Below are 72,089 nucleotides of genomic sequence, written 5' to 3'. Positions count from 1 at the left end.
AAAACCATTCTTACTTCCTCATCGAAATATCAATTGAAACAAAAATCACTTATTTTGGAACAATTACTTCAAATCTCATTAAAAACACCCCAAAACACAATTCTTTCCTTAGTTAATCAAAATCAATTAAAATAATTCTTAAATCCTAATTAAAAATCCCAAAAGCACTCATCCTTAAACCCATTACTTTAATTACTCTAAAATCTTTAAAAGTACTCAAGACATATCTCTTTTGATGAAATAATCAAATGAAACTCATTTTTCTTTAAATTCATTAAAATCCTTAAATCATAACACTTTTCTTTAGTTAAATCAAAATCAAATCAAACAATTCTTCAATCAAATTAACCAAAATAAAACTTCCAAAATTCTCATAAAAATTTCGGCTTCCCCTAAAGTTTGGACTTTATCACCTATCTCGGGCCCCAACCAAACCATTTCTCAAACTTTTCTCAAATCATTTTCAATAAAACAAACCAATTCTAATATCAAAATCATTTCCAAATCTCAAATCATTTTCAATATCAAATTATTTCCAATATCCAATCAACTCCAAAAACCAAGAAAACCAATTCAACAAAGTCAACCAACAAACCAGAATGCCCAACCTTCTCAAATAGTCAATAAATCAACCAAGCAAACAATTACATTCATCCAGAGCAACTCAGTTGAATCCATAAAACTCCCGTAATCATAAAAATATATTTTTCATGATAATATTGACTTGTAACACTTCTTGATAATTAAATAATTTTAAGAAAAAATTCCTACCTCGAATAGTCGAAACCCGAAAGCTATAAAATCCGTCAAAATCCCTTTTTACTAGCCCGCAACAGCGGCAGTCATAACCACAGCTCTCTACTACTTCTGCAACAACAACAACAACTTCAAATGCAACATGTAAGAACCAAAACTCAACCCTATGGTAATAAAGCCACAAAACCTCAGCAACATATATTAGAAAATAGCAATAAAAGGGATTTTTGAAGCAAAACAACTTACTATATCAAGAGAAAAATAAAAGATAGAGCAGCTACAAATCTGATGGCCCTCACCGGCAAGAGCAGAACCTGACGGAAATTATAAAAAGTGAATGCAAGGAAGAATAGCTATGGTGGTTGCTCTGGTCAGCACCGACGGCGGCCAACTGCTCGGAGATGGTGCAGCATCCCAACGGTGAACTCCAACCTACGAAAATGGCGGCAGCGGTAGCCCTTGACGGCGACGAAGGCAACTCCCTCCTCGCGATTCTCTCCTTTCTTTGGCCATCGCACTTCTTTCTCCTCTGCGAGCTCCACACCCACAGCCGCGACGGTGACGACGAAGCTACGGCAATGACAGTGACAGCCGAGGCTCCAACGACGAGCCCAACAACGATTGTGGTGGCAGCTTCCTCTCCTCGTCATAGTGCTTCCTCCCTCTCTGAACAACATCGACAGTGACCCTCCAGCGGTGGCGATGAGACACAAATGGTGAGCTCCAGGCTGGCGACAGTGATAGCGGGACAACCCCCTTCCTCTCTTCCCTTCTTCTTCCTCGCTGGTCTCTCCTTTTTTTTCAGCATTTGTGTGTGTAAGAAAATAGGGGGTGGCAGCATTTGTGAGGAAGTGGGTGAGTGTGTGGGTGTGTTAGGGTTAGGGTTAAGGTTTTTATTTGAGAAAAGGGATAAGGATAGGTTAATCATTTTAAATAAAAATAGGGATAATATAATAATTGAAAACCAATTTTAATCCAACAATAATTATATATAAAAATACTATTTATTCATAAATTTATAAATGATTTTCAAATAAATACTCTAATCCAAGAATTAGAGCTAATCAAATTAATTTTCTTTTATTCATAAAACAAGGTTCAAAATCTAAATATTCATATTAATGCATATAAAATTCTCATTATTTTTCAATTACTAAAACTTTACGTTATAATAAAGAAATTACCCAATTTAATATAAAAATCTTTGAAAATATACTTTTTAATAAACATAATAAATCATAAATAACTTATTATTTAATTTTTTTAAAAAAATATGGGGTCTTACATGCGTGATGAATACGGATGAGCTCGGGTTAGAGTAGAGGGAGCAGCTAGAGTGACTTCAGTGGATGGAGCAGCAGATGGCAGTGTACTAGGCTTAGATGCGCACCAGTGGCAGCGACACTACTGGTGGGACACAGAAATCACTGCATTTTTTGCCGACTCAGCAGGACCACGGAATGACGACTACGACGATTACCAGAATCTTTAGTAACTAAGGCTTTGCTTTAAGGTTTCATTATATTTGATTTATTTGACTTTTAATTTATTTGAACATTTGATATTTAATATAACATAATTAGTTTTTATTATTTATAATTTGATCACTAACTGTGTGAAAAATAAACTCAAATGAAAAATTAAAAATAAAAAAATAAAAAAAATTGCGTTACAATATTTAAAATAAAAATTACATTATTTTCGGATTTATTGAGGGCATAATCTGACGGTAATAGTGTTGAAAACAGGATATTGTGGCACCAAGGTTACCGTCGGAAAAATTTGCCAGTAACCAAATGATTTTTCGAGCAGGTAATCTATCATAGAATCCGATGGTAATTACCGTCGAACGAAAAAATCTAACAGTAACTGGTTATTGGCGAAGTTTATACCGTCAGATTCCTTCCGATGATAAATTCGTCGGTAATTAATTTACCATTAGATTTTATTCATTTTTCCGGCAACAATTCCGATAGTACTCAGTATTTTTCTTGTAGTGTATGAAAAGACAGTATCAACAATTCGTAGAGTGCGAGAAACACAATTCATCATAACCATATTCAATTTTCTACTGCGCGGCTCATATGCCTATCTCCAACAATAAACCGATATAATAAATAATTTTTGGTATTAAAGTTGTATTTGAATTTTATCATTTAAATTAAAATAAAGATGGATGAGCATATGTATCCCCTTTTCCAAAACTTTATTTATATATTTATTTATTTTTTGACAATTTAAATAGTTAATAATTCATTCACAAATAGGACTAATGATATCCAAAAGGATTGGGTTATAAATGATAGTTTTTCTTCCATCCACATCTCATTTCGATTGATAAGAGCTATCTAAGCTAATTAGTAAATTAGCTACCCTATTAACACTTCTATTTATATGAGAGAGTAAGCTAAAGATCTCAAACAAGAGACTAATTGTAAACAATCAAAAATAAAATAGCCAAAAAATAGTCATGGTGAATTTTATGAAATTTTAGGTCTTACTCTTATATGACTTTCTAATATAATATTAGAAAAAAATTTTATTGGACTTTCATCAAGCCCAAGAGACATGTGAATGCTTTAGCTTCATGTACTTAGAAAGATGATTTTGTCTTCCATATAGCTATCACAAAAGTTTGACCCAATGGATGGCATGCCACCAATCATATTCCTACTGACCCATCAACATTAATTTTTAGAAGGGAATTAGTAGATTCTACTATATTTCTAAGCTTGATTATCTTGTAAAAAAATTAGGTTTTTGTAGAGTTAACCAATTGTGCTATGAAGAATTCTTCATGTTTTGTGGTTGCTACTTATACAACTTGTATTCGTGGTCTCATTCTTTGTCATCAAGCAAAAGAAAGCATTGTGCATAAGAGACTTAGTATGTGTGAATCTAGCTGGCCAAAAAAAATTTTATATCTTTTTTGATGTCTCTATCTTTGGATTCCTCAAAGAGCATCTTAAAATTTTAAAATTTGTTGTACTTCAACTTCATTGAAAAATTTCTAACTTATCCTCACATTCGATATGTTTCCATTCTCATCCATTAACTTGCTTATATGTTGCATCTTCTCCTAGAAAGGTTGTAGGACTCTAGATCTTATGTTAGCCCTGTGATCACATGACCCAAATATTTCACTTGTTGTTAGGCAAAAGAACATTTGGGTTGTTTAGTAAAAAGCTGGTTCTTACGTAGCATTTATAAAATGAGGGATAAGTGCTCTAAATGTTCTTCTTTACTTTGGCTATATACCAATATGTCATAAAAAAATACTGCCACAAAATACCTTAAGAATTGCTGAAAATACAATTCATGGTTGCCTGAAAGGTAGAAGGTGCATTCGTAAATCTGAACGGCATCATTACAAACTCGTAATATCCAATGTGCGTCTGAAAGGCAGTCTTATCAATATCCTCCTCCTTCATGTGAATCTGGTGGTAGCCACTACGCAAGTCAATCTTAGAGAAATAGATTGCACCGTGCAGTTCATCTAAGATTTCATCAATAGTAGGGATAAGGAACTTGTCTTTTATTGTAATGGAATTGAGAGTTTGGTAGTCAACGCAGAAACGCCACCCTCCATCGTTCTTCCTGACTAGCAGTACTGGACTAGAGAAAATGCTTTGGCTATTGCGAATAACCCTTGTATTCAGCATTTCTTCCATAAGCCTCTCCATTTTCTCTTTCTGGAAATGAGGATAATGATACGGTCATATACTCACTAGTGCAGAGCTAGGAATCAGATGAATATGGTAATCAATTTCGCGTTGCGGCGGCAATTTGATGGGCTCATCAAAGACTTTTGAAAATTCAGCAAGAACCCCTTGAATACTTTCATCTTCTAAGGTAGCTTGTGATATGGAATTAGTGGTGATAACCTCTAAATGAAACATGGAGACAATAGCTTTGCTCTTATTTAGCTTCTTAAGCTCTCTGAAATTAAGACTAGCATCTTTCAACAGTCTCTCACCTTAGAACACTACCTATTTACCCATTATTTTAAATTTCATGAATAATTTTATGTAGTTGATCCTAATTGTCCCTAACCACATCATCCAGTGCACCTCTAAGACAACTTCAACACCCTTTATTAAGTCCAATACATAAGTATCAACCGCAAAATTATACCCTTGAACCGCTAGTGTCAAGTTCTGGCTCATTGCTCCGTAATAGATGGAATCATCGTTACCCATCATTACTTGTAGAGCAGGGGTTGGACTGATCGACAAATTCAACTTCCTAGCTATAGATCCTTTCACAAAGTTATGAGTACTTCCACCATCAATAAGGATCATCAATTTCCAATTAGAGTGGGTACCACGAACTCTGAGCATTTCTGGGTGAAACTCCCCTTCGAGTGGATTCAAACTAATCTTGGGTGGTTGTTCATCCCTTTCCCCAGCGTCGTCGGAATTGGATTCTGGCTCAACAACTGCTGTATGAGTCTCTTGTATCAATTCTTGTAATTCTTCTTTCCCTAATAGGAGTTGCAATGATGATTTGTAGTGGTGACCGAGGGTGTACTTGTCGTCGCAATAATAACAAAGTTCCTTTCCCGGCGTGCACGTATATCGGTGCTGGTGAGTTTGTTGACTGGTGGGGTTTGTGGTGCAATGGGGGAAGAATGGTTTGAGGAGGTGATTGTGTAAGGGATGGGTTTTTGAAGTTGGGAAACCAGATGTAGGATCCGGTTGAGTACAAACCGATTCGGTGGCCTAAACGAGGAGTTTGATTTGCTGCAATTATTTTTGGTGAGGCCCAATGTTACTGCATGTTTTTGCTCATGCTATTTGGCAATAGAAATAGTTTGGATATAGGAATTGGGTCAGGCCAGCAGTAGCTCACACTTCATGTGCTCTTGGAGCCCAGCTGTAAATAGAGCCACAATCCACTCTTCACTCAGCCCTGGCACACGGCTGCTCAGTTATTCGAATTGACACTGATACTTTTCCACCAAACCACCCTGCTTCAATTTCTTGAGAGCTATTCTTGGATCATAGAACACGTTCTTGCCAAAAGGAGTATTTAGAGCATCAAAAAATGAGTCTTAGGTGTACGTAATGTTGTTGTTGACTCCCCAGCAATACCATGCATAGGCTGCACCCACAAGATGGAAGGATAGTACCCGAATCCTTTATTCAATTGGGATGTTGAAGGTCTTCAAGTATTGCCTTGCCTGAAAAACCCAATCCTCTACTCCATCTCCTTCGAACATGGGAAGGTCGGCCACCTTCAATTTCGTGGCCATTGCAGTTCTCCATTCAAATTAACAGAACCCGATCCTTCCACCACATCATCTCTAGCAAAACTGGGATCGCTACTAGTTGCCTTCGGTTTCAGACCCTCACGAAGCAGTTTTTCAATAGCACACAGTGATGAATCCATCGTTGTAAGTTGTTCTTGCATCTCTGCTATCCGTTCGTTTGGCTCCACTAAACCACGGCTCAGCGTCACTAGCTCATGCTTATTGATGGAGAGTGTTAATTCTTCTAGTCAGGTTAATCGAGTTCCTTCAGTCATCTTGGACACCTCTCAATGAAAGCACCAATTGTTAGCCATGTTCAATAATTCAAATTCAAGCAATAGTATAACAACCACAAAATAAAACAAGGAGATCATGCAGTTTAGAATGGAGTAAAAATCAAATATCAGTATGTATGTAATCTAAAAATGGAATAAACATTGATTTTTCCTTTCGAGTGAAGAAAGCACTCCTCAATGATAACAATTCATATTTCTTACCACTCTCCGATTCTCTGCCTTCCCTTTTAATCTTTTCTCTCTCTAATTTGTTACGTAACTAACTTGATGCTTGGTGCACGAAATTGCAATAACACTTTTCCAATTCCGCACAACTAACCAGCAAGTGCACTGGGTCGTCCAAGTAATACCTTACGTGAGTAAGGGTCGATCCCACGGAGATTGTCGGCTTGAAGCAAGCTATGGTTATCTTGTAAATCTTAGTCAGGATATCAATAATTATCAAGGTTGATTGTGAAAAGTAAAAGAACACGAAATAAGTACTTGTTTTGCAGTAATGAGGAACAGGTTGAGGTTTTGGAGATGCTCCATCTTCTGAATCTCTGCTTTCCTACTGTCTTCTTCTTCAAGCACACAAGGCTCCTTCCATGGCAAGCTGTGTGCAAGGGTTTCACCGTTGTCAGTGGCTACCTCCCATTTTCTCAGTGGAAATGTTCAACGCACCCTGTCACGGCATGGCTATCCATCTGTCGGTTCTCAATCAGGTTGGAATAGAATCCAGTGATTCTTTTGCGTCTGTCACTAACGCCCAGCCCTCAGGAGTTTGAAGCTCGTCACAGTCATCCAATCATTGAATCCTACTCAGAATACCACAGACAAGGTTTAGACCTTCCAGATTCTCTTGAATGCCGCCATCAGTTCTAGCTTATACCACGAAGATTCTGATTAAAGAATCCAAGAGATATCTACTTAATCTAAGGTAGAATGGAGGTGGTTGTCAGGCACATGTTCATAGTTGAGAATATGATGAGTGTCACGGATCATCACATTCATCCGGGTTAAGAACAAGTGATATCTTAGAACGGAGGCAAGCATGATTGAATAAGAAACAGTAGTAATTGCGTTAATCCATCAAGACACAGCAGAGCTCCTCACCCCCAACCATGGGGTTTAGAGACTCATGCCGTGGAAGGTACACAAAGAAACGTGTAAAGTGTCATGAGGTACAGATACAATGTCAAAAGATCCTATTAATAGTGAACTAGTAACCTAGGGTATACATAAATGAGTAAATGACGTAAAAATCCACTTCTGGGTCCACTTAGTGTGTGCTTGGGCTGAGCATTGAAGCTTTCATGTGTAGAGACTTTTTCTGGAGTTAAACGCTAGCTTTCATGCCAGTATGGGCGTTTAACTCCAATTTTTATGCCAGTTCCAGCGTTAAACGCTGGGAATTTTGAAGCTGATTTGCAACGCCAGTTTGGGCCATCAAATCTCGGGCAAAGTATAGACTATTATACATTGCTGGAAAGCCCAGGATGTCTACTTTTCAACGCCATTGAGAGCGCGCCAATTGGGTTTCTATAGCTCCAGAAAATCCACTTCGAGTGCAGGGAGGTCAGAATCCAACAGCATCTGCAGTCCTTTTCAGCCTCTGAATCAGATTTTTGCTCAGGACCCTCAATTTCAGCCAGAAAATATCTGAAATCATAGAAAAATACACAAACTCATAGTAAAGTCTAGAAAAGTAAATTTTAACTAAAAACTACTAAAAATATACTAAAAACTAATTAAATTATACTAAAAACATAGTAAAAACAATGCCAAAATGCGTACAAATTATCCGCTCATCACAACACCAAACTTAAATTGTTGCTTGTCCCCAAGAAACTGAAAATCAAAATAAGATAAAAAGAAGAGAATATACTATAGACTCCAAAATATCAAGGAAACTTAGCTCCAATTAGATGAGCGGGACTAGTAGCTTTTTGCTTCCGAACAGTTTTGGCATCTCACTTTATCCTTTGAAGCTCAGAATGATTGGCATCTATAGGAACTCAGAACTCAGATAGTGTTATTGATTCTCCTAGTATAATGATTCTTGAACATAGCTATGTCATGAGTCTTGGCTGTGGCCCAAAGCACTCTGTCATCCAGTATTACCACCGGATACATACATGCCACAGACACATACTTGGGTGAACCTTTTCAGATTATGACCCAGCTTTGCTAGAGTCCCCAATTAGAGGTGTCCAGGGTTCTTAGGCACACTCTTTTTGCCTTGGATCACAACTTTATTTCTTTCTTTTTCTTTTTTTTCTATTTTTTTCGTTTTTTTTTTGAATCACTACTTTTTCTTGCTTCAAGAATCAATCTGATGATTTTTCAGATCCTCAATAACAGTTCTCTTTTTCCTTCATTCTTTCAAGAGCCAACAATTTTAACATTCTCAAAACAACAAATTCAAAAGACATATGCACTGTTCAAGCATTCATTCGGAAAACAAAAAGTATTGTCACCACATCAAACTAATTCAACTAGTTTCAAGGATAAATTCGAAATCCTGTACTTCTTGTTCTTTTGTGATTAAAGCATTTTTCATTTAAGAGAGGTGATGGATTCATAGGACATTCATAGCTTTAAGGCATAAACTTTAAATTTTATTAATTATGAATTAGGAACAAGACTCAAAAATATATATAAGATAAGACTAGTAGGAATACTCTATAAAAATTTAAATAGGTTCCTAATGATAGAGGTTATCACAGAGTTAGGACTCAACAACCTTGATTTTGAGAAGTGGATGCTCCCTCAAATTGAGGGGAGAACGTTTGGCGTTTCAGTTCTTGAAGTTCACGCCCCTGCTTCTCTTGTTCCTTCAGCAATTTGCAGAGCATGCAATTCTGATTCTGCTGTTCTTCCCTAAGTTGCTCCATAGTTTCTTGCAACTTGGTGATAGATGCTTCTAGGCTGGCCCAGTAGCCAATTTCAGGAAATTCAGGGAGGAACTCCTGCGCCCTCCTTTTGATAGAGTTGTCTTGCATTTGTCCTTCCATTGACTTCTTGGTGATTGGATGTTCAATGGGTATGAATTCATCTACTCCCATCTTCACCCCAGCCTCTTTACAGAGCAAGGAGATTAAGCTTGGGTAAGCCAGTTTAGCTTCAGTGGAATTCTTATTTGCAATTGTGTAGATCTCACAAGCAATCAGATGATGAACCTCCACTTCTTTTCCAAGCATAATGCAATGAATCATCACTGCTCTCTTGATAGTGACCTCAGAACAGTTGCTAGTGGGCAATATGGAACGCCCAATAAAGTCTAGCCAACCTCTTGCAATTGGTTTGAGGTCTCCCCTCTTGAGTTGGTTTGGGATACCCTTTGAATTGGTTATCCAATTAGTTCCAGGGAGGCATATGTCCTCTAGAACTTGATCCAACCCTTTATCTGCTCTCACCATTCCCCTAATAAAGGATTCAGGATCATCTTGCAGTTGAGGCAATTTGAAGATTTCTCTTATTTTGTCCAGATGGAAGTAGATAACTTTCCCTCTGACCATGGTTCTGTAAGTATGGTAAGCAGTTCTAGTCATTCTCTGCTTATCTGTTAGCCACAGATTTGAGTAGAATTCCTGAACCATATTTCTTCCAACCTTTATCTCAGGATTGGTTAGAACTTCCCATCCTCTGTTTCGGATTTGCTCTTGGATCCCCAGATATTCATCTTCTTTCAGATCAAATTTAACTTCCGGGATCACTGACCTCAGACCCATTATTTTGTGATAATGGTCTTCATGTTCTTTGGTTGAGAACTTCTCTTGATTCCAAAGATTCTTTGGATTATTCTCTTTCTTTCCTCTTAAATTGGTTTGTTTTCCCTTAGGAGCCATGATCTTGATGAATCTTGACTTAGTGATCACGGAAAAGCACACCAAACTTAGAGGTTTGCTTGTCCTCAAGCAAAAGAAAGGAAAGAAGAGAGAGAAGAGAAGAGCAAATTCGAATGGTGTGGGGGAATAGGGAGGCCGAACGTGTATATATAAGGGGGAGGAGAGATTTCGAAAATTTGGAAAGAAATTTGAGAAGATATGGAAAGAAATTGAGAGAAAGTTGAGTTTTTGAACAAGATTTGGGAATGATTTGAAAGAGATTTTGAAGAATGATTTTGATTTTTGAAGATTTGAAGATGAATGATGAAAGTTTGAAATGTGTTTGTGTAGAAAAGTATGGTTCAAAAAAGGAAAGTTTGAAAAAAATTTAATCAGAAAGCAAAATCTCTGTCCCCCACCTTTCTGGCGTTAAACGCCCAGAATGGTATCCATTCTGGCGTTTAACGCCCATTTGCTAGCCAATGTGGGCGTTTAACGCCCAGCCAGGTGCCCTGGCTGGCGTTAAACGCCAAAATTCCCTTTGTCACTGGGCGTTTTGCTAAACGCCCAGGATGCTGCACACCTGGCGTTAAACGCCCAGAATGGTGCCCATTCTGGCATTTAACGCCCAAAATGGCACCCTTACTGGCGTTAAACGCCCAGAATGGTGCCCATTCTGGCGTTTAACGCCCAAAATGCCCCTTACTGGCGTTTTTTCGCCAGTAAGCTCTTTTTCTCTGCTTTTTGCACTGAATCCTTCTGTAACTCTGTGAATTCCTTCAATTTTGATAATTGCCTCTGTAGAAATAAAACATATAACCTGCTAATGACTGGGTTGCCTCCCAGCAAGCGCTTCTTTATTGTCTTTAGCTGGACCTTTACTGAGGATCATTCCAGCCTCAGTTTTGAGCATTCCTGCTCAAAATTGCTCTCAAGATAATGCTTGATCCTCTGTCCATTAACAATGAACTTTTTGTCAGAATCAATATCCTGAAGCTTAACATATCCATATGGTGACACTCCTGTAATCACATACGGACCCCTCCACCGGGATTTAAGTTTTCTTAGGAACAATTTGAGCCTAGAGTTGAAGAGCAGAACCTTTTGTCCTGGCTCAAAGACTCTGGATGACAACTTCTTGTCATGCCACTTCTTTGCCTTTTCCTTATAAATCTTTGCATTTTCAAAGGCACTGAGTCTAAATTCATCTAGCTCATTTAGCTGGAGTAATCTCTTTTCACCAGCTAACTTAGCATCCAGATTTAGGAATCCGGTTGCCCAGTAGGCTTTATGTTCCAGTTCCACGGGCAAATGACAGGCCTTGCCATACACAAGTTGGTATGGTGAGGTTCCTATTGGGGTCTTAAATGCTGTTCTGTATGCCCACAGAGCATCATCCAAGCTCCTTGCCCAATCCTTTCTTCGGGCCATCACAGTCCGTTCTAGGACTCTTTTTAGTTCTCTGTTAGAGACTTCAGCTTGCCCATTTGTCTGTGGATGATACGGGGTAGCCACTTTGTGGCTAATTCCATATCGGACCATAGTAGAGTACAGCTGTTTATTGCAGAAATGAGTGCCCCCATCACTGATTATGACTCTGGGAACACCAAATCTGCTGAAGATGTTTTTCTGGAGGAATTTCAGCACGGTCTTAGTATCATTAGTGGGTGTGGCAATTGCCTCTACCCACTTAGATACATAGTCCACTGCCACCAGAATGTAAGTGTTTGAGTATGATGGTGGGAATGGACCCATAAAGTCAATTCCCCATACATCAAACAACTCAATCTCTAATATCCCTTGTTGAGGCATGGCATATCTGTGAGGCAAGTTACCAGCTCTTTGGCAACTGTCACAGTTACGCACAAACTCTCGGGCATCTCTATAGAGAGTAGGCCAGTAGAAGCCACATTGGAGGACTTTAGTGGCTGTTCGCTCACTTCCAAAATGTCCTCCATACTGTGATCCATGGCAGTGCCATAGGATCCGTTGTGCTTCTTCTCTGGGTACACATCTGCGGATCATTCCGTCTGCACATCTCGTAAAGAGATATGGTTCATCCCATAGGTAGTACTTGGCATCTGAAATTAATTTCTTTCTTTGCACTCTGCTGTACTCCTGGGGTATGAACCTCACAGCTTTATAATTTGCAATATCTGCAAACCATGGAGCTTCCTGAATGGCAAAGAGTTGCTCATCTGGAAAAGTCTCAAAGATCTCAGTAGAAGGGAGGGACGCCCCAGCTACTGGTTCTATTCGGGACAGATGATCAGCTACTTGGTTCTCTGTCCCTTTTTCTGTCTCTTATTTCTATATCAAACTCTTGCAGAAGCAACACCCATCTTATAAGCCTGGGTTTTGAATCCTGCTTTGTGAGTAAGTATCTAAGAGCAGCATGGTCAGTATACACAATCACTTTGGATCCCACTAGATAGGACCTAAACTTGTCAATGGCATAGACCACTGCAAGTAACTCTTTTTCTGTGGTTGTGTAATTCTTCTGTGCATCATTTAGAACACGGCTGGCATAATAAATGACGTGCAGAAGTTTGTTATGCCTCTGTCCCAACACTGCACCAATGGCATGGTCACTGGCATCACACATTAGTTCAAATGGCAATGTCCAATCTGGTGCAGAGATGACTGGTGCTGTGACCAGCTTAGCTTTCAGGGTCTCAAATGCCTGCAAACACTGTGTGTCAAACACAAATGGTGTGTCAGCAGCTAGCAGGTTGCTCAAAGGTTTTGCAATTTTCGAAAAATCCTTTATGAACCTTCTGTAAAATCCTGCATGCCCCAGAAAGCTTCTGATTGCCTTAACATTGGCAGGTGGTGGTAATTTTTCAATTACCTCTACCTTTGCCTTATCCACCTCTATTCCCCTGCCTGAAATTTTGTGTCCAAGGACAATTCCTTCAGTCACCATAAAGTGACATTTCTCCCAGTTTAAAACCAGGTTAGTCTCTTGGCACCTTTTCAGGACAAGTGCTAGGTGGTTAAGGCAGGAGCTGAATGAGTCTCCATATACTGAGAAGTCATCCATGAAGACTTCCAGGAATTTCTCCACCATGTCAGAGAAGATGGATAGCATGCATCTCTAAAAGGTTGCAGGAGCATTACACAGACCAAAAGGCATCCTCCTGTAGGCAAACACGCCAAAAGGGCAAGTAAATACTGTTTTCTCTTGGTCCTGAGGATCTACTGTAATTTGGTTGTAACCTGAATAGCCATCCAAAAAGCAGTAATAATCATGACCAGCTAGTCTTTCCAGCATTTGGTCTATGAATGGTAAAGGAAAATGATCCTTTCTGGTGACTGTATTGAGCCTTCTGTAGTCAATACACATGCGCCACCCTGTGACTGTTCTTGTAGGAACCAGTTCATTTTTTTCATTATGAACCACTGTCATGCCTCCCTTTTTGGGACAACTTGGACAGGGCTTACCCAGGTGCTATCAGAAATAGGATAAATAATCCCAGCCTCTAGTAATTTAGTGACCTCTTTCTGCACCACCTCCTTCATGGCTGGATTTAGCCTCCTTTGTGGTTGGACCACTGGTTTGGCATTATCCTCCAACAGGATCTTGTGCATGCATCTAGCTGGGCTAATGCCCTTAAGATCACTTATGGACCACCCAAGAGCTGTCTTGTGTGTCCTCAGCACTTGAATCAGTGCTTCCTCTTCCTATGGATTTAAAGCAGAGCTTATAATCACTGGAAAAGTGTCACCCTCTCCCAGAAATGCATACTTCAGGGATGGTGGTAGTGGTTTGAGTTCAGGTTTGGGAGGCTTATCCTCCTCCTGAGGAATTTTCGAAAATTCCTTTGTTTCCTCTGGTTCTTCTTGATTAGATTGAGCATCCTTGAAGATGTCCTCAATCTCTGATTCTAGGCTTTCAGTCATATTGATCTCTTCCACCAAAGAGTCAATAATGTCAGCGCCCATGCAGTCATTTGGTGTGTCTGGATGCTGCATAGCTTTTACAGCATTCAACTTGAACTCATCCTCATTGACTCTCAGGGTTACTTCCCCTTTTTGTACATCAATAAGAGTTCGTCCAGTTGCTAGGAAAGGTCTTCCTAGAATGAGAGTTGCACTCTTGTGCTCCTCCATTTCCAGCACCACAAAGTCAGTTGGGAAGGCGAAAGGCCCAACCTTGACAATCATGTCCTCTATTATGCCTGATGGATGTTTAATGGAGCCATCAGCAAGTTGGAGGCATATCCGGGTTGGTTTGACTTCTTCAGTCAACCCAAGCTTTCTGATAGTAGATGCAGGTATTAGATTGATACTTGCTCCAAGATCACATAGGGCTGTCTTGGTGCAAGCACCTTCCAATGTGCATGGTATCATAAAGCTTCCTGGATCTTGAAGCTTTTCTGGTAAGCTTTTCAAGATGACTGCACTGCATTCTTCAGTGAGAAATATTTTTTCAGTTTCTCTCCAATCCTTCTTATGACTTAAGATCTCTTTCATGAACTTAGCATAAGAAGGTATTTGCTCAAGTGCCTCTGTAAACGGAATCTTTATTTCAAGAGTCCTTAGATAGTCTGCAAAGCGGGCAAATTGCTTATCCTGCTCCGCTTGGCGGAGTTTCTGAGGATAAGGCATCTTGGCTTTATATTCTTCAACCTTAGTTGCTGCAGGCTTATTCCTTACAGAAGTGGTTGAAGAAGCCTTTTTAGAGGGATTAGTGTCAGCACTCTCAGGTGTCTGGTTCCCCTTTTGCGTTTGAACGCCAGGATTGAGTGGAAAATGGGCGTTTAACGCCAACTTTTCCCCCTTTTCTGGCGTTTGAACGCCAGAACTGGGCAAGGAATGGGCGTTTAACGCCAGCTTTCCCTCCTTTTCTGGCGTTTGAACACCAATAGTCTTCCTCTCTGGGCTCTTACTGTCCTCAGAGGGATTTTGGATAGTGGTTTGGCTATCCTCTGTCAATTGTTCCTTATTTGGCTTTTTGCTCTTTTGAGTGGTGTTGTTCAATGTCTTTCCACTCCTTAGTTGAACTGCTTGACATTCTTCTGTTATCTGTTTAGATATCTGCTGTTTTGCTTGATTCAACTGCAGTTCTATGTTCCTGTTAGCAACTTTAGTTTCATGGAGCATCTCTTTAAATTCTGCTAACTGTTCTGTCATCAGGAGCAATTGTTGATTAAGCTCAATCATCTGTTCTTGAGGATTAGGATCAGTGGCTACTGCCATGACTTCCTCTTTTGGGGAGAACTCATTTCCAGAGTACAAATATTGATTTCTAGCAACAGTGTCTATGAGCTCTTGAGCCTCTTCAATTGTCTTCCTCATGTGTATAGATCCACCAGCTGAGTGGTCTAAAGACATCTGAGCTTTTTCTGTAAGCCCATAGTAGAAGATGTCTAATTGTACCCACTCTGAAAACATTTCAGAGGGGCATTTTCTTAGCATACCTCTATACCTCTCCCAGGCATTATAAAGGGATTCATTATCCTCTTGTTTAAAGCCTTGGATGTCCAGCCTTAGCTGTGTCATCCTCTTTGGAGAGTAAAAGTGATTCAGGAATTTGTCTGATAACTGTTTCCATGTCTTTATGCTTGCTGTAGGTTGGTTATTCAACCACCTCTTAGCTTGATCTTTTACAGCAAATGGAAACAGTAATAGTCTGTAGACATCCTGATCCACCTCTTTATCATGTACTGTGTCAGCAATTTGCAAGAATTGTGCCAGAAACGCAGTAGGTTCTTCTTGTGGAAGACCGGAATACTGGAAGTTTTGCTGCACTATGATAATGAGTTGAGGATTTAGCTCAAAGCAGCTTGCTTTAATGGGAGGTGTACAGATGCTACTCCCATATGCAGCTGTAATGGGGTTAGCATATGACCCCAGAGTCCTTCTGGACTGTTCAATTCCACTTAGGTCCATGATGGAGAAAGGGAATATGATATGGATTCACAAGTGAAATAAAAAAAAATTTTTTTAATTAAAAGTGAACAAAAATAACAAAATAAAATAAATGAAAAATAAAATAAAATTTTGAAAACTAAAAGATAATAAGATCAAAGCAAATTGAAAACTAAATCAATCAACTAATTAAAAAGATTTTTGGAATTGGCAATTAAAAAGATATGATTGAAAATTATTTTGAAAAAGATTTGAAAATTTTTTTGAAATGAGGAGAGAGAAAAACAGCAAAATGACACCAAACTTAAAATTTTTAGAAAATCAGACACAAATTTTCGAATACCTAAAGGGAAAATACAAAGAAGACACCAAACTTAGAATTTTTAAGGATCAAAAAGGGACTAAAGACATGCAAATTCGAAAAATTAAGAGAAAAAAAAAACAAAAGCATGCAATTGACACCAAACTTAAAATATGAAACTAGACTCAACTAAAAGACTCTAAACCAACAAAAATAAAACAGTCCTAATCTAAGCAACAAGATAAGCCGTCAGTTGTCCAAACTCGAACAATCCCCGGCAACGGCGCCAAAAACTTGGTGCACGAAATTGCAATCACACTTTTGCAATTCCGCACAACTAACCAGCAAGTGCACTGGGTCGTCCAAGTAATACCTTACGTGAGTAAGGGTCGATCCCCCGGAGATTGTCGGCTTGAAGCAAGCTATGGTTATCTTGTAAATCTTAGTCAGGATATCAATAATTATCAAGGTTGATTGTGAAAAGTAAAAGAACATGAAATAAGTACTTGTTTTGCCGTAATGAGGAACAGGTTGAGGTTTTGGAGATGCTCCATCTTCTGAATCTCTGCTTTCCTACTGCCTTCTTCTTCAAGCACACAAGGCTCCTTCCATGGCAAGCTGTGTGCAAGGGTTTCACCGTTGTCAGTGGCTACCTCCCATCCTCTCAGTGGAAATGTTCAATGCACCCTGTCACGACACGGCTATCCATCTGTCGGTTCTCAATCAGGTTGGAATAGAATCCAGTGATTCTTTTGCGTCTGTCACTAACGCCCAGCCCTCAGAAGTTTGATGCTCATCACAGTCATTCAATCATTGAATCCTACTCAGAATACCACAGACAAGGTTTAGACCTTCCAGATTCTCTTGAATGCCGCCATCAGTTCTAGCTTATACCACGAAGATTCTGATTAAAGAATCCAAGAGATATCTACTTAATCTAAGGTAGAACGGAGGTGGTTGTCAGGCACACGTTCATAGTTGAGAATATGATGAGTGTCACGGATCATCACATTCATCCGGGTTAAGAACAAGTGATATCTTAGAACGGAGGCAAGCATGATTGAATAAGAAACAGTAGTAATTGCATTAATCCATCAAGACACAGCAGAGCTCCTCACCCCCAACCACGGGGTTTAGAGACTCATGCCGTGGAAGGTACACAAAGAAACGTGTAAAGTGTCATGAGGTACAGATACAATGTCAAAAGATCCTATTAATAGTGAACTAGTAACCTAGGGTATACAGAAATGAGTAAATGACGTAAAAATGCACTTCTGGGTCCACTTAGTGTGTGCTTGGGCTGAGCATTGAAGCTTTCATGTGTAGAGACTTTTTCTGGAGTTAAACGCTAGCTTTCATGCCAGTTTGGGCGTTTAACTCCAATTTTTATGCCAGTTCCAGCGTTAAACGCTGGGAATTTTGAAGCTGATTTGCAATGCCAGTTTGGGCCATCAAATCTCGGGAAAAGTATAGACTATTATATATTGCTGGAAAGCCCAGGATGTCTACTTTCCAACGCCATTGAGAGCGCGCCAATTGGGCTTCTGTAGCTTCAGAAAATCCACTTCGAGTGCAGGGAGGTCAGAATCCAACAGCATCTGCAGTCCTTTTCAGCCTCTGAATCAGATTTTTGCTCAGGACCCTCAATTTCAGCCAGAAAATACCTGAAATCACAGAAAAATACACAAACTCATAGTAAAGTCCAGAAAAGTGAATTTTAACTAAAAACTACTAAAAATATACTAAAAACTAATTAAATTATACTAAAAACATACTAAAAACAATGCCAAAAAGCGTACAAATTATCCGCTCATCAATGCTACCTCTAATTTTATTACTCTACAACGCCTCTATTTCATAGCTCGTACCCCTTCATCCATGATGGTTGCTTCTTTACTCAGCTTGTTTCTCTGCTCAACTAACGGTTTATCTGGCCCACTTACTTTCTCATCGCTTTCAGCTTCTTGTATTGGATCGGGAGTAGCAGCTGTTATTAATGAGCTTGTATAATCTTATGACAGTTTTGGTTTGAGTGCCATGGTAACTCCTAAAGTATCACCAATTTGCCATCCCTTATCTTCTATAAGTCTCCCACTTTCATGACTTTTCTCTTCTCTATGTATATCTTGATATGTATCCCACTGATACTTCAAAAAAATTTGTTCTTGAAAAATATCTAGCAGAACTGAGTTGATCTGGCTACTAAAATTTGATTAAATATAATCGTATCACTTGCTGAATCGTTGTAGAGTGCATCAATTTAGGCTTTGTTTAGTAAATATTTTACTTTTTAAAAATAGTTATAAAAGATAACTTTTTAAATGTTGTAGCATCTATATTTGTTAAATCAAACTAAATATAATTTTCAATAAACACAAATAGTAACAATTGTATTTAGTAAAATAATTTTTAAATTTTAAAAATACTAAATATAAGAGTTAAATTTAAAAATTAATTAATGTTAGTATTATTAATTTATCAAAATATAAAATGAAAAGTTTGTATTTTTAAAAATTAAAACACCATCTTAAAAAATTTTATTAAACCAAACCTTAGTGCTTTGTTGTATTCACTTGCTAAATCATTATAGGGTAATATGATTTATATGTAATTAATAAGTTATAACTCAAATGACATAATTTTTGCATCTTTATTTAGAGATCTCAAGTTTAAGTCTAATTCCTAATTTAAAAAAGAGTAAAGTATCGTTTTTATCCCCAACGTTTGGGATAAGTCCTATCTGTGTCCCTAACGTTTAAATCGTCCTATTTGTATCCTTAACGTTTATAAAAGTGATTCAATGTTATCCTACTATCAATTATACTAACAAATCAGATTATATTTTTCAATTATTCTCACTTGGATGTATTCATTCTCAATTAAATCTCACTTGGATGCGTTCGATTTTAATATTATACTCACTATTTGTGTTTAGATTCAATTATGTCCCTAGGAAAGTGAATTATGTAAATGTTGTAGGAATTAGTTTCAACTTTTAATGAACTATTTTTCGAAGTAGATCATCGATTCTATCCCAGACATTTATATTCTAACTTTAAGAAGAGATTTTTAAAACTCAAAAAAACGTTCATGATGTGTAATTGACGGCAGGATAACATTGAATCACTTTTACAAATGTTAGGGATACAAATAGGACGATTTAAACGTTAGGGACACAAATAGAATTTACCCCAAACATTGGGGACAAAAATGATACTTTACTCTTTAAAAAAAATATGATTTATATGTAAATGATAAGTCATTACATCCTGCAATAATTTACATTAAAAATGTCACTAAAAGCAATTTAAAACAATCACCTAACCTTAATTTCCACAAAATTTACTTATATAAAAATCATAGGACGCGTATAGTTTGTGATTTTATTTTTTATTTTTATTTTTAGTATTTTCTATTTTTTAAATTTTGTAAAAAAAAGTAAAAATTAAAAAAACTTTAAAAGACAGAATTTTATTATTTTTGTTATTTTTTTAATAAAATCTAAAAAATAAAAAATACTAAAATAAAAATATAAAAATACAAAAAATAAAAACACAAAACTAACGCATCCTTAACTTCTTTAGATCCGCCCTTACCTTCTACATCGTTTGACATCCTCTTTCTCCTGAGCTATTAAACTCCAACAATTCCTTTGATGTAGAAAAGATGTAGGACCGTAAACCTGAAGAGAATTGCAACAATTATGGCATTGTCAACAAGAAGGGACCCATAATTGAAAGCAGCTCATAAATTGATTCGCCGACTTCCCCTTCAAGTTCCAACGCATTTTGCGCGCCATGACACGTCCCTCTTCCCACCAGCGTAAAAGGAAAAACATGTAAACTAAGAATAATGAAAAAACAAAACAAAAGAAAAACACAAAACACGAACACGCGGCAGCACAAAGAAACCTACCATGAAATTCTCCACCCTAATTCCCAATATGAACCACACGATTTTATAAAATTTTTTAAATTACTTTACATAAAGAAATAATTAACCTTCTTTAAAAGTTTAAACTGTTCTCCTTGCACGAATAAAAAATAAATAAATGTTCCAAAACAAAAGTGTGATGCACACTTAACTTTTCATTTTGATTATAAACTAACATTTAGTTTGATTAAATGAAAAAACAATTACGATTATTAATGGTAGTACGACGTGTTTATTGAAAATATTTCTATAAGTTAAATATGTATAACAATTATAACCGTAAAATAGTTAAGATAATAAATATAAGTAAATGGTAAAATTCGTTTTTAAAGATTATTTATTTTTTAAATTGATTATAAAAAAATATTTTTAATTAAATTTGTTTTTTAAAAATTTTTAGTTAATTATATTAGTTTTTTTTATTTTTATTGTTAATAGTGTCAAATTTATTAATATAACACATTAAATGACATTACAATACATATTTAATAATTTTAATTAGTTATTAATATAATAAATTTATAAAATTAGATCAAATCAATTTTAAATTGAAAGATTTCAATATCTCAAGGTTAATTTGGTATTGATTTGATTTAATTTTATAGATTTATCGTGTTATAAACTAATTATGACTACTACGTATGTGTTGTTGTGATAATGTGGTGTCACTTAGTATGTCGCCTTGGTAAATTTTGACACCGTCATAACAAAAACGACACAAAAAAATAATTCTACTAACTTAAAATCTTTAAAAGATAATTTTGAATAAAAAATCTTTCGAAAACTAATTTAAAAAATAGGTGATCTTTCAAGAATGAATTTGACAAATTATTCTAATAAATATTTACATTCTAACTAAAATATTTTTCATTTGAGTTTGAGAAATAGAAAAATATATTTTTTATAAATTATATATGATAAAAAAATATTAAAATAAAATTATACACTAAATATTTTATATTTGGGTTAAGTATTTTTTTCGTTCCTAAAGTTTGAGGTGAAAATTAAATTTGTCCCTGACATTTTTTTGTTATTAAAATCATCCTCAATGTTACAAAACGTTATAAAAGTGTTCTTGTTTTTACCAAATTACCCTTAACAATTAATAAAAATAATAAAAATAATATTAAAATATAAAAACAAAACCCCACCCACTCCACCCCAGGGTCTCTTCACTGTCTTCCCTCCACATCCCCTTCTTTCTACCATTCTCTTGAAAACCACCTCCTCTTCAATTCCCAATTCTTTTCTCTCTTTTCGTCATCCTACAATGTACGTTCCTGCCTCTTTTTCTACCTTCTTCTTCCTCTCCATCACCAACCTCAACCCTTCCTCCATCAGCGTCGCCCTCGCAACGACAACCATGTCAACATCGACCTCAACGACATCGTTTCAGCTCAGGCAACCAATTTGGATCTTCTACTCCAGTGCGGCCGCCGTCATCAACTCCATCACCGTCGTCGAGCTTTTGGTGGTGAGGGGATCTATTCTTTCCTCTCTCTCGATCTGTTCCTATCTTCAGCCACAGCTATGACAGCGCTAGCAATAACTTCCCGCACCGTTACTTTTTTCGCCTCTTTTCTTCGATTGCGACGGCAACGGACGGCAACACCACCACCACCCCTCTTTTGAATTCACTTTCTATTTTCGAAGAACATAAACATTATTTTTTTAATTTTTTTTAATTTCTGTAGTTATTTTGGATCTGAAGTTGCTGTTGATGATTGTTGAATTGTTTAATATAAAATTTTTGTTAATTTATTTTGTGAATGTTGTTGTTAATTCAGTGGTTGTTGCTGTTGCTGTTGCTGAAAGAAAAGGATTAAGAGTAGTGGGTGGGTGATAGTGATTTAGGATGATGAATGGGTAATAGAGAGAAAGAAGGTGTGATGGTTATGGTGGCAGTGGTGATGATTATGGTGGCAGTGGTGATGGCGATGAGGAAAGAAAAAGGAAGAGAGATGCCTAGCGATTATGACGATGATGTAGAAATTTTTTAATATTATTCTTGGAATCTTGGTTGATTGGATTTGTTGAGTTTCACTACTTGACTTTGATGATAAATTTTATTTGATAACCCTATTACTGATTCACTGCTCACTTGCTTTTATTTATTTATTTATTTTTGTTGTTAAATATTCTTGCTACTAAATTTTATGTTCTGGTTTTTTCTTTTTCTATTGTAAATCATTCTAATTGAGGGTGAGAATGAGGGCGAGGGTGAGGGTATTTTTTTTAATTTTTCTTTAAGGATAAAATTGTCTGAAAAATATTATTTATGAATTAAAGGATGATTTTATAACGTTTTGTAATGTTGATGATGATTTTAATAAAAAAAAAAGTCGGAGACGAATTTAATTTTCACCCCAGACTTTAGGGATGAAAAAAATATTTAATTCTTCATATTTCTATAGTATATTGTATAAATCTGGACATTATAAACTGTATTATAAAATTATTTTTCTAAATTTTTTAATGTTAGTATTCATTAAAATATTTCTATTTACAAAATTATTTTAATAATGAACATAAAAAATCAATAATATTAGCTTATACAATAGTCAGAACAATGTCATATATGGGAATTTTTATAATAAAATTATATAGACGAATTATTCAAATCTTACTGTAATCTAATAATGCTTATGTAATCAGTTAAGAAATAATAATGTCACTCATTCACTATTATTTTGATAATATTAATCTTTTTTAATTTATGCAAATATACAATAAAAGAAATTAAGTGAGAAGTGGCATTAAAAAAAAATTGAGAGTGGAATTATTATTTTTCAATAATATAATGTTAAATATAATTTTATATTTAAAGTGATGTACACAACTTTTTTTTTGGACGGTTATAATCAAGTTAGATTTTGTGAATTTGAAAACTGAATCGTTTAAATTTGATTGATTTAAATTGGATTGAATTAGTGTATTTTTGATGATTAAGTTTGAACTGATCAAATTTGAATTAGATCGATTCAGCTAATTAGATATCTAATAGACTTAAATTTGTATGAAAAATTAGAAAATAAATTGAAAAAAGGGCAAAAATTATGGGACACCGAAAAAAAAAATTATGTTAAGGAAGGGAAAGAAAAAAAGTGGCTAAAGTGATTATAAAATTATATTTTTTTATTTTTTAATCTAATATATTAGGTAAGTAGGTTGATTTGGATTTTACAATTCCAAATTTGATACCTAAATTAATTAAAATCGGATATAATCACACTTATTAAATAGATTAGATTAATTAAAATCGGATATAATCACACTTATTAAATAGATTAGATTAGATTATCTGTCAGATATCCAATATAAATATATCAAATTAAACTTAAACAGATAATCAGATTAATTTTACTCGTTTACACTCTAAATTTTTTTAGTATAAAAGAATAAAATATACATCTTTTCCAAAATAGTTTCTTACAAAATAAAATGTCGTTTTTAATAAAACAAAAAAAACTGTAAAAAAAGTTTATGTTTATATTGCTAATAAGTATTTTTAGAATACCTATTAGAAAAAGGAAATATTATAGTAAAGCTTAAGGAAAATTTCAAAGGAAAGTGGTATGATTTTGGTCAAAGTTGACTACACCATGTAGATCCCTTCTAAACACGAAATGGAAGACTCCCTCTCACCATTTTACACAACAACAAACAACGGCTAATATCATCATATCAACACAACACAACACTACAACACCTCTCTCTCTCTCTCTCTCTCTCTCGTTTTCACACTCTTTTCTCCATTCAGTTTCTCTTAGTTTTATATCTTTCCTTCAATTTTTCTGAACAATTTCTTAGAAGATCGAGAATAAACATCTTTTCTTCCCTACTATGCCTTTTAATTTTCCTCATCCTTCCTTCTCTTCTCTTCTTCCGCTTCGTGGCGCTCAACAATTTTAGTTAACTCATCAGAGCTTCTTCTCTAAGCTGTAACCATATCCATGAAATCGCATCCAATAATCTAACCGGAAAATTCAGGTTCTCTTCTTTAACTAAACCTTCGCTCTACGTATCAATGCGTCCTCCTCCTCCTAGATACGAAAATTACATATTATTTCATAGAAATGTGTTTTATTATGGAAACGGAAGCACAAAACAGAACCTTTTCTCGTAAAGATAGAAAATACCGATCTTCGTTTCTGTCTTTTCTGAAATCTTTCTATTTTTGTATTTTTTGTTTCACAGAAAGAATTCAAATACAATCTCATGTCACTCGTGCTTTTTTATTTGTTGTGGCATGCATTGTGAAATATTACTTTTTACGGTTTATTTAATTTTCACTGAATACCGAATAGTATCTCTTAAATTGTATATATCTTCTGTTTGGTTGAATATGTCAACACTCTACATTTTTTTATGCGAAATTGTTTATATATATATATATATATATATATATATATATATATATATCCGGTGCTGTTTATTACTTTACTACTATGAACTCAGCATACTTAATTGATGGAATTGTATTAAATTATTTGAGATTAACCTGCTTGAAGGCATAATAATTTCCCCTGTGTTTCTGCGTGGCATTATTAAAGTTAAACATGATGTGGTGTACCAAAAATAAATTAAGGAGCAGTTGAACTTGTTACCTTTTTAGCTTGCAGCACTTTTTGTTTGTCGTTTAATACAACAAATTAAAGGACCACGGGGTACGGAACTTCGATAGTGCAAAAAGAAAAGGAATTGAAGTAAATGTTTTAGCATTTTTGTCTGTATATAAAAACTGGAGTTTGTTCTTTTAAAGTAGAATTTCTCACTTAGGGAAACCCATAACAGAGGAATTTCATGTGATTAAGTGGTATCAGGTACTTCTTAATTTTATCATACATTTTTTTTTTCTCAAGGAAAAAAGTTCGTGTCATATTTTATATAAGAGAATAAATTTAAATCTCGTAACATATTAGTGTGTGCTTTTACAAATAAACAAATGTAATATGTGATATCAATCTTCAGGAGTCCAATGCAATTTATCATGTCAGTAATTTAGTACTAATGTTTGGAAGATATACTACGTTATAAATAGGGAAAAGAAAAATAATACATACTAATAAGTTTTGAACAGGTTGGATCACGATGCCATATTCTTTTGCTTTTTCATCACTATGACTTGAATTCAACTACTAAATTCTTGTTTTAGTAGGTAATCTATAAGTACCTTAATAAGCAGTTAATAAGTTGAAATGCATTTTCTAAAATCATCATTAAGGTTGAACTAAGTTTGAGTTGTAGGATTAGCTGATGTAGAGTCACAATCATTATCATCTTTGTCTCAACTTATAAAATATGTTTTAAAATTTGTATTCTAAATCGTTATGTTCATTTCCTATTACATTTCATTTGTTTGAATAACATACTTTATTAGTTCTTCTAAAAGAACAGTAGTTTTGCACTTTTGAAGAAATCCTAGCTGAACTCTTTTATTTTTCTTTTAATGCAGAAACTCAGAGTGGAACTTAGTTTTTGTAATTTGTTGATATTGGTTTTGACAATCACTTCTGTTCAAAATTTGTGGTCAAGAAATTTGGATTCTTTGGAGTAAGATGTCTGGTGAGGTGGTTCGCGTGGTTAAATGTCCGAAATGCCGGAAACTTCTTCAAGAGCCTACAGAATATGATATCTACAAGTGCGGTGGATGTGGCACAACTCTTAAAGGTGAAAGCTCTAATAATTTTTATACCACTGTACTCCTTTAAAGTTTTATTCTGTTTGGAAAACCTTGGATGGAGAATAATTTATATGCACTTCTAAGGTAACTTGTATTGTCGTGTGAGAAAAATTCAGAAAATTGTCAAATCTCTTGACAATTTCCTGAATTTCTTTGAGAGAAATTATTCTACAAAAAATTTTCAGAAGTGAAGTTTATGGCTGCTGCACTTACACAATGTACTTGGTTTGACCATAACTTTCAAAATTGTTATATACTTCTCTGTTCTTGATTGACTTAAATGTTTTGGACTCTGAATCAAATACTACTTGCTTGATTGTCAAGTCTATTTTGATTATATTTTATTTTTACCAAGTTATAAAAATGACTCTGCGGATTCTATATACTTCTTGTTATAAACTATTGAAATCCTTTGCTTCCATCTATACAGCTAAGAAGCGAAGAAGTGTCAATGTGATCGAAGGATCAAGTACACAAAAAACTGATGCAGCTCCTAGAACATCGTATCTTTTTTCTGAAGATAAACAATGTGGCAATAGGAAGCAGGTGGCTCCTCAAGAAAATGGTCCGAAAGCGAAAGCTACTTCATTTTCCTCAGGAGAATATTATATGGATAAAAATGTTGGAAGGGATCAGCTTCAACCATTCAATTTATCCAATGAAGAACTAGAAAGTGAGCTGGATAGCTATAAGTTGACACTCAGAAGGCGTAGAGTGCCCAATAAAACCACTTGCTGTGAGATCGAGGAGACAGAGTGTGGAAACTTAGCATCAGAAGGATCAAAAGAGTTTTTCTATTCTCCGGATAAAAATGACAATAGTAAGAAATCAGCTTCAACAGGAGAAATGTCTGAAATGAAAGTTACAAGTGATTCAGAAGTAGATGAAGAGTTCAACACTGGAAACTCGTCACCGGAGGGGTCAGAAAACGCGTTAACTTCTGGAAGTGATCGAGAACAAGCCAATAACAACAATTCAACTCTGATAGGTTCAAACACTGAAATGGAAGTTAATGGAAGTGATTCAGGGAGATTAGAAGAGTTAAATAATGGGAGTTTGCTACTAGGAGGCGAAGAGGATGATAACAAAAACAAGTCAACTACAAAAGATTTAAAGCCTCAAGTGGAAATTAAAGGAATTGGTTCAGAAGAAGAAAAAGAGTCAAGTACTGAAAACTTGTTAGTGAAGGAAGCAGAAGATATTTCTGGATCAGATGGTGAAGATGGCAATAATGACAAGTCGGCTCCAGCAGCAGCAAGCGCTGAAGTGGCAATGATTAAAAGCAACTTAGAAGAAGCGGAAGAGATAAATAATGGGAACCTGTTAAGAAAAGAGGAGTTTAGTTTATGTGTTCCAAGTGGAGATCCGAACAACGAACGAAAGGCTCTAGTTGGTGCAAAATCTGAAGTGGCCACTGCTGAAAGTATTTCTACCACCAAAAGCTCAAGAACTGAGAACGTTGTATCTGAAAAGGGAACCATTTTTCCTGGTACTCCTGATAAAGTTGATGAAGGTATGTCTGGTAATCATGTATCTTCTAGTGAACTGCAGAAGCAAGCTCAGAAAGGTATTCACCATAGCTTTGATCGCGTGAGGTCTGTGGAAACATTAGATACCAAAATGCTGGTTAATCCAAGTCCAACGCTTCACAGTATGGTGGGAGCCGGATTTTCTAAATCCGCTACCACTAGAAACACTTATGTATATGATGGCATTGAGAACACAAACACTTCTCCTAATAGTGTTTCTGAGGAAACGACCAGAAAGGGAAAAGGTCTTGTTAACCCCATGTCATATGGAGATCTTGGAACACAACACCAATCACATTTGTTCAATGAAAAGCAACATGACATGAAAGGCAGCAGAGCAAATCAAGAAAACAAAGAAATGGGGACTACTACAAGACATGGTCATCAACATTGGATGAGAACAAAGAGAGATGAGCTTCCATCAAGAATGACTTTCCATCGAAGCAGTTCCCAATCTCACTATGAAAGAAACAGAATGTCAAATCAATTGCACGATGACCTCTATCGCAATTCAAGGTTTCTTTCGCCTGACTCGTATGAGGACACTAACCAGGAAAAGATGAAACTGTTAAGAATGATCCACAACTTACAGGATCAGCTCAACAGAACTCACCATGTGAGTAGGGAAACAAAAAATGGAAGACTATCCACAGGAGTCTGTTATAAGGAAAAGCATATTCCTTCACATCATAACCATGACCTTCATTGCAGACGATTTTCTCGTGGTGTGGATTATCTTAGATGCAACGAAAGATGTAATCATCAAGTTGGCTGTCACCAAAGGCATAAACTTTCTCAGATACCTTATTCAGATGAGGTAACAAGCAGTGTGCACCACATTTATCATTCTTGTCCAGAATGCTATCCTACAAAGTGGCATTTCCCAGCAAATTTGCATCCGCGTGCTCTTCACCATCGTGAAGAGTTATTCAGGTCTTATCCAGGCCTAGATAGCTACTCTCCTTGGCACTCTTATTCTTCCAGTCTGCAGTGGTCCACTACCTCTAGACTCCCAGTGTATGGAAGTGAAACAAAATCTGACACTCACAAGCATAGGGCTGACAAGTTAAGGAGATATTTAAGGGAGAAAGAACACATGACCAAGTGGAAATATCGGCCGGTAGCTGGTGGAGCTCCTTTTGTTACTTGTCGTAAATGCTTGAACCTTCTGCGGTTGCCTGAAGATTTTCTCCATTCTAAAAGAGGACATTGCCAACTTAAATGCGGTGAATGTTCAGAGGTATTCAAGTTTTCGCCGCAGAACAGAAAACTAGCTTCTCATTCATCAAATGTTTTAGGCCCTCCATCATGTGACCTCAGTGGAAGACCTACAAAATGTTCACAACTTCATCTATGATAAAACTATCGAACTCAAGAAAGAGACCCATAGTCTCAACAGAATATAGATGTTTAGTGAATCTGAATTGAAAAGCTGGGGAGGACCAAGAATGTAAAGTTTCCTTGTCTAGTGTATGTATCCAACTATCCATAGCTTCATCATTGTATAAATGATTTGTTGTGCATAGAAGTGGTTAATGTGGGTATTTTAAAGTCCTCATATAATTCTGAATTCAATTTCCAGATATGTAGTTAGCGTATTTATACCCTGATAATATGATTAGATATTAAGGGTGGATATCATATCCATGCCATGTAATCACTAAAACAAATGTGATCACATTGATGTAACATTATACTAAAAATAGTCATGTTAAGTAATTTTTTTTCTGTTTCTCTTTTCCTTGTTTTTTTTTTTTTTTTGGTCAGTAAGTGGTTGGATTATAGATAGCATGGATTAAACAAAGTTGGAATCCATTTTATTCTGCTAGGTTTAACTTGAAGAACCAAAGACGAAAAATAGAGGGCAACACCGAGGCTCAATTTTTTGATGTTGTAGCAAAATATGTGATATACTTTGTTAATTTTGTGCGAGTTTTAATGTCAAACATAACTTAATGGCAACAACTCAAAAAACAAAGATTCAGGTATTCCTTCAAGAAGCATTCTACAATGGGTAGACCCCAAGTTATCAGGATGTTTTTTGAGTTCCGCATCATGAAAATTTAAATAAAAGAGAAGGTAAAAAAGAGATTTCCTAATCTATTTTGATTGGTTTTTCCAGGGACCATCACTTGTATCATGGTTGGTTGGACCATGTAAGTTGGAACCACTGTTCAAGCATCTGTATCTGAACTGGATTCCGAGTCTTCTTCAATTTGACCCTCAAAAGGTCTCATCCGGTTCGTATTGGCTTCCAATGGGGTTAGTCCATCATCATCATCGTTGTCGTCATCATCTTCCTCATTGTTGTCGTTGTCATCATTCTTCTCCATCTTGTTTTCTTGTTGGGAGCTGCTCCTTTCATTTGAATCATCAACCATCTCAGATTTAAAAGTTTCAGGCCTACATGGAAACAATGAAGTATAAGATGTGCCTTTGATATGGTTACCAATGAAAACTGCCATATAAAATTCTAGTTGGATAGTAAAACCCTGTTATCAAATGATTATTCAACAGGGAAACTCAATGCAAGTAGAACTCTAGAAATCAAAGCTGGAAATGAGAGCACACCATTCTGGAGATTTCTGAAGTGCTCGAACTTGCTCGTAGAAAAGAACCTGGGAAACAAGACAAGCCACCTTGCTACCAGATTCAAGAGCCTTTTCCTTTCCACTTTCATCAACTACAACAAAGCTCCCTGCACATTGAGAAATCAACTTGTAATGGTTAACAGATGAAGTGGAGGCCAAAGAAATTAATTCAAAAGAAACAGCCCAATTTCTATATATGCTGAACCGAAATTCATTCGCTGAGGGGTCAAAGTTACATAAAACACAGCAAGTTCCCTAAATAGATTATTCACATAGCCATAATCAATGTTTCAACTACAAGTGTAGCAGTATAGATAAAGGAATTAATAATTTCAATTCTGATGGATCGGATTCGTTCAACAAATTGTGATGGTAACAAGAGTTGACCCTGCTTTAAAACAGATCATATAACATATTAGCATTAAAGTTGTCCCAATACCCAAATGGATATAGAGAACCATCGTCCACTGGTTTACTATGATAAAGAAACAATATTACTAGAGAACAAAAGCAAAATGCTAAATTTTTCGTGTTAATGCTCAAATTAATCCTTGAAAGCTCAATTTAGTCCTGCAAAATACCAACATAATGTGAGATCAAATTGAGGCGTTGAATCTTTCCGGAACTAAATTCACTCATATATGATCTTTCAAGGATAATTTTGAGCATTAGTCCTTTTTTTTTTTCAACTTTTAGAAGACAAAAGGAGATGGCATGTTCAATAGCCTCTAAATTAGAACAGTGGGTATTGCTTTGCTGCTTATATAGAACAAACCTCGTCTTATCCACATGCTCTTCTGAAATTTAGCAGGAAATAGCGCTAATGATTTCTCACCGCGTGCATCCATGACCTTCGACACAAGAAAATAATCATAGTAGAACACCAATAAGAACAATATGAACTATGAAGTGAGCTATCAAAAAATTACTATCCATTTAAATGATTTGAATGGATAAGAATGTTACGAGGTTCATGGATCAAAACAAAAGTGATATGAAAAGATGATTTCGAAGATGTAGAAGTTGTGAAGAACTACCTCAATTAGATTGGAGCCACGGAGAGAGACAACCTGCATGATGGATTGACCATCTTGAAGGGTAATGTACCGTTCCTCCGTTGCTCTCTTCAAATTCTTCCTTCCTCCTCTCATGGCGAAAATTCACTTCCCCTAAATCAACGTAAACCTAATTTCACCACAGCAGAGCTAACAATGGTGCATTCGCTCTGGCAATGGTATATTTCACTGTGGAACTCTAAGCTCCTGGAATTGGTTTCCCCACGGAAATAAGAGTCATCATTGTTAGACATAACTAATGCAAAAAAGATAATAAACTACCAAGATTAGCATTTCCTTTTGTTTGATACAATAATAAAATAAAAATAACATTTTATATACTTTTTTTATATACTTAAAGATAAAAATATCTACAACAGTGGACCCAGGATCCAAGTCCCAAGAATAAACTTGGTCAGGACTCAGGAGCAGTACCTATGCAAAATAACCAAAATAACCAAAACAGAACAAAACCCAGCAACACCATAACCTATTTGCCTTTTTTTTATGGTTAGCAGAAGCTCTAAGAGAGCACAGTGGCAGTCCAACGACCATGTCATACAAGTTCAAAGAAAGAGAAAAACGCAGCTCTACAACAAAAATAAATCAAACAACAAAAACCATCAATAGGATAACACTAGGCATATAAAATTAGGTATACAGTATCGATTTTTCGTAAAATTTCATAAGACATCTGAACTAATTCTGTTCACCAATTTCGTCTCTCCCTCCCTCACCTAACAGTGACATAATTCTATTTGCCACTTCCAGTTTTCACACCTTGAACCATAAGACAAATTATCATAACTCTTAACTATTTGCCTATTACATCTGCTCTCACCTTCTAAGCTATTAACACCAAAAACTCAAAACCATATATCTGCACAAACACATTATTAGAAAGCAACTAAATATACTAATTAGAGAAAATAGAAAAAGAACGAACCAGAAACAGGACAGCTGAGGAGAAGCAGACTCAGAAGCACGAGCGGAGCAGCCGAGCAGGACAAAAAGCAGCGGCGGAAACAGAAGGGGACGCAGGAGGCGAACGAAGCAGCCGCCGGCGGAGGAACCAGAGGCAGAGGCGGATTCAAAAGCACGAGCGCGGACGCAGGAGGCAAACCAGTTCTCTTTTCTCTGATCTCTCTTGGAGGCTAGTGTGACTGCGTGAGTGTGAGAACGGAGACGCTGGAGTTGAACGGAGCAGGAGGAGACGTGGAAAACGGAGCTCCAATTGCCGGAGGCGCTGACTCTGGCGGAGTAGGAAAACAGAAAGGGGGAAGGAAGGGGAGAAGAGGAAGGTAGTAGTAGTAGCAGCAGCAAGAGCCAAGGGTAGTTGGGGCGGGTTCAGCTCATATAGGGTTTCTTTTGATTTTTTTAAGGGTAAAGAATTTTTTTTAAGTTACCCAAAAAATATATATATATTTTTTAATTTTTATCAAAAATTTTTAAATTATTTTTAATGTTTAATTTTATTTTTAATGTTTAATTTTATTTTTAATGTTCGAATTAATTTTTAATTTTATTTTTATTCTTAATTTTTTGATTGTGAATAATTAATCAAATTTTTTTATATAGAGTTAATAAAAGATGATCTTTATGATAGTTCTAAAAAAAAGAGAGATGATGCGGTATCCAATTCGGACCAATTTATTCGGGTAGGATTATTTATTCGACTGAATAGGATAGGGTGGAGTGCAAATTTGTTTGTAAATAGGGTAGAATATGGGTTTAGAGTATATCCTATCCTATCTTAACTGCACTCCTAATATATATATAATAAAAAAGTGAATATTGAAGATACAATCTTCTTATAAAAACTTGAAATAACTACTAAATTAGTTGATGATCATATTATTTATAATTTTATATTGGATGTCTTTAAAATTTTATTATTTTTAATTTTAATTTGAACTTATTTTTTATTTTCTATTTTATTAATATGCATAAAATTTAGAATGGTTGAATTTTATATTTGTTTAAAAATTTTTAATTTTTTTGTAGGTAGAATCGAGTAAGATAGAGTTTAAAATTTTAGGATGTTGGTAGAGTTAGGGTTGAAAGATTTTCAACTCGCGAATAGAATAGGATCAAGTTTTAAAAAAAAAATTTAACCCACGAATAAAGTTAGATAGAATTCAAATTCTATTCTACTCTACCCATTACCAGCCCTGAGAATAAGAGATAAAAATAGATTTGATGCCTTCTGAATTCATTAGCGAGCTTCATGGCTTGAAAGAATAACTCTCTAAGACTCTTCTTCTTATTCTCAAACACCTAAGAGTTTCGATCTAATCAAAATTTTTACATCAGGTACACTGTTTGGTCATTTGATTCTTATACTAGTGAATTATCTGGTGTAGAAGCATATATGATTTCTACACATGTAGAAATGCGATGTCATTGTAAAATCTTGACAGGTGTTTGTAGAAAAAATATCTTTGTTGTTGCAGTATTGTGCAGGACGTGTACAATGATTATTATGTGGAGGAGTGTGTTGGTTTTGGTTGGAGATGAAGTAGATTAACACTAATTAACAATTAATAATAACGGGCTGTAATGATGGGCTGAATGTTTTTTTGGTATAGTGAGTGTATTCAAGTAATTACAAAAAGCACTCTAATTAGCTGGTTAGGTGCATGTAAATTGAGCCAATATAATTATCTGTTTTGTCCTTTGAGTAGATGAAAAATGTTTAAAATAAACTAACGATACATTTAAAAGTGAACATCTAGAAAAAAAAATCATAACATGGGATGCAGATGAAAAAAAAAAAGAAACGAAAATGTTTGCTTTATAGAGAAGTAGTGTATAAGGGAGTTTTAAATGAATTTTGTTAGTTAATCCTAGTACAAACATATAATAAGAAGTAATATACTAATATGAATAATTATGCAATTATAGTGCTGTGAACAGATGCATGAAGCAAGAGAAAACGGAAAAAACGAGCGTTTGAATTATTTTTTTATTCGTTACAATATATTTTAGATTTCTGTTATTATTGTCTTTATTCTTTTTTTTTATGAATATTTGAAAAATATGATAAATATAAACTTATTAATATAGGGATTTTTTTATTTTAATAAATAAATTAATTATAATAATTATTGAAATAAATATTTTAAATAATTATTACCGAAATAAATACCCCTTTCTTATCTCGTTTATATTGTAAACGAGATATAGCTAGGAGACGTCTTTAAATAGATGTTGTTCACAGTCTTTGACGGTCCCAGTTTGAACTTTTCAACGATTTTCTCGTCTCTTTTACCCCTTTCTAACCATATTATCAATACATACGACGATGACGCGCGTAGTTGGTAACGATGGAGACATCAACAGGTTGAATGAGACTTCCCATTACGCCTGGGCAGCCGACTTTGGGGTTAGTTTTGCTGTGTTGAATTTTGTGCAATCCTCTATAGACATATTTTTGTATGTGGCCATGGTTAGGGTAGTCGCAAAGAACTAGAGTATAGTTTCTAGAGTTAGGAATAGGTCGCTTGTAAAAATTTAGAACTCTATTTAATTGTGGTAGGTTATTACTACGACATAGTTATTAGTTTAGAACTCTATTTTACCTGTGGTAGGTTGTTACTATTTATTATAATCTTCTAATTAGATTTTTTTAGTATCAAATATATTAAAATTAACAGAATACTATTCTTCGATAAAACAAGTAATTAAAGATGTAAATATGTTCTTAATTAAAAATATCTTTAACTTAGAAAGAAATATTTATTTAACTTTAATATTTTTTATACTAAAAAGATTCTATTACAAAAGCTTTAAAATACTTTAAAACAATGTAAGCAGCATTTATAAGGTATCTCTTGTCCTCAGCTAACTTAAAATTAGTCATAAAGTTCGCCGCCATGTGTTTGATATAGTAAGCGTGAAACGCTCTAGGGGGATGCCAACTACTGTCATCGGCACTAAGGCTGGCCTTGATGGCCTGCAATCTATCAGAGATAACCAGTAGGCCGTCTTATGGGGTGACATGGCGTCTCAGATTAGTAAGGAAGAACGACCATGACTTGGTACTCTTGGACTCGACATTGGCAAAAGCAATAGGCATGATGTTGCTGTTGCCGTCTTGTGCCACTGCTATAAGTAATACTCCACCGTATCTGCCATACAGATGCATGCCATCGACGGAAACAAATGGCTTACAATGGCGGTGGTGTGAATGAGTTACGTTGAGGATTCCCTATTGTTGCACAAAAATGTCTCTCTGATTGTGAAGTGTGGCGGGCACTATATCCCAAAAGTGTGACGGTACTATATCCCAAATAGCGCTGCCTCCAGTGAGATGGTGGAAGGTTGAGGATTTCCTTCTTTATGTTCCTCCCGAGGAAGCGCGACAGAGAGAGGATATCCAGGTTAGCTACCAAATGTGTCGAGCCTAGCAGTTTAACTGATACGTGAGCTCACGGCTAGTAGAACAGGCATGCATCATACTGCATTTATTTGAAATTGATTCGGTCTACATAATTGTTTTGGTTTACCTATTTGATATTCTGTTAACTGTTAATTTTGCTATATATTGTAATTGTAACACCTTACCATACTTAGTCTTATGCTTAAGTCATAATTCAGAGATGGTAAGGTATTACGACCTCTAAAATAAAAATTTAGTACGTATAGTAGTGTGAAAAATGATTATAACTAGGAGCCTTTGAACAAAAGGGGTAAAACAAAATTGTAACTCGAAAGCGCAATACTCCGATCGAAAACGTAACAAATAAAGGATAAACTAACGTGAGATTATATATATACAAGGAATGTCAAAAATAAGAATATCAAAACTCAAAATCCAGTTGCGAAGATAACCGGTCCGAGCATAGCACTATATATATATATAGAGTCTTGAGAACCAAGGATCTTCGCTAATTCAGAAGTCTCCAGCATGCTTCAGCGAGAAGCCTCACGTCCTGCATCTGAAATCCACAAAATCCACATGGGTGAGAACTAGAGGTTTTCAGTATGGTAACAGTGCCTACATATCTAACATGTAATGTCCTAGGAAAGCCAAAGGCAATCCTAGAACTTCCAATAGATAATTCAAAGCTTATAAACAGGCTAAACCATAAATGACAACTAACTAAGGATTCTTTAGTCTAACTAATACTTCCCTTTCCAATTCCTTCAGACCTTCCAACCACCAGCAGGAGTATAAAATGGCAAACACAGTTATATCAAACAAGAGATATACAAATAGGAACAGATAAGGCATTTAGACAATTAGCAAGTAATATGCAATCAAATAGGCAATCTCAAACAATTAACATAGTATGCATATGATGTATGCCTGTCCTAATGGCTGATGATATCATCTGTCGGTTTGATAAACCATTATTTTATGATTTATATTGTGTTTAATTGAGTGGTTTTTATCAACTCTTTACCCACTGATTCATACTATTTACATGGTTTTACTTTTTCTTTCCGGATTTTGTGTTATGATTAAAAACATGCTTCTTTGGACTTTAATTTTGCTATGTTTAATTCTCTCTTATTACCATTCGATGCCGTGATATGTGTGTTAAGTGATTTTAGAGATTACAGGGCAGGAATGGCTTAGAGGATGGAAAGAAAGCATGCAAATATGGAAGGAATAGGAGAACTTGAAGAAATTGCTAAACTGTCCAGCCAGACCTCTTCGCATTCAAACGGTCATAACTTGAGCTATAGAGGTCCAAATGACGCGGTTCCAGTTGCGTTGGAAAGCTAACATCCGGGGGCTTTGATTTGATATCTAATTTGCCATAGTGGCCATACAGCTAGGCGACGCCAATGCGTACTCCACGCAGACGCGTCGCAGTGACCAAAATCAGCGTGGCAGATTTCGCCCCCAGCAAAATCTGGGCTATTTCCGGCCCGGTTTCAAACCCAGAAAACACAGATTAAAGGCTGCAAAGTGGAGGAATGAAGGGGGATGACTCATAATTCACTTTTCATAATTTAGATATAGTTTTTAGAGAGAGATAAGTTCTTTCCTCTCTCTTAGGATTTAGGATTAGGATTCCTCTTAAAGAATTTAGGACTTTTTCATCACATGTTCAATGTTCCTTTACTTCAATTTTTCTTCTACTTTTATTTATTCTATTATTTTATTTTAATTTGTTAATATTAGTTTATGAACTCGATGTTAGATTTGATTTCTTTTATTAATGCAATTTGAGGTATTTTAGATATATGATTTTTATTTAGTGTTCTATATTCTTGGTTCTGGTTGATTAATTGGTGACTCTTGAGTTGTCAAACTCATCGTGATTGATAATTGTTATCTTTGCTGATTGATTTAGATTCCTATAACTCTAGTCTTTCCTCAGGAGTTGACTAGGACTTTAGGTGTTTAATTGATTTATCCACTTGACTTACCTTCATAGTTAGAGGTTGACTGAATGAGAGCAAAAATATAATTCTCATTACCATTGATAAGGATAACTAGGATAGGACTTCTAATTTTCATATTTTGCCAAGAGTTTTTCCTTGCTATTGATTTAATTCCCTACAATCTATTTTTCTCATTTAACCTTTCAAAAACCCAAAAATACTATTTTTCATAACCAATAATAAATCATACTTCCCTGCAATTCCTTGAGAAGACGACCCGAGGTTTGAATACTTCAGTTTATAAATTTTATTGGGTTTTGTTACTTGTGACAACCAAACGTTTGTACGAAAGGATTTTCTGTTGGTTAGAAACTATACTTACAACGCGATTATATTTGTGAATTTCTTTACCGATAGGAAATCCAATCGTCAAAATGGCGCTGTTGCCGGGAAATTGCAAACGTGTGCCTTATTATTGGTTATTGTAAATATTTTTCAAAAGAAAATTTTCAGATTTTTATTTTAAATTTTTATCTTATCTTATCTTATTTTTCAAAATTCAAATCTTTTTCAATAAAAAAATCATATCTTTTTCAAAATCTTATCTTATCCTTTTTCAAAAATCATATCTTTTTCAAAATCTTATCTCATCTTTTTTCAAAAATCATATCTTTTTCAAAATATTTTCTTTTTGTTAGTTTTTGTTTCTATTTTCTCCTACTACTATGAACTCTCACCCCTTTGGCTATGAGTCTGGTTACACCTATGTTGCAAGAAGAGGAGATTACAATGAGAACATGCATCAAGGTTGGAACAATTAAAGATGGGAGGAGCCACAAGGATTTGATCAACCCTCATGGCAACAACCACCTCTAATGGACTATCAACAACTATTCTGTGATGCATACCAAGATAACGGCTATGGTGAGCACTCTTTTGAATATCAACAACCACCACCATACGCCTATGAACCCCCTCATCAACATAGCCTTGAACCACCATACTCACAAGCCCCCTACAACCATTCACCTCCATATGACCCTAACCCATATCCACCATACCAACCACCCTATGAACCGTATGAACCATATATAGAACCACCCCAATTCCACCCCAATTACTCCTAAGAACCACCACCTCAATATACACCATCTCCATATCCATCAATCCAAGAGCACTATGATCCTACTTATGATAGCCGAGGGTAACAAGAATCAAGGGATCGTCTCAAAGAAACAGTGGAAAAATTTCATGCAACCCTTCGCCAACTAGATCAAGCGATAAATCGATTACCTTCCCGACGTTTGGACATTCAAGGAACCCACATGGCTTCATGTGGAGAATCTACTGAAGAACGTGGCATGAAGGAGAAGTTAGAAACTTCGGTGGACAGTGAGTAGCACAATTTGGTATTGGAACAATTGGAAGAAGCTACGCCTGCCATTAAAGAGGAAAAAGTGGTTGAAGACTTAGGAGATGCAGAACCTCCATGGGAAACTCAAGTCACACAGCCCCCTTCTAAGGAGTTTGAATTTGATGCTAAGGAGGGTGTACAACCTCCAAGGCATATCATGGTTGAAGACTTTGAAGGGGACGATCAAGAGATGGATTCAATCATTAATGAATTCTTATCTACATTTGAATCCTCTCCCATTGGACTTGACATGGAGATTAAAGAAGAAGAAGCACAACCTCCCATGCCCTTGGTGAACAATGAAGAAGATCTTGAATCAGAAGAAAGCTACCAAGAGGAAGAGGTTGAAATTGAGGAAGCTTACAAAGAGATGGAAGAATTCAAGGAAGAGCACAAGGGAGTGGAGCTTACAAGTTCATTAGAAATACCTCTCCCAAGGCCATTACCGTCCAACACAACGTTCAAGTGGGTAAAATTCTTATCCCTAACCTTTACCTTCCCACTTGAATATGGGCTATTGGAGACGGATGGTCAACTTATAACTCTTTGTGGCATTAAGAGTAAGAGGAAGATGGTTAGTGGTGGGCAATACAATCCTGGGTTCATTATGGTTGAAAGCTCAAAGTTTAAACGCAAAGATTGGTGTAGAGCTCAATTGAATAGGACTAGGAAGTTATTTGAATGCTTCAGTGTGAATTCTAAAGCTGAACCACTCGGATAGAATCATGATAATCAACTTGAAGACGGGTGTAGAAATAAGATTTGGAATCCGGGAATATATAAGGATCAAATTTGGGAGCTCAAAGCTTGTGAAGAAATCCATCAAAGCTTGAGAAATTTACTTGGTATTGATAGAGCTTATTGGAAGTCCAAGCATTGGTGGAAGTTTCAGGATGAGTTCAAGCACAAGCCACCATGACAGAGAGCTCACCAAATGTCTAACTTAAGGACTTTAACTAAAAGTGCTAGGAGGGAGATGATGACAAGTCATCATATGCCTATTTTTTAAGCTAATTTCACTTGTTTCATTAGTTTTTATGCACCTTCTTGCATTGTAAGTAGGTGATTTGGAGTGAAATTGCATGGTTTCTTTGAATCAAGCAACTACCTTTTAATTGACACAAAATCATGAAGTTTAAGCTAGAATTAATTGAATTTTGAATGAACTTTGAACCTTGTGAATTTAGTGATACTTTGATTGGTTGTTTTGATTACTTATAGGTGAAGAAAAAAAAATAAGAAAAGCGTTGCCTAAGGAGCGTGTTCAAAGGAAACAAAAAGCGTAGCCAAAGGAGAAGAAAAGCGTGGCATCATTATTTCTTCTTTAAGATTTTTCTTCGTTTTTCGACCACGCACCGTTGGATGAATACCTTTAGTGTAGTGTTTTTGAAAATTTGATGATTGGATTTTTGACGGTTTAGAATTTCACAAATGAATTCTCGTTGCAAGTATAGTTTCTAAACCAATCACTAATCCTTTCATGCAAAAATTTGTTTGTCACAAGTACAAACCCCTAAAATTAATAACCGAAGTATTTAAACCTCGGGTCGTTCTCCCTAGGATTTACAATAAAGTGTCTTGTTATTGGTTGTGAGTTATTTTGGGGTTTTTGAGATTATAGACAAGAATTATAAATGGCAAGGGAAATAACCTAACAACTAATAAAGCTCTTGGCAAGATATGAGAACTAGAAGTCCTATCCTAGTTATCCTCCTCAATTGTGATAACAAATTATCCATTACTCCCACTTAGTTAACCTCTAACCATGGAGGAAAGTCAAGTGGAGGAATCAATTTGATTCCTCAAGTCCTAATCAACTCCTAAAGGAAAGACTAACTTTAGAGGTATTCAAATCAATTAGCAACTTCTAATTATCAATCAACAAAAGGATTAGATAACTCAAGAGTCACTAATTACTCAACCAAAGCCAAGAGGAACAAAAGCTACACTAAAATCCTACCAAGCATTTCATCAAACACTTGGAAGGCACAAAAGAAAAGCAAAGCAAATTGACAACAAGAAGAGAATCTAACAACAATTATTGAAAGAAATTAACAACAACAATCAAAAGAAACACAATTATTATGAATTACCTTGAATTGAATTGAAAGAAAGTAGAAGGAACAATACTAGATCTACAACAAAATATAAGAACAACATAAAAGAGATTACACCAAAAGAATAGGAGAAGAATGAATGTAACTACAAGGAATTGAGAAGATAGAAGTAGAAGAAGATGAATCTAAATCTAGATCTAAGAACTAAACCTAATCCTAATCCTAATTCTAGAGAGACTCTCTCTAGAAACTAGTTCTAACTACTTCTAAAACTAAACTATGACTAATGGTAACTAACATGTGTTTCCCTCTTCACTCCTTGGGTTAAATAGCATCAGAAATAAGTTGGATTGGGCCCACAAGGCTTCTAAAATCGCTGGCCACGTTTTGCTTCAAGTGGACTAGGTGGCAGCAACGGCGCGTGCGCGTACTATGCGCGTGCGCGCCACCATACTTATAGAAACTATGGCAAATCTTATATCGTTTCGAAGCCCCAGATGTTAGCTTTCTAACCCAACTAAAACCGCATCATTTGGACCTCTGTAGCTTAAGTTATGGTCATTTAAGTACGAAGAGGTCGGCTTGATAGCTTTCCGGTTCTTTCATTTCTTCATGAGTTCTCCAACTTTTCATGCTTCTTTCTTCATTCCCTTGATCCAATCTTTGCCTCCTAAACCTTAAATCACTTAACAAACATATCAAGGCATCTAATGGAATCAAGGTGAATTAAATTTATTCATTTTAAGACCTAAAAAAGCATGTTTTCACTCTTAAGCATAATTAAAGGAGAATATACAAAACCATGCTATTTCATTGAATAAATGTGGGTAAAAGGTTATAAAATCCCCTAAAATCAATACAAGATAAACTGTCAAATTGGGGTTTGTCAACCTCCCCACATTTAAACCAAGCATGTCCTCATGCTTAAACCAAGAGAAAGCAAAGGGATCAACACTTATTCAATGAAAACTAACTAAATGCAATCTACCTATATGCAACTATCTACATGAATACAATTGCTTGGTCAAAATAAATTAATTCCCAAGAAGCATATATAAGCACAAGAGCAAAAGGTATTAACAACCATGCCAAACCACAATTGAATTGAGCTATTAAATATTTTTACAAACTTGCATGAAAGGAGATGATCATTAGTGGAAACATGTAATTGAGCATCAAACCCTCACCGGATGTATTTGCACTTTATTCACTCAAGTGTTTAGGTTTGATTCACTCAATTCTCTCCTAATCATGCTTTCTAAGATTTGTTTTTCTTCTAACAATCGACATATATTTCATGCATGCATACAAGTATCATGAGGTCTTTTCTTTAGGTTGTAATGGGGCTAGGGTCAAGGTAGGATGCATATTTGGTTAAGTGAGTTTGAAATTTGAATCTTTGATAAGCTTAACTTCCCACCTAACATATGACATCCTATACAATTAAGTTCTAATCCAACTACCCATTCCTCACTTTTTCACATACTCATGTATTCCTTTTTAATTTCACAACACCTATGCATTGATTTTATTGGACTATACTTTGATTTGGGGCATTTTGTCCCCCTTTTTATTTCTTCCTTTTTCTTCTTTTTCTTTCTTTTTCTATTTTTTTCTTTTTTTCTTTTCCATATTATTTTTCTTTTCTTTTTCTTTTGTTTTTCTCATTTTTTTCTTTCTATATACAAGAACCTCAATGCATAAGGTTTTACATTTGATCAATACATGAGTATGTACCTAATTCCCAATATTTCCAATAATAATACAAAACTACCCTTTTATTCACCCAATGTCCCAAGATTCCCACACTTGAATGATACTCACACACACTAGCCTAAGCTAATCAAAGATCCAAATAAGGACATTTATTGTTTTCCGCTTTAGGCTTGTAATGTGCTAAAATAAGAACAAGTGGGTTAAGCGTAGGCTCAAATTTGGCTAACAAAGGAAGATAAAAGGTAAAGCCATTTGGGTAAGTGAGCTAATGAAATGATGGCCTCAATCATATAAATGCATGTATACACAAAATAATGGACATAAAGAATCAAACAAATCAAAGATTCCATTCATAGAAAGAGAATAATGCACACAAGAAGGAAAATAAGTGGTTATAGGATGTAACCACACCATTAGGCTCAAATCTCACTTGCTTGTGTTCTTAGCTCAAAAATATGATCCACAATATATATATATTTTTCAAGCAAGTTCTATGAAAAGTTTTCACTCAAATCAATTAAGGTGCCCTATAGATAGAAATCTTGAAAATTTTCATTATTTTGACTAAGCTTATTGTGTATACATATGCAAAAATTAAGAGAATGCAAGTAAAAATCCTAAAATTCTAAAATGAAATGCAAAAGTGTTGGAATTAGAAACTTGTCACCCAAAATCACCGAACGGTCGGACGACCTCCCCACACTTAAAAGTTTGCACCGTCCTCGGTGCACTCAAAGAAGAGCAAGGTGGACGGGTTGCTACAATTGATGAGCTCCTTCAAAAGGTTGTGTGGATGACTTGTTTGTTGCCCCATTTAGAAACTTTCCTTTCCTTCCGTATTGGTGGCCAACCCAAAAGGAAAGAAAGAAAGAAAATTAAGCCTATAACAAAGATATCAAGGCAATTAGAACATAGGTGGGGGCTAATGCCAAATAAGAGTATGAGTCTCTGCTACATGTTAGCTAAGCATGTGAGTGAGAAAACAATGTAAGCTAGGGCATATCATTAAGCTCGATGCAAGAGTAAAGTTAAAGCATGAAGAGTGTATTGAGCATCAAGTTCAAATGAGAAGAAGTGGGTCATGAAAGACAATATGAGGTCATATCAATGCACAAAGACACAAGAGTCATACAAGATGAGGCATTGATTTAAAAGTTTCATCACCCAACAACATCAAACAAGTCAAGAGGCACCAAAATAATGCAAGAATTTCTCAACAATTGAGTGTAAGAATCCAACACCATTATTGAAATGACACTTAGAAAAAAACGGAAAACATGCTATAGAAACAAAATGAAAATGGAAAGAGTAGAAGTATGCGAATGCAGTGAACAAAAGAAAATGGAAGATGAGAAAAAAAACTTTTTTTTTACCGACGCGTGTGCGTCATGCGTGCTTACGCGTCGATGGGTATATTGGTCGAAGGACGCGTACGCGCCAGGTGCGCGCACGCGTGCGTCGAGTTAGGCCGAAGGCATAGTGTCGGCCCAAGTCTGGCCCAACTCTCAGGTAAAAGTAACGGGGGTGCAGATTGTGCAATCGACGCGCGCGCGCACAGTGTGCATGCGCGTGCATTGCGAATTTAAGATCATGTGCGCGTACGCGCCAAGTGCGCGCACGCGTGCATAGACTTGTGCCTTAGGCCCAATGTTCGCACAGCGCAGGCCTAACTCTCGGGTTTTTGGCTGGGGTAGAATTTTTGCATCCACGCGTAAGCATACAGTGCGCGTCCGCATGGGTGGTCGAAAAATGCTCAGGTGCACGTACGCGTTAGGTGCGCGCACGCGTGGATGGTGTTCTGTTTTTCAAATTTTTTTTCAAGTTCTTACACCAATCCAAGCCTTTCAATCCTCCAAACAGCTACCAAAACACCCTAAAACCTTATTTATCATATTATACTTCTAACTAAACTCAATAAAACAATAAAAAACAAGAAATTAAACTAATTTTACCAATATTTACAAAAGATAAAAATGAAAATGAGAATCTACCTACAATGGCAACTCAATTCACTTATTAACAAAACTAAAAGAGTATGGAAAGAGTTTACCATGGTGGGGTGTCTCCCACCTAGCACTTTTTAGTTTAAGTCCTTAAGTTGGACTTATGGGGAGCTCTTCTCAAGGTGGCTTGTGCTTGTACTCATCTTGGAACTTCCACCAATTCTTGAATCTCCAATAAGCTCCATTCTTCAATTTCAATATCTTCAAGCTTTGATGGAGTTCTCCACAAACCATGAGCTCCCAAATTTGATTTTCATTGTGCGATCCGAGATCCCACACTTTGTTTTGACACCCGTCCTTAGATTGATCGTCATTATTCCATCCGGGTGGTATGGCCTTGGAATTCTCAAAGAAACCTCCAAACAACTTCCTAGACCCATGCCATTTGGTTCCACACCAACCATTGCTATTGAATTTTGAGCTTACAACCGTCATGAGCTTAGAATGATGTTTCCAACAACTACACAACTCTCTTATACTTTTGACTCCACAAAGAGCTCTAAGTTGACCATCATTTTCAATTAAACCATATTCAAGTGAGAAAGTAAAGCTTAGGGATAAGAATTTTACCCACTTGAATGTTGTTTTGGATGGTGACTTGGGAAGGGAGACCTCCCCACACTTAGACAATGCAAGGTCTACTTCTTTAGACTCTTCTTTAGTTATTTCCACCTCTTCACAAGCTTCTTCAATTTCAACCTCATCCCCTTTGTTACGTGGCTTGGTGTTGTCTTCAAGAGCTTCATCTTGTTTAATGGGAGGTGATTCAACTTTGGATAGGAATTCATTGATGAATGAGTTCATCTCTTGATCAACCTCTTCATATTCTTCAATTTCAATATATACCATGCCATTTTCGTTATCCTTGGGAGGTTGTGCACACTCTTTTATAGTTTCAACTTCATGTCCAATGGGAGAGGATTCCATTGTAGAGAGGAATTCATCCATGATTGAATCCATCTCTTGATAAGCTTCTTCCAACTCTTCAACTATGACATGCCTTGGAGGTTGTGCACCCTCCTCAACATCAATATCAAGCTTCTTGGGAAAGTGCTCCATGATGCTACATTCCCATGGACTTTCAACATCCCCTAGATCTTCAACCACTTCTTCCCTTTCTTCAATAATCATAGGCTCCTCCAATTGTTCCAACACAAAATAGCATCCCTCATCCCCCACCGGAGTTTTCAATCTCTCCTTCATGCTTTGCTCTTCAATTGATTCTCCATATGTGGCTATGGAAGCACCTTGAGTGTTCAAACATTTGTAGGCTAAAGTATGCACTACCTTGGTCAAGTTAGTCACAAACTCTAAGGTGTTCCTTTGCATATCCGCTTGTCCTTGAAGTAGCAAGGTAAGAGAATCATCTATTGGGACTTGGGGTGAGTAGGGAGGTTCATTATTTTGGAGAGAGGATTCATGGTAGGAAGGTGGTTCCTCTTGATAAAATTGTGGAGATGGTGTGTATTGAGGTGGGTCTTGGGAGTAATCTTGATAGGGTTGTGGTGATTCTAAGGGTTCTCGCTCATAATGGTCATAAGAATATGGCATGAATGATTGGTCATATGGTGGATATGGATCATAGGAAGGTGCTTGATGTGGAAAGGCTTGTGAGTATGGTTGAGGTTCATGTTGAGGATGAGATTCATAGGTATATGATGGTGGTTGTTGAGTGTCACAAGAAGAGTCATCATAGCCATTAAATTGACATGCATTAGGATGGAAATTATACCTATAAGTATCCGGAGGTTGTTGCCAATAGGAGTGATCAATTCCTTGAGGCTCCTCCCATCTTTGATGGTTCCATCCATGGTACATGTTGCCATTAAAGTTCACATTTCCTACAACACAATCAGGACCAAACTCATAGCCATAGTGAGAATTCATTATGGAAAGACAAAATAAAACTAACAAAATCTAGTAAACAAGCAAAAGACAAGCTATTTACACTATTCACATATGTACAATAACCAATAACATAACACCATTGCAAATCCCCGGCAACGGCGCCATTTTGATGATTGGATTTTTGACGGTTTAGAATTTCACAAATGAATTCTCGTTGCAAGTATAGTTTCTAAACCAATCACTAATCCTTTCATGCAAAAATTTGTTTGTCACAAGTACAAACCCCTAAAATTAATAACCGAAGTATTTAAACCTCGGGTCGTTCTCCCTAGGATTTACAATAAAGTGTCTTGTTATTGGTTGTGAGTTATTTTGGGGTTTTTGAGATTATAGACAAGAATTATAAATGGCAAGGGAAATAACCTAACAACTAATAAAGCTCTTGGCAAGATATGAGAACTAGAAGTCCTATCCTAGTTATCCTCCTCAATTGTGATAACAAATTATCCATTACTCCCACTTAGTTAACCTCTAACCATGGAGGAAAGTCAAGTGGAGGAATCAATTTGATTCCTCAAGTCCTAATCAACTCCTAAAGGAAAGACTAACTTTAGAGGTATTCAAATCAATTAGCAACTTCTAATTATCAATCAACAAAAGGATTAAATAACTCAAGAGTCACTAATTACTCAACCAAAGCCAAGAGGAACAAAAGCTACACTAAAATCCTACCAAGCATTTCATCAAACACTTGGAAGGCACAAAAGAAAAGCAAAGCAAATTGACAACAAGAAGAGAATCTAACAACAATTATTGAAAGAAATTAACAACAACAATCAAAAGAAACACAATTATTATGAATTACCTTGAATTGAATTGAAAGAAAGTAGAAGGAACAATACTAGATCTACAACAAAATATAAGAACAACATAAAAGAGATTACACCAAAAGAATAGGAGAAGAATGAATGTAACTACAAGGAATTGAGAAGATAGAAGTAGAAGAAGATGAATCTAAATCTAGATCTAAGAACTAAACCTAATCCTAATCCTAATTCTAGAGAGAAGTGAGAGCTTCTCTCTCTAGAAACTAGTTCTAACTACTTTTAAAACTAAACTATGACTAATGGTAACTAATATGTGTTTCCCTCTTCACTCCTTGGGTTAAATAGCATCAGAAATATGTTGGATTGGGCCCACAAGGCTTCTAAAATCGCTGGCCACGTTTTGCTTCAAGTGGACTAGGTGGCAGCAACGGCGCGTGCGCGTACTATGCGCGTGCGCGCCACCATACTTGTAGCAACTATGGCAAATCTTATATCGTTTCGAAGCCCCGGATGTTAGCTTTCTAACCCAACTGGAACCGCATCATTTGAACCTTTGTAGCTCAAGTTATGGTCGTTTAAGTGCGAAGAGGTCGGCTTGACAGCTTTCCGGTTCTTTCATTTCTTCATGAGTTCTCCAACTTTTCATGCTTCTTTCTTCATTCCCTTGATCCAATCTTTGCCTCCTAAACCTTAAATCACTTAACAACCATATCAAGGCATCTAATGGAATCAAGGTGAATTAAATTTATTCATTTTAAGACCTAAAAAAGCATGTTTTCACTCTTAAGCACAATTAAAGGAGAATATACAAAACCATGCTATTTCATTGAATAAATGTGGGTAAAAGGTTATAAAATCCCCTAAAATCAATACAAGATAAACCGTCAAATTGGGGTTTGTCAAAAATCCCCACCTTTTATTATGCTGTCCTGCTTTTGGACATCTTTGTATTTCATTTTTTAATAATTAACAAAATATAACCTATTATCTTTGAAAAAAAATGACAATGACATACTTCTCCGTTACGATAAACTTATAATAACGAATTGATTCAACATTTAATTTCTTAGCAATAATAGTAGTATAGTACACATCCAAAATTTATATCGGAGATCATTTCTTTACTTTGTATTCATTTAACAACAGATTCACCTCATTTTTCAATGATAAAATGCTTTGGATTATAATGTTGTGAATAAAATAGGATTAGTTATTGCTCTTGTAGCACTCACTGTCAGTACTGTCTAATTTATTACTTCATGCTATATATATAATAGAGCTTCAATGCATCATTTAGAAGTGAATATCAAACATGGGAATACTGCAAACAGCAACTAAAATCAGCCACATTGGCACTCTCCAAATGCTCTTTTAATTCTTCTATAAGAAAGGAAAATATACAAGATGAGATAAAAAGGATTAATGGATTAGGTTCATTTTTACTCCAACTTAAACTGGTAAAATAAAGAAACACCTTTAGGTAAGAGGCGTCAAAAAGGACATGCCTCATAGAATACAGATCTTGGCAACAATTAGCTTTTATTTTTTTTCTTTTCAATTCTGTCTAGTTTAGACCCTTTAGAATAAAAAAATATCGACAGAAGAAATGTTTGAATGTTTACAATTATCAATGAGGAAAAATGAGAATAAATCAAATGATACTTTTCAAAGGAACTATGAACAACCTCAACAAGAAAAGATTACTTTATTCTCTTCCTTCATATAACAGTGATTCGACTTACCGGAGTGTCAAAATCCTTCAACCCACAATCAACAGGAAATAAACAAACCATCATACAAAATAAAAGTAAACATTATTATCAAAAGCAACTTTTTTTCTTATTTTCCTTGTTAACCAAAATCAGAAAATCATGTGATTATCTATAATGGAATATCACAAATAATATTGTCAAAAGTAATTACCATAAGAATTGATTGGTAAAATATGAAAAGAACCAAAAAAGGACTTTTACTGTTAACAATTCTGAGAATCGAAATAAAATTGTTCTTTTCTTGAGATTTTAAATGAAAGAATGAAATTGTTTCTAATTTTTTTAAAAGAAAGAACAAAATGGTTCATCAAAATTGTACGAGAAGGCACACTACATATGTAAGAAAGAAACAAACCATAGTACAAAATTAGAGCAAACAAAGGCATAAATCAAAGCAAAGAAACCCAACAAATCACCGCAGAAAATTTTTAGAAATTTTCAAAACCAAATCCTTTTCCTCAAATCAAAATAAATGATATATGAACTTGCCCTAGTTCAAAAATAGCAAAACACAAATTATCAACACATATATAAGATAAAAAAAATTTGAAAAATAAAAAATAATGTTTAAATTTTAAAAAACCAAGAAAAAACAAAGGCCAATGCAACAACTTTTTGGAATAACAAAGAAAAAAGATGAAAATGGGAGAACAAAACTAACTCAAATATAGATTAAAAACTTCATAACTTACGTGACTGATCTGGTTGTGATGAATGGCAGGCACAACCATGGTGCCGACCACAATGCAGTCACAACAACGACAGGATTAAAGACAACAATGAACGTAACAAGAGTCGTCACTTTTTGAAGCTTCAGCTGCTGCCACATCAATAGTAGCCAGACCACCAGTAGGAGTAGCCTTCAGAGGACGACTTGGCTTCCTCTTCGAGCCAGAAGGATGCCCTATCCGACACAGTGTAGCAACAATCAGGTCCAGACTCATATACTTAGAATATATACTTTAATTTTATCGCACTGCATCCGTGTCCACCACCTTCATCATGTAGAAGCACTCGGTGAAATGAGAGAAACAAAAAGAAGGAATGAGAGCAAGAGAAATTCAAATGATACATTCAAAAGCTTTTTGGAAAAATTTTCTGCTAAGCCAATTTCTAATTTCTAATTTTGTTTGTCATAAAAGCAATGAAAAAGCTGCTAACAGTGGCACAATTCGAACTTCCTTTTCTTCATATCTTTATACATCATTGTATACTTGATCAATTAGATACCACACTTGTCAAACAATTAGATGAAATACTTGTAAAAAATATAACTATATACTACTCTCCTACTATATATAGAAAGATCTATTCTATTTTATAAATTTCTTAATCTTCATATCATAAATATAAACCTGACTACAATGGGAGGAAAAATAATAGAAAAGAAGGAGGAGGACAACATACCTGGAGGGAGGGAGCTCCGATGACACAGGGAGCAGCGGTGACAGCGGTGCAGTAGTGGCGGCAGCAAGAATGGTGGGAGTGACAAAAACGGTGGCAATAGAGCGACCAACGCAACGCAAGGATAGTCCATGCAGCCTTTAAACATTGTTGGTGGTGGCCGACGCCGGTGGAGGGGATGCCGGAGGTGGTTTGTAGGTTACAGAGAGAGAGAGAGAAAGAGGAGAAGATGAGAGAGAGTAGTTCGAAGATGAGGAGAAGAGGATTCGCGGTTCGAATTTAGGGCAAGATTACTGGCGAATTTACTGGCGAAAAAATTCGATGGTAATTCTTTAAAAATGACCAAAATGCAGGCTGCACTAATCAAGGATTACCAGGGGATAAATCCTACGGTAAATTCCACAGTAGTCTCGGTGTTAATTTTCTTGTTTTTCCTCCAATTATTATCGATGAATTTGCTGTCAAAAAAACAAATCCAACGGCAAACCTGTCGTTGATGTCCAATGCTAAATTCAACAGTATTCAACATTTTTTTTGTAGTGTGCCGTCACAGTAACAGCTAGACCACCAGCAGGAGTAGCCTTTGGAGGATGACCTGGCTTCCTCTTCGAGCCAAGAGAATGTCCTATCCGACAATGCATAGCAACAATCGGGTCCAGACTCATATAATTAGAATATATACTTTAGTTTCATCGCGTCGTATCCGTGTCCACCACCTTCATCATGTAGAAGTACCCGGTAGAATGAGAGAAACAAAATGAAGGAATGAGAGCAAGAAAAATTCAAATGATAAATTCAAAAGCTTTTTTGGGAAATTTTTCGCTCAGCCAATTTCTAATTTCAAATTTTGTTTGTCATAAAAATAAGGAAAAAACTGCTGATAGTGGCACAATTCGAACTTTCTTTTCTTCATACCTTTAGACATCACTTGTACACTTCTCTTTTAAATTTATTTAAAAAATATCTTTATTATAATTATATTACAATTATATTACAATTATATTATAATTAGCATCTAATGAATAATGTGTGTTTTAATTAAAGTTGTTGCTGCTTTGTTCTTAGTTTCTTCTTGTGCGTAAGTTGTTTTGACTCCGAAAACTCCTCTTTGTCACTATTCTGTTATAGATTATGGAGTTTTATACAAATTTAATGTCTTAGGATTGAGCTAAGGTTGTGTTTAGAGGATGTGGCTGCTGCGGGGACGATCGGTATTGGTGTTACTGCTGCGGGATAAGAATAGAAACATAGTTTGTCACGTAGTTGAATTACGAATGAGGTAGGGTTTTTCTTAAAATTTATTTTATATTACAGAGTTGTTATAAATAGATATTGTTGTGAAAAATATATTTCTTTGATTATGTTTGTCTTGTGGATGTGGTTGTTTGCTGGACTGAATTACTGATTGCTTGAGTGAAGTGCAGTTGTTGATGAGAAATTAATTTCTAAAGTTATTTTGTTGAATTTTATGAAAAGTGGGTTTTCTTGATTTTGGAGTTAATTTGGTAATGTAAATCACTACAAGAATTTGACAAATTAGCGACAATTTTTTGCGAAATATATTTTTTCACTAATCCGTCACTAATTTGCGAGGAATTAGTGACGCACTAACGACAAAATTAATGAGCGGTCACAAAATACCTGAACTTGAGAAAAGTGACTGATTAGCGAGAGATTTACGAGTAAGTTTGTTTCTCGCAGATTGACTTTTGTGGATAAAAAAGATTTGTCACAAATTAATTAGCGAGTGACAATGTTCTAGCAAATCAGTCACTTAAGGGTTCCATCGAATAAAAGTAAAGTAGCGAGGGATATTATTGTCACTATTATATAGGTGAAAGTGATTATTCATTAATTTTAAATCATACATTGAAATATGAATCCATATTAGTAGTCACTTTAATTTGTTTGATGAGACAAAATCCTTATAGGAGCATAAAGCACTTACCATATTTTAAAAATAAAATTTGTCAAACAAAAATGTGATTCAAGTTGGGTTTATTATACACATATAGATAAACAAATATAATATATCTATAGAGTATTTTTGTTTAATTTTATTATATTTTAAAGAGTAAGTCATGGTTCTCATTGCATGATATATCTTGACCACAATAGCTGAAAATTTATTTTGATGTAAAGTACTTATTTATTTCTTTTTACTATTAGCAAAGAGAACCTTGATCAATTTTAAACTTCATGAATTTCTTTTAAGTATTATGTTTCATTTTCTTTATCTAGTTGAATTTCATATATGTGCTTCCTACTGAGTTTATTAGTACAGATATCGTAATTTAATTAGTATAGAACCATCATTTCTCTCCTAATGACGTTATTTAACACTTTATACTCTGAGCTATTTAGATTCGTCTGCCAATATTAAAATACTCAACTTTCTACGTATAAGAAAAATAATTGAAATTTTCATCTCTCCCACACATGTAGATATGATGTGATAACTTTTTTGACATGATGTCATATTAATTTATTCTAAACTTTAATTTATGTTCCATCTAATGTCTCATACTTGGCAAAACCATTTAAACACACATGTTCGTTGTACTTATTATATGAAATTTTTTAAGATCCTGTAATTGTATATTTTTATGCAACATAGATCTAACTTTAGTAAATTCCATTGTTCATGACATATTCTTTGTCCAAATGAATTCTGAGGTTCAATTATTGATGATGATAATATTGATATCATTATATAGTTATGCTAAATTGTTGTAGTTACATTAGATATACATAAACTATTTAACTCTAGATATGTTAATGCAAATTATGATCACATTTCTCTAGTTATGCTAAAAGTCTGTCTTTTGTAAAAGTCCAAGGATTTTACTTTAGTGCAATACAAAACATTGTCATGACATTACAAACTTAAACATTGCATAAAATATAGCCAATAAACTGTGTACTTTGACAATGTAGTAATGAATAGTTAATGTAGCACATGTTCTTAGGTTCTCAAATATTACAAAACAAAAGACATACAAAATATTTTATAACATTGTCCAACATCCCAACTTATGACTCAATGCTCCACTTGAGTCATATTTGCCTTGATCCTCTTTACACCCTTCCTGCCACCTCTATTAGTTGACAATTGTCCTTCATCCTCATTCTCATTCATACCTTCGTTGGCAGTCTTTAAAAGGCTGGTAGTTCTCTTACCAGAAATTTTGCATTTGAGGGTTGATATATACTCCTCCATGCCATCCTACATAGAAAGATATCTCAATACATACCATGATGTTTTCAAAATAGGAATCTCGCAAAATCTTGATAGATATAAGGATAATTAGTTTGCTTTTTAAACCTTAAACATATCTTTACTTACCAATGTAAATTGAGGATCAGTATCAGACTTAATATTAACAATATTTTCTGACATGTCCAAGGAGTTGTTGCACCCAATTTCCTATTTTGAAAAAAAAATATTACTCTATTAGGTATTATAGTTAACAACCCACATTGAACAATTTATTCTGCTTGACACTTTAAATATAAGTTATAAACGTACAATAACAAATGTAGATGTATTCTCAGCAATCTCTTTGGGCATATTCTTCTCAATGATATCCTCATCATCACAAAATTTTATAACAATATATATTTGATCAAAATTCTTAGATATTGACAGACTTCACATTAATCTTAAATAAAACTTTTCTATTCATCATGTTATCAAAGGTGGGTGGACAAGCATCGTCACCTATAACCTGCAAATTATGACATGACTCTATAAAACTATAACATGAAAACTATAGGTTATATAATGATATGAGGATGAAATGCCACTTTTTAAATACTATAAAGCCTTTGAGTGTACTGACATCATCCTCCGTTACTTGTTCAACTTTCTTTCCGCAAAGTTGAGTTGTTTCCTTATCCTAAAGCAAGAGGGTGATGCTACCAGTTCTATTGTGGAGCATGACCTATACCTTGAACCTAATATTACATATTAAAGAATAATATCATTTGAGAATCCAAACACATTTATAGTTTAAGACAATGATATAATTTTATTAATGAAAATAAATTTATCTACACCTCAAAGATGCACAACCATAAGTGTGTCCACACTTGGTACATTCATATCTATTTCCAATAGGAGTATCAACTTTTTTTTTTGGACACTTCCTGCATGATTTGTAAAACCAATCATCATTGCTAACATTTAAAGATACAATGCTTGCACATATCCATATCGGACCTTCCTAGTTTCATTAACAAATAAAGTATTATCCTTTTAGTAAGACCCCAAAAAGTAACTAATATATAAAGGATGAATTGGAAATAATTATATATTATTTACCTCTTTAACATTAAGTGCTTGCTCAATAGTCTTCCCCAACACAGCACCTTAGTTTATCTCATTGGCTTTGGACCATTCCTCCTGAGATGAAACTTGGCTAATCCGTGAAAAACTTACAGGCACTCCGCTAAGCAATCTACAAAATTCCCAAAGTTCTTTTAATATATTTTTCTCCCAATCTTTATATTTTTAATGTATAAAAATACATTTTGATGTATAATAAGATGATGCTAACCTATTTCGAAATCCAACAACTTCTTTTAAACCATCATTGATGTGCAACTTAAAAACATAGAAATGATTATGGACAGATGTTTTACCTAATTTTTGTGTATTAATCCATCATAATACTTATGTTAGTAGTGGTTAAAATATCATGAAAACTATAGTTATTTTTTCTTGTTTGAACAGCATGAAGAAGACAGACCATTCTATCTATTGGGTTTAAAAGACTAGAGCACTACAATGAGAGGTTCAACCCTTCCATCGTGAAGATGAGGTAAAAGCGTGTCTACCATTTTACCAAACAGAGAACAACTAATCATATTGTTGCTGTCAGTTACACGAAAAAAATGTTACATGAGAAACCATGCACTAATTAAAGATTTATACATGTAAAGCCTTTAGTTATAATTAGCACATACTCTAAATCTTGTAGGATTATGGCCAACCGTTTAGTCTCCACCCTTTTGCTGGTTACCAAATTTCCTAGGATCTTCTTTGCCTACAATCTCACCAATTATATCTACATGTCCAAAAACAAAATAAGCTCAGCTTTAGAAAACAAATCCAAGTTAGGGGGTCGGGGGAAATGTTTATATTAGAAAGCTATGTACACTACCAAAGGATTTCTTGCCAATAAATTCAAAGTCGTCCAACTTATCAGCAGTAAGCAATTCCTTAAATGACTTCAAGCGAAAGGCATCAAGTGGAAAGCTTGGATGTTCAATGTGATGAACCCTAGTCCGGTGTGAGAAAACAAATATATATTTATCCGGAGTTACCTTGGGATGTGTAGTGTTATCCGAAACAACGAAATTTTTCATCATGTACATCTGAAGCTCCACTATGACATCCTTCCACTTCTTAACCAATGGTTTCGGTATCGAAGCTTACAACCTATGACACTGCCATTCACAATGTGGTGGACGAAATTGTGATCACTATTCTTTGATGTGCATTCATTGTAAAATTGTGGAATTTAGGTATTTGGCACGAGTGGACACAACTCCGTTCAACTGACCAGCAAGTGTACTGGGTCGTCCAAGTAATAAACCTTACGCGAGTAAGGGTCGATCCCACAGAGATTGTTGGTATGAAGCAAGCTATGGTCACCTTGTAGATCTCAGTTAGTGATTGGAATCATAGAGTCAAATGGAATTAAATTGGATAAATAAAATAAATAAAAGGGATAAGAATACTTATGCAGATTCATTGGTGAGAATTTCAGATAAGCATATGGAGATACTGTATGGCTCAAGGACGCCTACTCTCCTACTGCTTCAACTCAATCTTTCTTACTCCTTTCCATGGCAAGCTGTGTATAGAGGTTCACCATCAGCGGTGGCTACTTTCAATCCTCTCGGGAAAATGATCCTCTGCGGCTGTCACTCGCATGGCTAATCGTCTGGAGGCATCACCCATGGTTGATGGCTACATCCCATCCTCTCAGTGAAAACTACGCTCATGCACTCTGTCACAGCACAGCTAATCACTGGTTGGTTCCCGCTCCTACTGGAATAGAATCCTTTGATTCTTTTGCATCTGTCACTAACGCCCAGCACTTGCGAGTTTGAAGCACGTCACAGTCATTCATTACCGGAATCCTACTCGGAATACCACAGACAAGGTTAGACTTTCCGGATTCCCAGGATCCTACTCGGAATACCACAGACAAGGTGAGACTTTCCGGATCCTCATAAATGCCGCCATCTATCTAGCTTATACCACGAAGATTCTGTTGGGGAATCTAAGAGATACACATTCAAGCTCTGTTGCATGTAGAACGGAAGTGGTTGTCAATCACGTGCGTTCATGAGTGAGAATGATAATGAGGGTTACTTATCATCACATTCATCATGTTCTTGGGTGCGAATGAATATCTTGGAATAAGAATAAGAGAGATTTGAATAAAAGAAAATAGAATTGCATTAATACTTGAGGTACAGCAGAGCTCCACACCCTTAATCTATGGTGTGCAGAAACTCCACCGTTGAAAATACATAAGTAAAGGGTTCAGGCATGGACGAATGGCCAGCCCCCATGTGGTCACAAGACCGAATGATCAAAGACATCTAATACAATAGATAAATGTTCTATTTATAATAAACTAGCTCCTAGGGTTTACATGAGTAAGTAATTGATGCATAAATCCACTTCCGGGGCCCACTTGGTGTATGTTTGGGCTGAGCTTGATTAATCCACGAGCTGAGGCTTCTCTTGGAGTTGAACTCCGAGTTATGACGTGTTTCTGGCGTTTAACTCCAGATAGCAGCTTGTACTTGGCGTTCAACGCCAAGTTACGTCGTCATTCTTCGGATAAAGTATGGACTATTATATATTTCTGGAAAGCTCTGGATGTCTACTTTCCAACGCCGTTGAGAGCGCGCCAATTGGAGTTCTGTAGCTCCAGAAAATCCATTTCGAGTGCAGGGAGGTCAGATTCCAACAGCATCAGCAGTCCTTTTGTCAGCCTTTTTCAGAGTTTTGCTCAAGTCCCTCAATTTCAGCCAAAATTTACCTGAAATCACAGAAAAACACACAAACTCATAGTAAAGTCCAGAAATGTGAATTTAACATAAAAACTAGTGAAAATATCCCTAAAAGTAGCTTAAACTTACTAAAAACTACCTAAAAACAATGCCAAAAAGCGTATAAATTATCCGCTCATCACAATGCACACGTTTAATCATATTAGGTTCTTTACTAATACATAAACACCTTACAAAAATGAAAAAAAAAAGATCAAAAAATTCTAAATGTAGACTACTTGCCTTACTGTCCTGAAACACCAGCTCCATGCTCATAACCTCCTTGTCATTGAATCTACTTGGAACATCCCAAGCTCTAACGAGAAAGACCTTAAAGATCTAATAAAGATTGTTTGTATTCACATCAGCAAGGTAATCAAAGTTCTCAACCATGATGATACAATTTACAGGGGGTGAAACCTTTTTTTTCTTTTTGGTGATGGATGTACGGTCCCACATCGATTGGGGAGGGGAACGAAGCATGCCTTATAAGGGTGTTGATACCTCTCTTTAGCATGACACGTTTTGACAAGTGAGTGTGGGGGGCTTCGACCATCATTCCTATTGTCAAAGACAAAACCGTGAGGCCTTGTGTGCCAAAGCGGACAATATCATGCTAGCAGGTAGTTTGGACTGTTACAGATGGTATCAGAGCTGGAGCCCGAATTGATGTGCCAACAAGGGCGCTGAGCTTCCTTAGGGGTGGATTGTAAGGTCCCATATCGGTTGGGGAAGGGAACGAAGCATGCCTTATAAGGGTGTGGATACCTCTCCCTAGCATGACGCATTTTGACGAGTGAGTGTAGGAGCCTTCGACCATCATCCCTATTGTCAAAGGAAAAACTGTGAGGCCTTGTGTGTCAAAGTGGACAATATCATCCTAGCGGGTACTCTGGACTGTTACAGATGGTATCAGAGTCGGAGCACGGATCAATGTGCCAACGAGGGCGCTGGGCTTCATTAGGGGGTGGATTGTAAGGTCCCACATCGGTTGGTGAGGAGAACGAAGCATGCCTTATAAGGGTGTGGATACCTCTCCCTAGCATGATGCATTTTGACGAGTGAGTGTGGGGGGTTACAATGACCAATAGGTTTGCTATTTATTTATAACATCTTTTTGGTTTAATTATTCTATTGGTCCCTATACTTTTTTTTCTTTTTAATTGAGTTCCTGCACCAAATTTTTTTTCAATTAGGTCTCTTTTAGTAGTAATTGGCTTCATTATATAGGGACTCAACTAAAAAAAATTAGTGAAGAAACTCAAATAAAAAAATGTAGGGACTCAATTGAAAAAAAATTGGTGCAGGGACCCAATTAAAAAAAATATAGGGACATAATTGAAAATTTTGTGAAACTATAAGAATTAACAGAGTAATTAAACTAAAAAAATGTTATAAATAAATAGCAAACCTATTGGTCATTGTAATGTATTTTAACTTTTAACAATTGCTGGCTTTTTTTCCACGATTGTTAAAAAGCATGTGTTTTAAGTTTCACTATTATTCTAATATATTTTTATAGTTATATAACGGATTTGGTATTATGGTATCCACTGCTTCTCTTGTTATATATAAATAAGAAATAAGAATATATATATATATAAACCACTTAAGTTAATAGTATGTAGACCACGCAAAAATAGTATAAATTGCATACTTGTCAATGAAAGAAATTTTCACTTGTCATGCACCTAACTATACATTGCTCTCTTATTATATATAAAACTAGTGTGGACTCTCACGCGGACGGTGTATCTAATCTATCTTATTATATTATTGTATGGTACATTTATAAAATGGATAAAATATATTGAAATTATACTTGAATATTTTGTAATACATTCAAATTTTAATATTGACAAAAAATATTCTTAAATAATTAAAAAATACAATAAAAATAAGTAAAAATATTATTATTTATTTGTAAGTGATAAATAATTTTGTATTTAAAGAATTATTTATATATTTGATTTAAATTTTTATAAAAAATATTTAGATAATTTTAAAATATACATACATAAAATGGGATAAAATTTTGATCTCTTCATTTTTATTTTATCTTTTAAATTTATTTTTGGATATTGATAAAAGAAATCACCAAAACAAATATAGACATAAAAATTATAATATTTTAAGGATTAAAATATCTCTTTTTTCTAGTTATGCTTGCAAAAAAACGTATCAATATTTATTCTCTAAAATATGTTTTGAGAATACATATTTAATATTGGTAATTTTTCTTACTTTTTTTAGTTATTTAAAAAAGTTTTGTTGATAATAAAATTTAAACGTATTTTTATCAACGATAAAACTATTAAGGTACATTTTTTATGGTTTATCCTTAAAAAAATTTGTAATATATTTTTTTAAAGGGCTAATTTACGAAGTATATACGTAGTATGTTAAAAATTAAACCTGTTTGTTATATCGATATAATTTGTTAAAATAAATTCTATGTTTGATTAATTGAAGTAGGATTATTCAACACCTTTTTGTCCCTGAAAAATAAAATATAAAAAAGGAACAAAATAAAAATTAGCATTATTGTAAATGGAAGATTGATTAATTTTAGTATCATTTTATTTTTTTTATTTTTATAATTTTATTTGTTAAAGTTAAGTTGCATAATTTTTCTTGTTGTCTAATTAATGACAATTTGTTAAATTAAAATCAATTTAGAGTAATACATATCATACAATCATAAAATAAATATTAAGTACTGGATCAAATATTCACGCGTATGATTATAATAACAAAGAATAAACAAATAATTAAATACTTAGCTATTTAATAAATTTTGACAATAATTTCTTAAAATCTAACAATATTTTAAATAATTATAACAATTTCATTGGGATGTTTTAATGGAATCTAAGACGACATTAATACATTTTGTTATTCAAATTTTACATACAAATTTAACTTTTCTTTTACTTTTTGTTTTTAGCATTGGGACCTTCTGAAGGAGTCACATGCCATGTGATGTGTCGATTTCTCACATTGTCTCTTAACACTTGTCTCCACATCAAAGAGACATTTTTAGTATTTTTTCACTCATCTAACCTTTATAAATTCAGCAACTGAAAACAAAAAACAGTAAACGCAAATTATTTATCATCAAGTAATTTGTAAAACTTCTTTTTAGTGTTCTTCTTTGTGAAACTTTCTTTATCATCAAGTGATTTGTGAAACTTGTTTTTAGTGTTATTTTTTAATGGTCTTATTTTTAAAGAGGAAAAAGTTCAAGCTTCCATGTTTACGTTGAGTGGTGGATAACTTTACTATTTTAATATATCAAAAGTTAGTTTTTCAAAAACGGAAGGTCTGAATTTAAATTATATTCACCAACACCAACCACTCATGAACCATGACTCATCCTACATCTACCAACGACATTATTTTCAGATTCATCCATAACAAATGAATTGTGAAAACAGATCTCAAATGATCTTAAAGAACAAACCACTTATACAACACCAAAATGATATTAAATCATGTAACCATGGACTATTCCACTCTGCTTGATGGATCTCAGCATTAATTGGTCCCAGGTAAGCCCAATCATGTCTTAGCGATTATTACTATCTGATTCCTTGTTAATCAAGATCATGTTTTTGTTGTATTGGAATATTCTTTGTTAATTAATCTCACTTCAATGGTTGTCTTTTATTCATCTACTAACATGCATATTTTGTTAACATTTTCCTTTTTTCTGGGGCCTTATAGAGTTATTATCTTGCTTCATTTCGGGAGTCAACTTGAGTGGATCAAATTACCAAAGCATCTATTATTCATCACTTCTCCGAAAGCATTTTGGGGGTCATGATAGTCCGAGCATTTAGAAAGCATAAAAGATTTACCTGAAGAGAACATGTACATAAAAGGGTGAATGCTAATTTAAGCATGGATTTCCACAACTATATTTCCAATGAGTGATTGCGCTTACGCTTTTAGAATTGCTTGGAAGTTTGATTTTCTGCATTTCCGCCATGTTCATGATCCTCTTACCAAGCAAGATCATAAAGCTAGGTAAGCGAAAACCTCTAAAAGCCTAAATTTTAGTTTTATATTCTTGTTGTTACTGCATTCACTTTGTTCACATGCCCGATTTATTGGTTTCAGGATCAAAGTTGGAAAACGGACGAATACTCAAGCTGGTCCCAGAGTGGCCTAAAAGCGTAAGTTTCTATAATTTGATAAATATACCATGATATACAGGCCATTAGAATTACTATAAGTTTTCTGATCTGATAGTTCCAATGTATAATAGGTTCAAGACTGGAGCTTCTTAATTGAACCACTGATTGGCAAGATATTTAAAAATCTATCAAATGCAACTGTTGTGAAACTCTTGATTTATATATGTGAAGACCTAGAAAATATTGCTGATCTAGTATTGCATCATGTTATGTTGCATGTTAGAGAACAGACAGAATTAGTATATCATGTTATGTTGTGTTAGTTCATCAACAGACCATCTGCTTTGTGATGAGATCTGGCTAATCCTAACTGAAGTAGTTGCTGGTGCATCACTAAGCAACCTAGAACAGATTTACATAATGTATATTTTCTTGATTTAATTATTTTATTATTAGAAATAATATATACTCTTGTAACAAATGTATGGCTCTACCAACTTGCTTTTAAAAGTCTCAATCTCTTTTAGCTGTGAGTTTATGTGAATCTTTGACACTTCAAAATGGTTCTGTAGAGAAGTTTTTTCTGCATTTTGACATGATGATATGTTAGTCAAAAATATACTTAAATAGGTATTTTTATAACACAAATTAATGTAAACAATCATGCAGGATATACCATTCCACCGTATAGCCTTGAAGAATTGTAGCAGAACAATCACAGGTTCCACCGTTCCATCCTCAAGGTGTAGGAGTATTTGATCAACCATCTTTCCAAACAAAATGCAGTCAATCTTGTTGTGCCTACAAAGAAATACCAAATCAGATGAGAAGTGCATCCCAAGTGTTTTGCAGATGGAAAAAATCACCAAATAAACTGTAATCAGAGAATAGCAAAGGTAATGAATGTAGTACATACTCTAAGTCTTTCAAAACAATTACCATTCGTTTAGTCTCTTTTCCCTTAGTGGTAACTGGTAACCAAGTCTCTTGGGTCCTCCTTACCAACCACCTCCTTACCAACCACTTTCGCAATCACATCTTAAAAAAAGGAGGAACATTAAAATGTACTCTGAACTTCCCAACTGTATAAATAGAAGGATTATTTGTATCGATTAGGAGGGGAACATATCAAACAAATCGTTCCGGTGAATCTTATCAGCGTTGAGAAGCTCAACTATGGTTCTGAATCTAAAGGCTTCCAATGGAAAGCTTGGTTCTTAAATATGATTTACTGTTGTCCTATGTAAAAATGCTAGTATCCACTGGCTTGGGATTGTCTAGGCTATTCTGGTGTTCTTCACAACAATAAAATTGTTCATGGCATACATTTGGAACTGAACAATCAAACCACTCCACTTTTGGACCAGCGCCTTAGATATTGAAGCTATCATCCTGTTTTCCTGGCATTTTACAAAAATATAAAAATGAAATGAAGGAAGACAGCTTGTTTGGAAACTATTTAACATGAGAAAAGAATTTTATTTCCTTTAAGAAAAGAATTCATTTCTATTTAAAATTTAATTTCATGATTTGGAATAACTATAATATATTAATGGAATAGAATTTAAGTTTAAAGAGTGTGAGAGTTGATTTGGAAATAAGATATTTTTTGGTCTAATTTACAAATGAAGGAAAAATGAGAATTTGAATTTTCAAAGGAATTCAAATCATTCATTTTTAGTTGTTCTAAAGTAAGAATCAGAATTCAACTCTCGAGTGAATTCTAATTCCTACCATTCCAAACAAGCTCAGTAAATTTTTATTTTTTTAAATGCTCTACATATATAAAATGCTCACCTTATTATCTTGCAAGATCATCTTAATGCTTTGCACTTCTTTCTCATTAAATTTGCTTGGAAGTTCCCATATCCTGATGATATAAATTTTGAAGTTCCACCAAAGTTTCCTTGTATTAATATCACCCAGGAAGACTTCGCCATCTTAACGAGGTTTTTGTATCTTTGTTAAACCAAATGATATATTCTCTCTTGCTCCCACTGGGAATCTAAATTTTTTATGAACAAATAAAAGTGGAGGCATGCGTGTATATATATAAATACATTTGAAAGAAGATGTTGACCGCTGATAATTTTGTACTTTTACCCATCAAGTTATGTACTTTTGTGTTTGGTGTCTTATTCAAATACATTTGAGATAAAAAAAAATTGTATACGTGTCAACCATTGAAGTATGGCACTTGTTGTTTATTGGGACTACTACTGCTCTCCTTTTATATATAAAGGAGATAAGATAAAGTAAATATATATTAAAAATGCAAAAATGATAGAATTTATTTTTTTACGCCTTATTACTTATTTCGTCCTCAAATAGAATGATTTTCTTATAAATGTATCTCATCCTTAGAAAAGATGAGATAAGTAGGGAACATTGACAAAGTATCCAGTCTGGAGACGAAGGTCTCATTTTAAACAGATCTCTTCCATAATGAAGATGAAATATTTGTTTAAAAATAGTTGTTATATGTGCATACATAATACATACGGGACAAAAAATTTTAACTATATAAAGAACTCATTCATGTCATTATAACACGAATTTCATTTCAATTCTTTTCACAAATTTTCTGATAATGTTTGTGAGTATGTTGTTGTAAATATCTAATCTATTCTTAATATATACAAATAGATACATAAGTTTACTCACATTATTTTTAAACACGTTACTTTTAAAACATCTTTTTCTTTTTACGAATGCACATCAGCAATATCGCTTACTTAGCAAAATATTAGAATCAACTATTCAGTTTTTGCTAAATCAACTATTATTTTCAAATCAACCAAAAAAAAAATAAAATATACACAAATTTGTAATGAAATTTGTAACCTACAAAGACATTAAATCCATATCCATATATTTATTATATCTCACCGTTATAAACAATACAATAAATTTATAACTCCAATAATTAATTTATTAATTTTTATAAATAACTTATTAAATATAATAAACATTCATATTACAAATGTAATAATAATATTATTAATCATAATAAATTTTACGTTACAAATATTTAAATTTCATACTATTTGAACTAATTATATAAGTCTCTTATCACTATTCCTTCAAATGACATCAAATTTAGTATAAAAAATTTATTTTCGAACTACACAACATCTCAAACTTACTCAATGGAGCATCATTTTTTAGACAATATCACCAAACAAAAAGACAATTAGTTTATCAAAGTTCGCGTGATTCATCTATGGAAAACATTAACACCCACAAATGAAGAAGAGTCTCTTTGCTTAGAAATATTTATATTAGATGAAAAAGTACAAAACAAACATATTTATTATATTTTTAAATTGAATTTATGAAAAATACTTTAATTATTTTTGCTTTTTATACTTTTTATATTATTTTATAATACTTTATATATAATTGTATTTTAATATGTTAAAATTATACTTCTTTTAATATGCTATTCATTATTTTTTTAACTAATTATGAACTATAATTTACTAATACTGCAAGAAAGAAAAAGTCTATACTATAAAAAGTTTAAAAATAGAAGATACAAATTATTTGTATAGGCCAATTAAAGGTATAATTAAAGCAAATTTTTTACTCACAATTGTTGTGAAAGAAATTAAAGATCCAATTTTGAACATTTTCCAAAACTATTTTGAATTTGCATCACTTGAGACATTGTCTGACAGAGTGGGTAAAAAAAAATACTAATAGGTAATTTCATTTTATACTATTTCAGTTATTCTTATTAAAAATAACTTATTTAAAAAAAATCTATTCATTTTTGTTCTTTTTATTGTAGATGTCATTGAAAAACTATATCAAGAGATTAAGAAGAAAGAAAACTATACAAATTCAAGACACATTTTTGGAAGAAAAATATACATATAATGATGGAACAAACAACATAATAGAAAGCGCATACAACTCAACAATTCATAAAGAATATGTCTTCACAAGAACCTCGACGGAAAGAAGAAAGCAACAATTCTAACAATAACCAATAAAGAAAAAGGAGGACGAGCGCCACATAAAAAGACTAAATTCATCAACTAAAACAAATACAAAAATTAAATTATCAAATAAAAATATCACTTTCTACAACTCCAACATTCAAATCTTTTGTAGTATAAATTATTTTAAACAGAATACTTTTTAAATTTAACTTTAATTTATACATATTTAATTTAATACTACAAAATATAACTATTTTTAATATTTATTATATACTATCATTAATTTATCGTTTATACATTATGCGACTCTCATTCTAGTTTATGTAAATGGTTGTAATATAAACAATAATAAAAAAAAATTGTGTTTGATTGTCTACATCTAATGTTGTTTCAAACTCTGGGACTTGGTACGCTACAAGATTATTTGAAGAATCTGATATTAATAAAGATAAAAGTTCAAAACTAGAGGGAGATTACTAAAATTAGGTACAAAATCCTTTGCTGCATTAGCAATTCGAGGCTTCAAGTTCAAGCTGGGTTATACACGATGAATACGTATATGCGACTTTTGAGACACATGGAAGAATTCTAACTCATCAAATCATAGAATTATATAGTGAGGTAGTTGATATTGGCACTGCTGACAACATAAAATTCACGTACTACTATTATCTTTTTTTTATTTAAATTTTTTAAATTTTAAATTTTATTTTAAAAAATAAAGTGTAATTTTTTATTTTTAAATAATTTTTTTATATTTTTTTGATTTCATTTATAAAATAAATAATAAGAGATTATAATTTATTAATTTATCTTTTAAAATAAAAATTCAAAATTTAAAAGGTGTAATTTTTTTTTCCTTTGACACTCAACTAAATATAAAAGAATTTTAAAATGGGTATACTCTTAAATCATAATACGATGATAATCAGATTTCGCAAATGAAAAGGTCAAGACAATTACCCATTTGCCCTAATTGCATTTGGTCACTCAACTCATCCAAAACCCGCAAACAGGGAGGGCCTAACTCCTTTACTCATCTTCAATTTCACGCTTTCCATTGTCCCTTCCAACAACAATCACCGATTAACATCAACACACTCGATAAAAAGAAACCTTTTTATTTATTTATTTATTTATTAAAAGAACAATACATTTGCCCCACATCATTACATCACAATTCACATCAGATCACATAACACACAAAATATAAGCCTCTGACTCTGAAACACTTGCATGCATACACCTGCTCCTAAAACTAAAATATCACCACCCTCCCATCCACTCACTCAATTTCCCTTTCCCTTTCCCTTTCACATTCACATCACATTTCTTTTTACCAAATAGCCTATCTTTCACATTCACCGACACAAACACAAGAAGCATTTCAATTTTCACTGCAACCACTCCAAATTTTACCTTCACCCATACAACACATTACATTAAGCACACACACAAACACTGCATTTAAATTCGGAAAGAAAGAAGGAAGCAAAAGAATGAAGCCAAAGCTGAATCACAGGCTGGAGATGCCGAATAGTAATAACAATAATTCAAACCAATATGGCCCTTACTCACCAAAACTCCCAAAACACAATAGATCCCTACCAAGATCCATTAACTACCTTCTAAGAGAACAGCGCCTACTCTTCACCCTCATCGGAATCCTAATCGGCTCGACCTTCTTCATAATCCAGCCCATCCTCTCCAGAATTGGGCCTTCCGAGGCCCATCCGTACACCCGGAGCGGGTTCACCACCCGCCACGACCTCCGCGGCGTCGGGCTCGAGAGAAGGAGCGCGGTTGCTGGGCGGGTTCCGGCGGCGATTGGCGCCAGGAGGCTGAGGGTGGTGGTTACCGGTGGGGCTGGGTTCGTTGGGAGCCATCTGGTTGATAAGCTTATTGGGAGAGGGAATGAGGTGATTGTGGTGGATAATTTTTTCACCGGGAGGAAGGACAATTTGGTACATTTGCTTGGAAACCCTAGGTTTGAGCTGATTCGACACGACGTCGTTGAGCCTATACTGTTGGAGGTGGATCAGATCTATCACCTTGCTTGTCCTGCTTCCCCTGTTCATTACAAGTATAACCCTGTCAAGACTATCATATCCTTATTCATTTATTTATTTTGTTGTAGACTTGTAGTGATTGATTGTGATAGTTAAGTTTAGGGTAAGTTTGTTCCCTTTCCCCGTAATTGGAGTCACAGGAACGGATAGAATTCTTAGTAATAAAATCTGTGGTAAGTACAAAAAATTAGTGCTAAGAAACCATCATAGTTTTTCAAGCTAGGTTAATGTGATTCTAGGTAATAAAATCAAGCGGTTAAGAAATTATGAATTTAATTTGATTCACTGTCAGTCTAAAACAGTTTTATCCATGCATCTAATTACGTAATACCACATCAGCTTAAATACCTACCTTTTATTTTGACTGCGTAAATGGTCATGCAGAAGAATGGTGTGATTAAACGAGTTTTACACTGTCAATGTATCAAGATTATTATTTTTATTATTATAGTGAATGTGAGAGGTAAGTCTGTACCCTCTCTGGTGGTTTTAAGTTGAGTCATAGAAATTGATAAAACTTGTGGTAAGAGACATTCATAGTTTTTCAAACTGCATTAATAGATCTTAGGTAGTAATTACTGGATACTGGTGGCGAAGACAAAAACACGTGTGAGAGAAAGTCGTCAATCATAGTTTCTCGAAGTAGATTAAATAGATCTGAGGTAAAAAAATTCAGATGTCTGTGACAATGACGAAAGTAAAATTAAAAGAAAAAGAAGTCATAAAGTTGCTAAATTCTAATTTTAGCTGAAGATTGGAAACAAAGGTCCTTGAAGCTTCCAAAAGGTAGTTAAGTCCTTGGAATGAATTAAAGTCAATTGCTAACTTAAGGGGCTAATTTTATTTATTTTATAAATGAAAATTGTGGAACGGTTGTTTTGTGTGTTGCTTGGTGTTTTTGTGAAAGTTTTAGTGTAAAGTGTTTTGGGCTAGATCTTTTTCAAAAGAAAATGTTAATGCACTATGTAAGTTGAGAAATTGTTATTCTATGTTTTTCAATCTTAACTTCTTGGCTTTCAACTCTGTTTTTGAATCTAACAAACTGCGTCGTTGAGGCACAGAGTAACAGCTTTTTCTTGTTTTGAGATTATTTAGGAAATTGTCTCTTAGAGTTCCACATTCATTTCAAGGGAATTTATGATGAGTGTCCAACTTAGAGTGGAATGATTCTTAGTGAGATATGGTTCAGCAGTATGCGAATATAAATCATTATTTGTGGTGCTTGTAATGTTTCAGCACCATAATAATAGTAAGGACAAATCATGTGATCTCATGTATACAACTTAATTAAGGTGTGCTAATAGATTGTAAAATATTCACAGGTCATAAGTGATTTGGGAGCTCGATACTAAGGATTTGAGGGAGTTGGCCTAAGTGCTTGTTTGGGCGCCATTAAGTTGATAAAAAGATCTTTTTTCATTTGAAAATAGATCTTCTCTTATTTTTTAGCGTGCTTCGTAAATTTCTAGTCGTAAAAGTAAAAGCACTAGAAAAATCAATTTTAAAATTACTTTTACTAAGGAATGCTTTCACAAGTCTTTTCCTAAGGAGTGCTTTCACACATGTCCATGGCTAGCTATTAATTCCTCATACAACATGTCCATGGAGTTATTCTTAGTTAGGCATGATTTATCATAGGCTTTCAACCGTTGTTTGGATTTTGTATGGTTATAGAGATCATAATTGAAGCTCATTTATCATTAAAATTGGTTTTCTACATGTCAAAAAAATCATTTGAATGAGATGGCATGGTAGATCATGCCTAGTGAAGAATTATTTATGTAATGTAGTTCTGAATTATGCATGATCTATTATTGGCATAAAAAATGCTTATTTGACATGTATAATATTGTGGGATCATACTATATTTCTATCTATCATGAAATATGTGTGAATCCATCTAGATAATGATTTGAGTGCCTAAAAGAGCATTAAAAACTCTTTGCTTCTGGGATCCTTAATTATATGTGATGTACAAGACAAATGTGATGGGTACACTTAATATGCTGGGCCTTGCAAAGAGGATTGGGGCCAGGTTTCTGCTTACTAGTACTAGTGAGGTTTACGGTGATCCGCTGGAGCATCCCCAGAAAGAGACCTACTGGGGAAATGTGAATCCAATAGGTGAGCTGATAGATTAAAACTGTTAATGAAATGTTAGCTTTATGGGATGGTGGTTCAGTATGCTGAAATATAGTTCAAAATTTTAGGCGAGAGGAGCTGTTACGATGAAGGAAAGCGCACTGCGGAGACCTTAACAATGGATTATCATCGAGGTGATGGTGTTGAGGTAACCTTACATATTTTTCAACATATCGGGAATTGATTTGAGCTAGTGAAGGTTATTTATCTACATGTCTACATTGTTGGATAAATAGGTGGTATAGTTTAACACATTATACTGATCTAATAATTAGTTATTTCATGCTATATGCTTTGTATGCATTGATTTAACTTGAAACTGCATACATGTAATTTAGGAGATTTACATATATGTCTCCATTGCTAATTATTTGCTTGTTGTAGCCATTGATTTTCCAATTAACAACTCATTAAATTATCCTTAGCATTTTTTACTATTTATTCTCCAAGGGCAATGACATGTGCTGTAGTGTTTTTAGCTTAAGGACAATTTGGTCAGTTCATGGTATTGAATTGCTCTGATCCAATGTTTCTATTTTAGTTAGAGAATGATCGATGCATTTAATTTTGACCTTACGGTGCTGGATCCTATAGTTTTCTTCCAGCTAGAGTTGGCAAATTTCCTTTCAAGCTATTATTCAAAGCAGTGAACCTAAGTTTGATAGGAGGTTGTCTTTGACGTAAGGTGTGAGTCGTGAGATCACCAGAGAACTTTATTCTTAGTTTACTATTGATCAGTTTCCAAAAAATTTCTAAAACCTCTTTCTCTTCCTTCCCGAGGATTTCGTTAAAGGAACTTAGCCCCTGACAAAGGAATAGCTTTGGTTTAATTACTTTTTCTTTCTCTAACCAGATCTGCTATAGGATTGAAATTTTTATTCTGTAAATTGGACTCTAAAGACAAAGTTTGATGCATGGTGAATTCTTCAAGCCACTCAAATTAAATAATTTGGCAAAAGCAGCATTTAAATTTCTTTTGGTAGCTTTGGCAAATTTAATGTTAATGTTGAGACTGATATGTTTTGCTGCTATATAGGTTCGAATTGCTCGTATTTTCAACACATATGGACCTCGTATGTGTTTAGATGATGGTCGTGTAGTTAGCAATTTTGTTGCACAGGTTTGAAACCCATTTCAATGTTTTTGTCTGCTCTCTTTTTTAACGAAGGTTTTCTGTTTCTCATATACATTCATCACTGCAGGTTATTCGCAAACAACCAATGACTGTATATGGTGATGGGAAGCAAACAAGAAGTTTTCAATATGTCTCTGATTTGGTATGTAGCAACTAGCCAATGATTTTGTTTTTTTAAAACTCCATATCGATGGGGATTTTATCATTTCACTATCAGTCATGTTTGGGCCCTTGTTTTTACTACTACTCTTGGGGATTTAAAGAGATCCTTCATAGTTCACCAATATAAAATGGTTTCTTTTTTATGGAATTACTGTTAAATCCCAATCAAGTTCTAAATAACGAGTACTATCTTCTAGTGTCAGGATGGGTGAAAATCTGTAGCTTAAAGCATAACTGCATGTTTTGTAAAACATCAAACGAAGCCGCAACTTGATTTTCTTATCCTAATTCTCAAACTGAAAAGGACCTTTTAGGATTAACTACTGAGAATACATAAAGCAAAGAGAAACAATTGCTTTGGAAGGTTAAATGAAAAATATTGATAATTTCTTTTCATTTGAGAAAGCCCATATCATGAAATTTTTTATTTCATCTTTTTTCCCTTCTTTTTTGAACTGGAGAATTTTTAAATCTATGGATGATTTCTTATCTCTACTTTATCATTAGAACTTGTGCCAACTGCTGAATAGGATGCAATGGTGAATTAAATTTCTTTTCCAATTCACAGGTTAACGGATTGGTGGCCTTGATGGATGGTGAACATGTGGGACCTTTCAACCTGGGTAACCCAGGGGAGTTCACCATGTTAGAGCTTGCTGAGGTATTTTGGTGTCTTCTTTTTTGTTAAAACTAAAATAAGGTTAATAGATAATTGGGCCTTCTGCGCTAACTGCTAATGTAATTTTTGGTTCTTGGGACAGAAAATATGGAGATAGTGGGATAGTAGAAATCCATTTCTCGCATCCCTTCTTTTAGAAGCTACAGAAATCGGTTTAAAGATCATCCCTCTATATAAGTTTATAGATTCTCTTAAAGAATAAATTACCAAAATGATACCCGAAAGATTCTGGCGCTGACAAAAATAGCCCTGAAAGATGTGACCGACGAAAGAGCTCCTAAAAG

At 34.7% G+C, this 72,089-nt stretch overlaps 3 protein-coding genes across 5 annotated transcripts in view; 2 read left to right on the top strand and 1 right to left on the bottom strand.

Annotated features, from left to right (window-relative positions):
* Window positions 1-23,792: 23,792 nt before the first annotated feature.
* LOC114925091 (uncharacterized) lies at window positions 23,793-29,166 on the top strand. Of its 2 annotated transcripts, none has more exons than XM_029291873.2 (3): window positions 23,793-24,210; window positions 25,676-25,890; window positions 26,334-29,166. In XM_029291873.2, the coding sequence occupies exons 2-3, from the start codon at window positions 25,779-25,781 to the stop codon at window positions 28,787-28,789; spliced, it is 2,568 nt and encodes an 855-aa protein (XP_029147706.1). In that variant the 5' UTR covers window positions 23,793-24,210; window positions 25,676-25,778; the 3' UTR covers window positions 28,790-29,166. The 2 variants fall into 2 exon arrangements, with proteins under 2 accessions (XP_029147706.1, XP_029147707.1); XM_029291874.2 differs by having other exon boundaries at window positions 24,029-24,210; window positions 25,756-25,890.
* A 61-nt stretch (window positions 29,167-29,227) lies between these two features.
* LOC112742321 (uncharacterized) lies at window positions 29,228-32,470 on the bottom strand. The gene is made up of 5 exons (XM_025791560.2): window positions 32,025-32,470; window positions 31,061-31,285; window positions 30,799-30,874; window positions 30,004-30,130; window positions 29,228-29,835 (listed from the first exon to the last, which is right to left on the bottom strand). Exons 2-5 carry the CDS (start codon window positions 31,172-31,174, stop codon window positions 29,607-29,609), a joined length of 546 nt encoding a protein of 181 aa, XP_025647345.1. The 5' UTR covers window positions 31,175-31,285; window positions 32,025-32,470; the 3' UTR covers window positions 29,228-29,606.
* Window positions 32,471-66,730: 34,260 nt separating this feature from the next.
* Window positions 66,731-72,089, top strand: part of LOC112742309 (UDP-glucuronic acid decarboxylase 1) — a 6,412-nt gene continuing 1,053 nt past the window's right edge. Inside the window, exons 1-6 of one of the 2 annotated variants that reach the window (XM_072216430.1) lie at window positions 66,731-67,724; window positions 69,665-69,811; window positions 69,898-69,977; window positions 70,866-70,949; window positions 71,032-71,106; window positions 71,695-71,787. In XM_072216430.1, the coding sequence (XP_072072531.1) occupies window positions 67,118-67,724; window positions 69,665-69,811; window positions 69,898-69,977; window positions 70,866-70,949; window positions 71,032-71,106; window positions 71,695-71,787 (1,086 nt within the window). In that variant the 5' untranslated portion in view covers window positions 66,731-67,117. Of the gene's footprint in view, window positions 67,729-69,664; window positions 69,812-69,897; window positions 69,978-70,865; window positions 70,950-71,031; window positions 71,107-71,694; window positions 71,788-72,089 lie in introns of both variants that reach the window. The other variant, XM_072216433.1, reaches the window with a different exon arrangement.

This window comes from Arachis hypogaea, chromosome 2 (genome assembly GCF_003086295.3).
Source record: "Arachis hypogaea cultivar Tifrunner chromosome 2, arahy.Tifrunner.gnm2.J5K5, whole genome shotgun sequence".
NCBI classification, from domain to species: Eukaryota; Viridiplantae; Streptophyta; class Magnoliopsida; order Fabales; family Fabaceae; genus Arachis; species Arachis hypogaea.
This window is presented reverse-complemented; position numbering and strand designations above follow the sequence as displayed.

Excerpts from the sequence above, each read along its gene's own strand:
- LOC112742321 (XM_025791560.2), bottom strand. The coding sequence starts at position 31,174 with ATGAGAGGAGGAAGGAAGAATTTGAAGAGAGCAACGGAGGAACGGTAC. Across the intron at positions 30,131-30,798 it reads GAGCATGTGGATAAGACGAG|GGAGCTTTGTTGTAGTTGAT; the intron begins GTTTGTTCTATA and ends CTCAATGTGCAG. Across the intron at positions 29,836-30,003 it reads CTTCAGAAATCTCCAGAATG|GCCTGAAACTTTTAAATCTG; the intron begins GTGTGCTCTCAT and ends GTTTCCATGTAG.
- LOC114925091 (XM_029291873.2), top strand. The coding sequence starts at position 25,779 with ATGTCTGGTGAGGTGGTTCGCGTGGTTAAATGTCCGAAATGCCGGAAA. Across the intron at positions 25,891-26,333 it reads ATGTGGCACAACTCTTAAAG|CTAAGAAGCGAAGAAGTGTC; the intron begins GTGAAAGCTCTA and ends CCATCTATACAG.